At 39.5% G+C, this 72,089-nt stretch overlaps 1 protein-coding gene across 1 annotated transcript; it reads left to right on the forward strand.

Annotated features, from left to right (window-relative positions):
• The first annotated feature begins 10,794 nt into the window (after positions 1-10,794).
• Positions 10,795-42,771, forward strand: ZMAT3 (zinc finger matrin-type 3). Its single transcript, XM_052649204.1, has 6 exons — positions 10,795-10,932; positions 15,335-15,661; positions 36,182-36,301; positions 39,662-39,828; positions 39,950-40,050; positions 42,560-42,771. Exons 2-6 carry the CDS (start codon positions 15,392-15,394, stop codon positions 42,769-42,771), a joined length of 870 nt encoding a protein of 289 aa, XP_052505164.1. The 5' UTR covers positions 10,795-10,932; positions 15,335-15,391.
• Positions 42,772-72,089: the final 29,318 nt, after the last annotated feature.

A 72,089-nucleotide genomic window follows, 5' to 3' on the forward strand; every position in this document is an offset into this window, starting at 1 on the left:
TAGTATAACACCTTCATGGTCCATCCATTTTGTCACAAATTGGACAATTACCCCCCCCCACCACCACCCTTATGGCTGGATAATATTCCATAGTGTATATATGTAAAACATCCATTCATCTGTCAGTGGACATTTAGGTTGTTTCCATGTCTTGGCTATTGTTAATGATGCTGCTATGAAGGTGGGGTTGCAGATACCTTTTTGAGTTAGTGTGTTTGTTTTCTTTGGACGTATTCCCAGAAGTGGAATTGCTGGATCATACAGTGGTTCTATTTTTAATTTTTTGAAGGTCCTCCATACTGTTTGGTGTAGTGGCTGTCCCCGTGTACAATCCCACCAACAGTGGGATTAAAGCTAAATCAGTGAAAGAACCTGATACAAAATTCAAGGAATTGTGGGTATAAAAGGTTACATAATTTTAAAACTTCAGAACACTATAAGGTAGTGCAATAGAATGTGGTGCAAATTGGAATACTCTCTGTCCCATGTTGCTCTCTCCTGGGTTCAAGTACTCTAGCTGCTTAAAATTCATTAATGCTTTCCTAATGATGATTTTTAAGGTTTAAAATGATATAGGCCTTATTCCTTGATATTTAAAATAAGACTAAGTAAATTAAGGTCAGAAAATGCCATTTACTTTATTCATTGGCTTTGTCATATGCCTATCATAGTGTTGTTCTCTCTCCCTCCACCCCCTCCCCTTTCTTGTTCTCTCTCCCTCCATCCCCCTCCCCTTTCTTTTTGTTTCTGTGCAAAGGAAAATACTGCTTTGGTTTTTATTTCACTTTTAGAAATCTTATGGCCCTGAAGGAAAAGTTGGCTGGGTAGGTCAGTCATGACATCATTTTTAGATTTTCAAGCCAAATGTAAAATTAAGTTGTTTTTGAAGCCAGCGCTTGCTGTGATGGAAGAGACTCCGGAAGGAGGACTTCCTGCCCTTCCAGGCTTAGAGCCCCTTAGAGTTTCCTCTGAGAGGTACTGAATTAGAATGGGAATGATTTATTAGAATATATTGTCGCTCTCCCTCTCCCCAGTTCTCTATGCAATTGTACCATCAACACCATGAATTCCTGTACAGAAGAAACTCTAAGCTGGTGCCAGGATACCTGGATTCTAATTCTGGCTTCTTTTGGAAGTAGTTGTGTGACATTAATCAAGACACATGGGCCTTACTTTCTTCTTTTATAAATTCAAGCCTTGAGTTTAGGTTTTTTTTTTTTTTTTGGTCTTTCAATCTTTAAGATGCAGTAATTTGTTTTGCTGTTTACTTTGCTGAGCTTTGTTTAGTCTCCAGACTTGAGGGGAATGAAAACCTTGACTAGAAAATGATTCTTGAAGGGCGGGAGATTATAGAGAAAGAATTTTTGGAGAAATAAAGCTAGCTGGTTGCCATTCTTCTTTTAAGTCTATCTGCTAAAAGGTAGCAGAATTGTTTCAGACATAACCTCATCCTCTCACAATTAAAAAAAAAAAGACCTGCTAGATTAAGTCTGAACACATGTTTCTATTATTAAAAGGATTCAATATCTGGTATTAGGAAGAATATGTGTTCACAATATACAGTTTGTTATACTGCTGCTGCTGCTGCTAAGTCGCTTCAGTCATGTCCGACTCTGTGCGACCCCATAGACAGCAGCCCACTAGGCTCCTCTGCCCCTGGGATTCTCCAGGCAAGAACACTGGAGTGGGTCATAAAGAAACCTAAAGCCGGGGGAGGTAAAAGTGAAATGGATAGTACACTAAGTACTGGAGGCATGTTTAAATATTCAGAACACACAAGAGATACAGAATAGCTTGACTCCTGTATGACAAACTGCAGGCTGTAGTTGCATTTATTTACATCTACTTATATTGCTTGTGTACGCTGGAGCTCTTTTGTTATGAAAAAAGAGCTGATTTTCTAGACTGGTTTACAGAAATTAGTCTTATTATTATTAGTCAGAAGTTATCTCATAAATTTATTAATTTAATAAATTAAATTAATAATTTAAAATGAATAAATTTATATTATCTCATAAATAAGATATAAGATTTAATAAACACATTCTTCAGATAATCTAAAAATGGAAGAATTTCACCTTCAAAAGTGTGGCAATTTTATTTCATTTGGGGATAGCAGCAAGGAACCTCTTAACCTTATGAAGAAAATAAAATATTATGTGTCAGAATGAGTCTATCACCGTTAAGAATCTTTCCCAGAAGCTTGAATTATGGGAAAGAAGATCCAAGCACTTCATTCTTTCTTTTCTATTTTCTGCTTTCAAGCCACTCTAACCTATCCAAAAACAATCATCCAGCACCAGTTCCCCTGTATTGCAAGGGACCTTTGTTAAAACCATAAAAAAATTTATGACGCCCATCTCATAGCAATTATATTTTTGTATCCAGTAATTAGAAGATGACACATGTATAAAATCTTGCCATGAATTTAGACCATTTTTAACGAATTCTTAAAGTATTTATTTATTGATTTGTTTTTAGCTGTGCTGGGTCTTCACTGCTGCACGGACTTTCTTTAGTTGCAGTGAAAGGGGCTACTCTCTAGTTGTGGTGTGCAGTCTTCTCATTGTTGTGGCTTCTCTTGCTGCAGAGTGCCAGCTCTAGGCGCATGGGCTTTATTGTGGCTCATGGGCTCTAGAGTACACAGGCTCAATAGCTGTGGCAATGGGCTTAGTTGTTCCACAGCAGGAGACAAACCCATGTCTCCTGCATTGACAGGCAGATTCTTTACCACTGAGCCACCAAGAAGCCCCATTTTAAATAGAATTTGTTTCATTATGCCTACCAGTTCTAGGTAATTGAAACAGTACATATATTTTCTGAAGACATTCTTCCGACTAAAGATAAAGTTAAGTGGAGAAAAGGGTTGCATAATTTTTTATATTCTCTTCCCAGGCCAGACGGGCAAAGGTAGGAAACTGTCTCCTGCTTTGGAACATTGAAACTCACCCAGATTAGGGTTGAGAGAGGGCCTGAGATACATGTTGCTTGATCTTTATCTTCTGGAGTTCATGTTATAAAAACAAAGAGTATATTGAAAATATGAATATTCTTCCCCCTCATACATTGCCCTGCCATCTCTCCCATCATCCCTCAGTACTTCTCTAGGAGCAGTGGTTTCTGCATATAGTTGTTTCATGCACAGGGAACATTTAGTAAGACATAACCAAACAAAAACACATACATGTTGGGAGAAATGGTGAAATCGTGTGATTAAGAACATTTAAAAAGCCACAATACAGTATCATTATTGTCTCCTAAAAGAAAATACATCAAGGTAAGAAGGAACATCCTGGCTGAGGGTGTGGCAACCCACTCTGGTAGTCTTGCCTGGAGAATCCCACGGTCAGAGGAGCCTGGCAGGCTATAATCCGTGAGTTGCAGAGAGCTGGACATGACTGAGAGACTAAGCACAGCACAGCACAGAAGGAACATAATCTCAATACAGTCAAATTTAAGTTCAATTAATTTAATGGAAAATTGACTGTATTGCTCTCATTTTTCTTATTTTCTTGCAGATTGTTGAAATTGTCTTTACAGACTAGTGATTTGTAATCACTACTCAGAGGATAAAATAGAAAGTTCATTTCATATAGCTTACACTTTTGTTCCATGCTTTTATTTTTTCCTACTTAGAACTTACATTCAAATCCTTTAAGAAAGCTTAGATAATAACTTTGCTTCTTCCATGTTGAAGAAAGCTTCCAACTGAGGTGTAACATGGAATGTTAACTTTTTTGCTTACATTTTGTTATCTACTTTTGATTAGTTTTCTTCATTTTGTCATAAAAAATACTTTATCTCATTCTCATAAAAGCTACTTGAGGTGGTTTTAGCATAGAGTGTAATAAAATTAAATAAAAAGAAGAGGAAATTGAGAGAAGAGAAAAATAAAAATAAGAAAATAATATTAGAACACAGAAGTGCTGAAAATCCTATGTAAATTTTGGAGGTGAGCCTCATATTTGAATCTAGGATTCCTACAGTCAAAAGAAAGAGGGAGGCAGATAAATAAATGATCTATTCTGTATTAACAAATTACCTCAAAACTTAGTTGCTTAAAATACCAGGAATTTATTATCTCTGAGGGTCAGGAAACTAGGAGGAGTATAGCTGGGTGGTTTTGGCTCAGGGTCTCTCATAAGGCTAAATTAAGATATCAGCTGGGGCTGCACTTGTTTGAAGGGGGGCTTGATGGGGACTGCAAGATCCATTTCCAAGATAGCTTATCATGTGGCTGTTGGCTAAGGCTGATGGTCTTGGTTCCTGAATGTTGGTTCAGTTCAGTTCAGTTCAGTTGCTCAGTCGTGTCCGACTCTTTGCGACCCCATGAATTGCAGCACGCCAGGCCTCCCTGTCCATCACCAACTCCCGGAGTTCACTCAGACTCATGTCCATCGAGTCAGTGATGCCATCCAGCCATCTCATCCTCTGTCGTCCCCTTCTCCTACTGCCTCCAATCCCTCCCAGCATCAGAGTCTTTTCCAATGAGTCAACTCTTCGCATGAGGTGGCCAAAGTACTGGAGTTTCAGCTTTAACATCATTCCATTCAAAGAAATCCCAGGGTTGATCTCCTTCAGAATGGACTGGTTGGATCTCCTTGCAGTCCAACGGACTCTCAAGAGTCTTCTCCAACACCACAGTTCAAAAGCATCAATTCTTCAGTGCTCAGCCTTCTTCACAGTCCAACTCTCACATCCATACATGATTACTGAAAAAACCATAGCCTTGACTAGATGGACCTCTGTTGGCAAAGTAGTGTCTCTGCTTTTGAATATACTATCTAGGTTGGTCATAACTTTTCTTCCAAGGAGTGAGCGTCTTTTAATTTTATGGCTGCAGTCACCATCTGCAGTGATTTTGGAGCCCCCCAAAATAAAGTCTGATACTGTTTCCACTGTTTCCCCATCTATTTGCCATGAAGTGATGGGAGCAGATGCCATGATCTTCGTTTTCTGTACGTTGAGCTTTAGGCCAACTTTTTCACTCTCCTCTTTCACTTTCATCATGAGGCGTTTTAGTTCCTCTTCACTTTCTGCCATAAGGGTGGTGTCATCTGCATATCTGAGGTTATTGATATTTCTCCCGGCAATCTTGATTCCAGCTTGTGCTTCTTCCAGCCCAGCGTTTCTCATGATGAACTCTGAATGTTGGTAGATGGTATTAACTTTTCATCATGTCTCTCCACAGGGCTGCCTGGGTGTCCTTATAACATGGCAGCTGAATTTCTCAGTGTGAGTGATTTAAGAGGGGAGGTGAGAGAGGACTGTTGTTTAATCTATCCAGGCTATGATATTTTATTATAGCAACCTGGACTGTTTGGTACCCCTTAATATAAACTGATGGCTAAAACCCAAAATATCAGTAAGTGAAAGCACTGACATGAGAAATCTACACAATCCATCAAAATTGAAACTGTTCAGATGTACCAGCGGAGAAGGCAATGGCACCCCACTCCAGTACTCTTGCCTGGAAAATCCCATGGACGGAGGAGCCTGGTGGGCTGCAGTCTGTGGAGTCGCGAAGAGTCAGACACGACTGATCGACTTCACTTTCACTTTTCCCTTTCATGCATTGGAGAAGGAAATGGCAACCCACTCCAGTGTTCTTGCCTGGAGAATCCCAGGGACAGGAGCCTGGTGGGCTGCCGTCTCTGAGGTCGCACAGAGTCGGACACGACTGAAGCGACTTAGCAGCAGCAGCAGGAGCAGCAGATGTACCAGCATAATACAAGGATAATCTCAGGGAAATTGGAGTGATGCTTCTCAAATTGAGGTAATTCTATTTCTGAGTGTATATATATATATACACACACACACATATATGTATATATATATACCAGTGAACTATGGATACTTAAAACCAAAGAATTAACATGTCCCATCTTTCTTAAGCATTAAATTCATGTGAAGATTTCGGAGGGAAATTGTAAATATTTTTTATTGAAACGTTTTATCACAGAAGTCCACAAGAAAAATCAATAGTTATTTTGTGTTGTGTTTTATGTCTTTTACCTGTTTTATGCTTTACATAGGTTTAATTTTTTATGTTTTAATATTTTTATATACTGGTAATTACTGGAAAATTTGGACTTTTGTATCATTAAGGAAACCTTGTCTATTTGCCCCCTCCTAATTGTGTACATTTTTGCTGTAAACCCAATTCCTCTCTATCATCCATACCCTGCCCCCTAAATCTAGACCATGTGATTTCTCAGTCAGCCTGCAGATGTTCATACATATACTATTTTGAAAAGCTGGCCTCTTTTCAAACCCCTGCATGCATTTGTTTGTGTACTTGTTTATTAATGTACATTTAATTATAGAAAAAAATTTCTCACAAATCAGCTCAACTTTCTAATGTAATTTCCCATAATTAAATCTTTTGTTTACAAATATGAAACTTTACTTAGTTTTACTTTCCATGGCAGTGAGTTCCCTTGTAATATAAATATACCTGACATTATGCTTTAAAAATTACTCTAGTGCCACTCTTTTTCTTGATAAAAATGTAATATTATACCTTTAAAATAGTATTTTTAATTAGGGCCACCCATTGAAACTGGCAAAAGAAAATTTGCTGTATAAGCTTAAAACTTATGAATACGTAAATTATTCTCACTCAAATAAAGAAAATAACTGAACTGATCAAAGGTTATGAGTAAGTAGCATTGTCCCTGAAGACCACCTCATTGGCAGAAAATAAGAACATTACTGTAATCATAGTAGTAAGAGTCAGCAGTAATCAAAAATTGTAGAATGTACTCAGATGCTAGGTTATGCATGGTAGCAAATTAACCTCAAAATCTTAGTGGCTTAACAGTACTGTGGCTGTTTTTCACTTGATCAGTCAATTGTGGGTCCACTGACTTTCCAGGGTAGCTCTGTCCCAAACAGGGACTCAAGAATCTAGATTACTTCTGTATTGTGACTGTTCTCTCAAAACCTGGCTTCTATATTGGAGGATCACATACTGGCTCTTAAAAACTTTGAGTTAGAAATGACACACATTATTTTCTTTTCCAGCCCAAGGTCAGTCACAAGGGCTCATTTAACTGCAAGTGTGTAAGGAAATGTGGAGTAGCACATGCTTATTTGGTGAGCTGTATAGGACCTGGTACTGCTGCTTCTTCAAGCATAAGTGTTATTTTTAGGATGGTGCAAAACAGTTTGAACCTTAGTGTGACTTAGGGGGATAAAGTTAGAGTAACTACACAAAATAATCCATCTTTTAGTGGTTTTTAGAAAAAAAAAACCCACACAAATTGTAAAGAAAAATCACTAAATTGTAAACAAAGATGAAATAATTAAAGCTACCTTGGAACTAATTTCACAATTCTTATGGACAATGATGCTATGGAATAGGAGAAAGTTTGATGATGATCTGGTACTGTAGATTCTGCTAAAATATGTTTTGCTTCAAAAATTGGTATCCAAGCTGAAACAATTGAACTTTTAAAAATAAACTGTTGAAGGACACCTTTTTATATGCTCAAAACTTGTACTCAAACATGTTGAAGACAAACATTGATCTAACATCTCATTGATTTTTGTTTACAATGTTTGTGAATTCATGTTTATCTGCAAAGTACCAACAAAAATATTTTCAACAAGATGATGAGTTTTTAGTGAACAGAATAGCAACTGAAAAGATTAATAAATGTGGTGAAATCTATCACATGTGAAGTTGGAAGGTGCTTATTTTCTGAATTTGTTAGTTAATACTGCAGCATTTATTGAAAGCATTTCACCTAAAAAAATTGCCTTTTTGCTTAGTATGTTTAACAGGATGGTAAAAATGATCACTTGTGAATGTTTTTACTGAAAAAAATACTATAAAATGCTTAGGCATAAACCTACCTAATGAAGTAAAAGACTTGTTTGTACTCAGAAAACTGAGTGGAAGAAATTGAAGACAACACAAACAGATGGAAAGATATACTGTGTCCATGGACTGAAAGAATTAATATTGTTAAAATGACAACACTACCCCATGCAATCTACAGATTTAATGCAATCTTTATCATGAGATTCGCCAGGCGAGAATACTGGAGTGGGTTGCTATGCCCAGGGGATCTTCCCCACTCGGGGATCAAACCCACGTCTCCTGCATTGCAGACAGATTCTTCACTGCTGAGCCACTGGAGAAGCTCAAAGTATGTATGCATATACAGAAAATTAATTCAGAAAAACTGTTAGTTGTCTACCTAGGCATGATGAGTTATTCTCCTCAAAGGGCCTGCATACACTAGCTTTGGGTGATTGCTAAGCAACCATTGTATTTATTTAGTCATTTCTAGAAAATAGTCAATTTGGTTTGTCCTTGGTAGTATTGGATGGTGTGTTTCAGCCAAAGAAACTGCCTTAATTTCCTGCAGTATTTGCCTACTACTGGGGTACATCAAGCAACAGTTAGAACTGGACATGGAACAACAGACTGGTTCCAAACAGGAAAAGGAGTACGTCAAGGCTGTATATTGTCACCCTGCTTACTTAACTTCTATGCAGAGTACATCATGAGAAACGCTGGGCTGGAAGAAGCACAAGGTGGAATCAAGATTGCCAGGAGAAATATCAATAACCTTAGATATGCAGATGACACCACCCTTATGGCAGAAAGTGAAGAGGAACTAAAAAGCCTCTTGATGAAAGTGAAAGAGGAGAGTGAAAAAGTTGGCTTAAAGCTCAACATTCAGAAAACTAAGATCATGGCATCTGGTCCCATCACTTCATGGGAAATAGATGGGGAAACAGTGGAAACAGTGTTAGACTTTATTTTTTTGGGCTCCAAAATCACTGCAGATGGTGATTGCAGCCATGAAATTAAAAGATGCTTACTCCTTGGAAGGAAAGTTATGACCAACCTAGACAGCATATTGAAAAGCAGAGACATTACTTTGCCAACAGAGGTCTGTCTGGTCAAGGCTATGGTTTTTCCTGTGGTCATGTATGGATGTGAGAGTTGGACTGTGAAGAAAGCTTAGCACCGAAGAACTGATGCTTTTGAACTGTGGTGTTGGAGAAGACTCTTGAGAGTCCCTTGGACTGCAAGGAGATCCAACCAGTCCATTCTAAAGGAGATCAGTCCTGGGTGCTCTTTGGAAGGAATGATGCTAAAGCTGAAGCTAAAGCTCCAGTACTTTGGCCACCTCATGCGAAGAGTTGACTCATTGGAAAAGACTCTGATGCTGGGAGGGATTGGAGGCAGTAGGAGTAGGGGACGACAGAGGATGAGATGGCTGAATGGCATCATTGACTCAATGGATGTGCGTTTGAGTGAACTCTGGGAGTTGGTGATCGACAGGGAGGTCTGGCGTGCTGCAGTTCATGGGGTTGCAAAGAGTCTGACACGACTGAGCGAGTGAACTGAACTGAGGGTACATCTTGCTATAAATAGGTCTCCTTGATATTTTAATTAGAGTAAGTCCCCTACATATGAACAAGTTCCATTCTGACAGCAAGTTTGTAAGTCCAACAAAGTTAGCCTAGGTACCCAAAGAACACGGTCAGCTATATAGTAGTGTACTGTAATAGGTTTATAATACTTTTCTAATAATACATAAACATAAACAAACACAAAGAATAAGGAAAGCATTTGAAATCTTACAGTACAGTACCTTGAAAAGTAAGGTAGTACACTATAATAGCAGCCATACAGGGCCTGGCATCCAGTGAACAGACAAGAAGAGCTACTGACTAGAGGAGGGAGAGGAGGTGGGAGACGGAAGAGCTGAAAGATCCTCAGCAACAGGAAGTGGAGCACAAGCTACAATTTCATCCAAACCTGAGGTTCATGGAACCCATGTTGGCATCTTTGAAAGCTCTCAACCGGAAGGCTCATATATAGGGGACTTACTGTAATGCTTAAAAAGTAAGCACATAATGTTGTGAATGTACTTAATGGCACTGAACTAAACACTTAAAAATGGTCAAAATTTATTTTATGAATATTTTACCCCAAATGGTCCTATGGAAAAATTTACAAGTTAACGGAATTTTAATATTAATACTTGGCTCAGCTCATCTCTCAATGTCAACCCTGAATGTGCTGAGGTTGACTATGAGAGGATGTGACATGATAGCCTTAGCCAGTCTCTTCCTAGTCTTTCCTGTCATGCAGGTGAGGTTGAGGGTGGGGTGGGGAGTGGTGGTGTGTTAGAGAAGATCTCTATCTCGCCAATTCTGCTCTTGCGTAGAGGGCAAGTCTGCGTGGATGTTTTTTTGAGTGCCTGGAGACCGGAGCTGGCGGCCGCGCGCTATTTTTCCTTCATCCTGGAGAAAGGAGCAGTTTCAAGGTTCTGTCGCAGCAGGTGGGACGATCCTGGACATTCTGGCAGCTCCTCTCTGCCACTCTTAGCAGGCAATCAGCGGACGAGAGCAGGGCTGGAATGAAAAAGGGTTTGGATCTCAGTGACAGGAGATGAAAGTTGCGAAAACTCTGCCCAGCTTTCTGCTCTGGATCAACTTTCCAGGTTATAGGATGAACAAACTCTTAAGACTCGCAGTGGTGCGTCCTCCCTGTGACTCGTGCCTTTGTTCCCCACGCCTGCTCAGAGCCGCTGCGCTCACAGTCCCCGCACCTGCCGGGTGCGCACCCCACCCTCCCGGCGTGCTGGAGCCTCCGCCGCTGCCGCGGGCCCTGCTCCACCAGGCACATGCGCACTGGCGACGCCGGGCCGGCGCCTTCAGTCTCCTCCTCCGCCGCCTCCCGATTCCGCAGTCACTTCCTGCAGCTGTTTCCCTGTGGGTCCGTTTGGACTGACTTTTGACAGTCAGCCTTCAGCTGTGGAGGGGGCTCTGCCGGGCCAGCCGAGAAAGTTGCGCGGAGGGAGGCGGCGTAGAATCGGGCCGAGCCGGGCGTGGAGGACGGACGGCGGCGGGCGTCCGGGGCAGGCGCGGCGCCCAGACTCCCGGCGCGTCCCGGGGGTTCCGGTAAGTGCGGGCGATCGCGAGCCTCGGGGCATTTAGGACGAGCACCAGAGCGACCAGGCTAGCAGTTCCTTTCCGGTGCGGTCTTTTCACCTGCCCTCCACGTGACCAGCTTGCGGTGCTTTTATTTATTTGTTTTTAAAGCATTTCACGTGTACTGTTTGGATCCTCTAGGCGTGCGGCTGCCTTGGCCCTAGCGCTTGCCCCCGCCCCGTGGGAGACCCGGGATTCCATCTTTCGTGATGGCATCCTCACTGGATTGAGGTGCGTGCGTGCGTGTTTGTGTATGTGTGTGTGTGTGCGTGTGTGTGTGTGTGTATGTATGTGTATGTGAGTGCGCTCTCTTATGTATGCATGCACGTTTTAGAAATTTAAGATATATGTGGGCGATGCTGAAGTATATGTAGCTGTGATTCAAATACGTGAAAGGTTTCCTAGGATTCGGACCCGTCATAACTGAGACTGGAGAACATTCACCAGTTCACCAAGGCCTCTTCTTCCCAGGTTCTTGCGTTCTTTTGGGTCTTCCTTCTGTGATACACCTTATAACTGATTATTGTTCTATTTTCCTCTCTCATTCCTTCTCGCTGTGTTCTGATGACCTTTGAATAATGCTCACCGTCTTTCCCTCATTTTCGGAATCCCCAGTTACAGACTTCCCTAGTTTCCTGAGGTGCTAGTATAACCTGTTCCCTTATTGTGTTTTCTTTCCTCCGAAGATTTCTCCAAATGAGAAAGTGGTTGTCTTTAATGCAGTATGTGAAGAGTAGGCCCCAGTTCGATCATGAAAACTATGCTATATGATCATTCCTTTTCTTTTAAACAGGGTAGACTGAGAAGCTTTGATTTTCTTTATTGTCCCCTCCACCCCTTCCATACCAGGACATTAACCACCATAAATCCTTCATTTATGCTACTGCAAGCATCAAATTGAATGGCTTTTATGATCTGAGGAATATTTTATTTACATCAGGCATCAAGTTAGTTTCTTTTAATCTAATGCAATAGTTGAACAGACTTGAGTCCTATATGCTTTGAACCTCTTTATATTCCACCATATCTGCTTTCACTGAAGGCTGCGTTTTTAGATTTTTATTTTATGCTAGTTTTTTTTTTTTTGTGAGTATAGTAATATCTGATGTAATTGTCTTGCATAGATACTTTTGGGGGAGTTGACATCATTTTGATTATTAAATATTACAAGAAAGAATTTTGGACTATCTAGCTATTCTTTAAACATTAAAAGGTAAAATATGATAATGGGTAAGTCTGTACTGTATGATAATTTTTTCTTCAATTCAAGAGATTTTATCAGGCCTTTATTTTGATGGAAGCCTGTAGCTGGGGGAGACACATGCTGGTATTTCCTCAAGTGGGAGTGAACTTTTATAGAACAAGTCCAGACATGTCTAGGCCATTGGTAACATTTGATTTTCTCTTTATATTGCTTATTTCCTTTATCCAGATGTTCTAACATCCCTCTTCACCATTTCTCTCTGAGCTGGCAGCTTGTCATTGGCACTTTGGTATCCTTTTGTTTCTGTACAGGTGGTATATGTAGTCTTTTAATATTACTAATTGTCATGATTAGGTAGTTAAACTTTTTAAAAAGTGGTCTTTGTCCCCATAGTTTTCTTTTTTAAAATATCCATATTTGCCTTTGCTTTCTGAATGTCTTCACTTGGTTTAATTGAGAGGAATAATGTGATTATAGAGAACCTGACTTTTTAAATGTTCTAAGTCTGTACTGCTTTTTATAAAATATTCTCAGAGGTATGGACAACATACTTCTGCTTGAAAGTAAAATAACATTATTGTTTTTCTAAATATTATGCTTAATGAGAAATATTGTTGAATACTATGACTAATGAATGATGTGTGTACTTTGCTATTTAGTACATTGTTTTCCCATTGCACTGATAACCTCTCCTGCTCTAAGAGCCTGAATTTAGTACAAAAACTGTTATTTGGTTGCAATTTACAGGTGTATATACTTATTAAATGTGGTAAAAGAGACTTAACTTTTCAAAATTCTCCTTGGTTGATTTTAGTAAATCTGTTATCGTAAAAAGCATATACTTTTCTATTGCAGATGGAAAGTTTTGGCACTTAAAATAGCTATATTTTATTGACCAAAAAGAGGTTTTAATAGTATTGAAAGTGGAAGGAATAGAGGATTTTGAGATAAGGATTTTAATTTGGGTTCATTAGAATCGTGGGAACTCAAAGCACATAGTGTGGTTCATTTTGAGATACTCAGGGCTAGGGGCTTCCCTCATAGCTCAGTTGGTAAAGAAATCACCTGCAATTCAGAAGACCCCATTTCGATTCCTGGACCAGGAAGATCCGCTGGAGAAGGGATAGGTACACACTCCAGTATTCTTGGACTTCACTTGTGGCTTCACTTGTGGTAAAGAATCCGCCTGCAGTGCAGGAGACCTGGGTTTGATTCCTGGGTTGGGAAGATTCCCTGGAGAAGTATTCTGGCCTGGAGAATTACCTGCATCAAACAGTGCATGAAGTAAGCGTCCAGTGGGGTACTGGATCATATTGCCAGGGCCCCAGTATAATTCTAGTTCCTCAGTCTTTTCAACTATTTGCTTTCCCTGATAGTCTCTATTGTTTCCCTCAGAAAAGACCCAATATGTTCCAGTCCCACTTCAGTTTTACCCGTTTCTCCTGCCTCTGACCCAGATGGCAACTTCTAATCTTGAGTATCTCAAAATGAACCACACTATGTGCTTTGAGTTTCCACGATTCCAATTAACCCAAATTAAAATCCTTACCTCAAAATTTACCTCTAGAGAGAGAAAGAAAATACTCTGATTTTATAGAGGGCTAATGAATACAGTCTAAGGCTACATGAGGTGGGGTCTTCAATTTGAGCCTGTGGGGCACAGGCACATAATATGAATAGAAGCAGCAGGCTGAGTGGGCACTTGAGGTGGCCTAGAGAAGACAAGCTTGGGTACCCAGGACAGTGCCTCTCAATACTAATTAGCTATTGTTGCCCAGGTAGGACTATGGTCCAAGTATTGTCAGATCCCCCTTTTATCAAGAGGAGCCACAAATCTTTTGATTTTGAAATGTTGACAACCAATTAAATTTAAAAATGAAAGCAAAATGAAACACTGTATATTCCAAACAGAGCACATCTGTGGCTGCATGTGGCCTTCAGGTTGTTTGTTTGCAACCTCCACTTTGAAGATTCATTGGATCAATTATTTCAGTGTTACTAGTTGGCTTCCCTGGAGAAGGCAATGGCAACCCACTCCAGTACTCTTGCCTGGAAAATCCCATGGACGGAGGAGCCTGGAAGGCTGCAGTCCATGGGGTCGCTGAGGGTTGGACATGACTGAGCGACTTCACTTTCACTTTTCACTTTCATGCATTGGAGAAGGAAATGGCAACCCATTCCAGTGTTCTTGCCTGGAGAATCCCAGGGACAGGGGAAACTGGTGGGCTGCTGTCCATGGGGTCGCAAAGAGTCGAACATGACTGAAGCGACTTAGCAGCAACAGCAGCAGCAGTTGGCTTCCCTGGTGGCTCAGAGGTTAAAGCATCTGCCTGCAAGGCGGGAGACCCGGATTCAATCCCTGGGTTGGGAAGAATCCCTGGAGAAGGAAATGGCCACCCACTCCAGTATTCTTGCCTGGAGAATCCCATGGACGGAGGAGCCTGGTAGGTTACAGTCCACGGGGTCGCAAAGAGTCGGACACGACTGAGCGACTTTACTTTCACTTTTCACTAGTTGATCAGAAGGTACATGTTTATTTATTTTTGTCACATTTAGTGACTCAACAGTTTTTCCAAGATATCAGAGTATATGTCTAATATTGGCTATTAGATATATAGAGTTCTTGGATAGTTAAGCTAGTTCTAGACATGTTTGCAGTAGTTTGAGCAGTGACACTCTTGATTTCACTGTTTTTGATATTATTTGGATGGAAAGACTAGTTTGCATGAAAAGGGGATATTTGCTAAGGTTCTGTGCTGGTGTTTTTTTTTTTTTTTTTGACTATGATTATCATCAAGAGTGTTTTAAGTGTGCCTGAGGGAAGGGGTCTGGACTGGGTGACCTTTGATGTTCATGTCAGTCATGTGACTTTTAGATTTAATTAGCAATGGATGCAATGCTATTAATGTTCATGGGCCAGAGGGACTGCAGTTGGAGCTGTGCCAGGCAAAATCAAGCCAAATCCATAAAGCTCTTCTCAGTGGAAGAGCATTGTGTCAATGTGGATTAACAGATGGGGGAAATGTGCCGGATGAGGGAAAAGAAAGGGAGTCTCAAAGATGGTTTGGAAGCAGAGGAAGGAACCTATGATGTGGTCATTTACATGTCATATTGCTGATGACACATTTTTACGTTTTTTTTTTTTTCCAATATTTGCTGTTGATTCAGATTTGAAGACCCGACTTCTCCTCATCCTTTGGATGATGCCCAAGGCTTTTCTACCCAATGATCCTCTTGCAACACGCCGGGCTTCCTCCGCCTAAGCGGCCCTCATCCTCTCCTCCTATGTCAGTGGCCGCCAGGTCTACAGGAGCCTTGCAGCTTCCACCGCAGAAGCCTTTTGGGCAGGAGGCTTCCTTGCCTTTGGCTGGGGAAGAAGAGCCACCTAAGGGAGGGGAACAAGACACTGCCCTGGAGGAGCTATGTAAGCCCCTGTACTGCAGGCTCTGCAATGTCACCTTGAACTCAGCGCAGCAAGCCCAGGCTCATTATCAGGTAAGGGAAGAAAAGAAAAATCAAGCATCTGGTGAGAGAACATTTCAGGGCTCTGCTCAATTCACAGGTGTCTCTGAAATGACCATTTGTGCCTGGAATAATAAGATGGCTAAGTATTTGTTTGGCTAAAAGCACAGTGTTGCTGCTTTAAAAGAAAACATCACTTTTCTTGGAATGAGATTTCTTTCAACTTCCTACACTTAGCTGTGTGGCATCAGTTTATCTGGGGTTTTGTGTGCATGTGTGCTCAGCTGCTTCAGTCATGTCTGACTCTTTGTGACCCTGTGGACTGTAGCCCTCCGGGCTCCTCTGTCCAGGGGAATTTCCAGGCAAGAATACCAGAGTGAGTAGCCATTCCTTTCTCCAGGGCATCTTCCTAACCCAGGGATGGAACCCACATCTTTCACATTTCCTGCGTTGGCAGACAGGTTCTTTACCACTGGTGCCACCTGGGAAGCCATCTGTTGTTTTAGGCAAATAAAATCACCTATGCATGTTTGAACCTGTGGTCCTAAGGAGATCAGGGGTTTGAAGTACCGTGTACCATACTCAATTCAGTGTCAAAGTTGTCTGAAAGAATTAGTTTTATAAATATTCTCTTCCAGCTAATGCAGTTTGTATCAGTTCAGAATATTGTTTGTCTATGAATCTTAAGCTTTTCCTTTTGACCTCTGTCATTGCTAAGGAAAACACAGGTATGTTTCTTGATTGTTTTCTGTATGTAAAATTATATCTTCTTTTTTTGAGAAAAGAGATCCAAGAAGCCATTGAGGCCAAATTCCATTGAATGAAAATAGGTTTTCTGGGTCATCATTGATTTGACTATTTAGTCTCTGCATGAATATCTGAAATAATAGGACAGTATGGTAGAAGGCTGACTGTTAGGAAGATGTTTCTCCTGCTGTGCCTCTGTAACTTCCTTCAAGTTTTCATTTACTCTGGGTGTAAGTCTTTGCTGTTTTGTTTAGGGTTAATCTTCAAGGTGGCTAATTGCATCACTTTGTGATTGTACATCAGAGACATTTTAACGGTGAATTGCTTTCTTCGGGATTTAGGGGAAGACATGTTACTTTTATGGAGTTCCTGTTGTTTGGCTTTATTTTGCCCTCCAATGCAAAGAGTTAATTATATCACCCAGATCTTGGCAAGTGTGGCTGTTGGTCATTGACCAGTGTGTTAGTCGCTCTGTCGTGTCCGACTCTTTGATCATTATTGGTTCGTAAAAGCCTCTTCTGGATTTCTTTCACGTTTCTTTCTTTGTCCCCATCCCCTACTGTCATTCCCTCTGTGTGTCACTTCCCATGACAATGGTTTGACATGGGTTCTTCTTTTGCCTGTTGTACTTTTCGGTTGTGGTCTATTAGGATGATCCATGTCAAATTCAACACACAGTGCTATCAATAGCTTTTGTCTTCATTTGTTTCTGTGGAATGTTTGGTTTTATGGCCTACGACTCATGAAAATCAAGCCTGGTTTCTAAAGTTTTGATTTTTAGCTGTTTAAACCATTAACTTGGGAGCAAGTTAATTGTGTGTCATATACACATGTAAGTACCATTTACAGAAAAGTTGTTTACTTTTATGAGGGAAAACTCTTGGGCAATATGTAATTTAAATATATGTGCATGGATTGTACATACACCTCCTGCCTTTTTCCTTCCTAATATCTCTTTGTGACAGTGATGGATGCTTCTGGTTATTCATAGAGTTCAATTTGAGCAGAGTCATTGGATTATAATGCTTAAACTAGATAAGAAAGAGAACCAGAATTTATTTAGGTTTTTTCATTTCTTCTGTACTTGTGTGTATGTGTGTGCTGAACTTTTTAGCTGATGAGTAAAATATACTTAATTTCAGCTTCCTCAGTGATACAGTGCATATATGAATTAGAAAATATAAGAAAATGGAATTAAATTTTAGATAATCAGAATTTTTAAGTGGAAAAGTTGGAGAAGGACAGCCTGTTCTAGAAACAATTTAAGCAGCCAAGAACTGAGGAAAAGTAGAGTAGGGAAGAAGCAAACTGGTATCTAGAGAGTGGAACCTAATAGAAAACTAAAAGTTTGAGTGTAATAAAAGCCAGTTCTTAAGAGCTCAGAAGCAAAGATTTGAATGAAACCAGTGTTACTGGTAATTCTTAGGGGAAGAAGTTTTCTTCCTCTAAGAAACAAAGCAAGCAGTTCATGTTTAAAAGTACAGAGCAGTTTCATTAGGATAGCTTAGAAGAAAGCTAATCCAGAAGTGAAATCTGGATTTCAACCTGAGAGAAATGTCAGCATGCGAGAGTGTGGATCAAAGAGTAGATCAGAATAATAAATACTCAGAGTGTGAACACAACATACGTGGGTGCACCAACATAGAAAAAAAGCATAGCAATGTTATCCTGAAAGATACATCAAAGACTATACCAAGGGTACACGAATAGGCTGTGATTTAGGAAGTCTTCTAGTGACAAGGGTAAGACTAATGAGTAAGGCTTACTGAGGACTAGAAATAGGCAGAATGGCAATGATTGTAGACTGATACAGCAAGGTGGCTGATGAGATGATGGAAATAAAGTTTTATTTCAACTCTAAAACGTGCTTTGTAATTTTTTAATACTGACTGATACCAAGACCACAGATTCATTATTTTGATTATGTGTGAGATAAAAGGGATCAGTGGTAGCCTATTTATAAGCTAGAAACACATTCATGTGAGGTCATAAATCACAGCTGATTACATTACTCAGAACGTTTTAGTCAGTTGATGGCATTGTTGAAATCTCAAAGTTTCAGGTTGCGCAGGGTATTGTAAACAGCCTTCAGTCTGGTTTGCGTGGTGTTTCGGTAGAGACCGCCCATATCATGCTCCAGGAATCCAGGACACACAATGGAAACTGCTCAACAAATACTTCCCTTTAAGCTCACTGAGATTTTCCCCTGCCATCCTCGTGTTCCTAAGCTGGGGCTGCCTTAGTGATGACCCTTGCATATCCAGTGGTCATCACAGATTTAGTTCTATTCCCAGGACTTTTTAACCTAGTCAGCTTGCTTCAAAATACCCTTTGCTATGGTTTCATTTTTAATGACGGTACATATTTTTGTGGTTATAATTTAAAGTCAAACCTTGGAGGAAAAATATGTATTCATTTTATTAAAATCTGTCTGTAGGCTTCAGGTTACTTAGGGTAAGCCAGACATGGAATAACATAATACTGTTTCAGCAGCATAATTGCCCAGAGGAAGAATCACTTTAGGATAGAAGGTCATTAATAGAAATTTAAAAAGCAAAAAGCACTGGATAAATTTTGCTAAGGCCTCTACATTTTGAAATAACGTCAACCATTTTTCCCTGTTAATTCATGTAACTCGTTTGAAAAAGAACTGGTTATTCAAGGTACATTTAAAAAATCTGTCAACAACATAGATTTCTATTTGTAATATTTAGTAGCCAAACAACAACCTACCATAGTAAGTAGATTAATTTGAAAAACACAGAACACAGGGGAAAAATGTAGTTCTAGAATTGAAATACAGAAGATAGTGACCTTAATTCATACTTCAGAGGATACAGCTGATGTTATCCCCAAATTTAAAGTACTGATTTTGGCACATACATTTTTACGTTGATCACCCAGCTTTGGATGATGCCAGCTTTGGATGATGCCAGCTTTGGATGGCATAGTCTCTAATGTCAGCTAATTTTTATGTTTCCCCCCCGCCAAGTTTCCCATTTGATTGTTTTCCAGTTGAACTTGCAGTGTACTGAGAGTGGTCAAAATAAACTTTGTTGGTAGACAGAAGCTCTCTGTGACCCTGTTAGCTGGATCTCACCACCTTTCTGCTTCCCTGTCTCATCCTGCCTACCTCTTGCACGCTTAGTCACTCAGTCATGTCTGACTCTGTGACAAAGGGCAGGCAGATTCTTGACTGCTGAGCCACCAGGGAAGCCCCCTCCCTACCTGGTTTCTTTGCATTTCACAATAGATATCCTTCTCTACAAGGCTGATTCCTCACCCTGTACTCTGGATTTCATCACCTATCATCCCCTCTTCACCTCAATCAGATTAAAAACATGCTCAGGTTTTTCCCCCCCATGTCAATAAAAATAGCAACAACAACCTTCCCTTTACTTTTAATTCCTCTGTTAGCAATCTTTCTTTTCTTCTGTCCTTGGAGTTCTGCTGGATATACTTGTAAGTTTTCATTTCCTGACCCGCCATACTCTGGTTTCCATTCCTGTATTCTGGTGAAATGGTCCTTTTCAAGGCTATCTGTGACATTAGAGGTGAAATCTAGCTCCTTCTCACGTAGCCTCTTTGTAGCATTGGCACTGGTAACAGCTTACCCCTTAAAACATTTGAAGATATTTTTCTCAAAATAATGCCTATAGAATAAAAGATTTATAATGAAAAGCAGTAATCACCTGTTCTCACTTCCACAGGTATGCCCTACCTTTTCTTCTCAATTCTTCTTTCTGCCTCCCATCTTTGGTTGGCTCTAGTTTTATTTTGACAACATCAAGTTTTATAACATTTTTGTTTATTCTGTAATCAGATTAACTTTCCTATGCTTGATACTTGCAAGTTGACTCAAATTGTTAAAAATTGATATTTAGCTTTTGTATTATTAGTAGGGAAATGTTGTTCAGTGCAAAGCTATTTCTTTCTTTCTGTTTCCAATGTCGTGGTTCCATACCACTTAAAGAGATGTTCAAATGGATGGCTCTTTCTTGAAAGTCACCAGTTCCTCAAAATCGTTCCCTTTTAGTTTCCTTCAGATGTGTATTATAACTTTGAAATAGCTTTTTGTTTTTCCTTGAGTTTCTCACACTTTCTTAAAAAAAAATAGGAGATTCTTAGGCCTTAAAAAAATCTGCTGCTGCTGCTGCTGCTGCTAAGTTGCTTCAGTCGTGTCCGACTCTGTGCGACCCTACAGACGGCCTCCTACCAGGCTCCCCCATCCCTGGGATTCTCCAGGCAAGAACACTGGAGTGGGTTGCCATTTCCTTCTCCAATGCATGAGAGTGAAAAGTGAAAGTGAAGTCTCTCAGTCGTGTCTGACTCTTAGCGACCTCATGGACTGCAGCCTACCAGGCTCCTCTGTCCATGGGATTTTCCAGGCAAGAGTACTGGAGTGGGGTGCCATTGCCTTCTCCGTAAAAAAATCTGCTAGCTTCTTAATCTTTCTTTTTATTGTTTATTATCCATTTCACTTATCTTCATGAAACCCACTGATTTCTTGTTCTAATTTGAACCAGATACTTTACATTTGGATCATGACTTCATTGTGTATCTTTTTTTGTTTCCAGTAGTTTTTCATTGCTTTCATTTTCCCCCTTCTTTTTCTTACATGATATATCTTTATCATATCCTCATTTTCCCCTCCAAACTCTTGATCACTCTATATATTGTGTGGAATCCCCCTTTTTGCCCCCAGATCCTTCTGTCTTCGTGCTCCATTCTCAACTGGTTGCCTTCTGAGTTTGCTGCACAGCTGTTAGTTTTGAATTTCTCTTCATTGCTCTGTGGCTTAGGTTGCCATTTTCTGAATATGCTTGTGTTCTTTTTTTTAATCTGGTCTTGTTGGAGTACATCTTCACATTACTTGAAGGAAGAAAGGATAAATATAAATGTATATTATAGCACATTTCTCTCTCTTTAAAGTGAAGTAGTAATGAATGGGAAATAATATTTTTCTGAGATACCTTTATGTGTCTAAAAATGTCTGTATTATAACTTCACACTTGACAGTTCAGTTCCAGGTTGACTATTATTTTCCTAAAAAGGTTAAAAGCTATACTGCATTGTGTATGCATGTATACCTGTGTGTTTCGTTTTGTTTTTGTCTTCCTAGTGTTGCTGAAGAGAACTCTCATTCAGATTCTTATTCTCTTGTGGGTGACCCACTTTAATTTTGGGCTTTTTTTTCTGGAAGTTTTTAGGCTTTCTTTTTTATCCTTGGTATCTGAAGTTTCCCAGTGATGGGTGTGTCTCGGTCTGGGTCTTCATTCATTTGTCCCTGTCAGCCTTAGCGGATCCTTTCAGTTTGCATACTCTCATTTCTCTTGAGCTCTGGGGAATTTTCTTTGATATGATTTCCTTGATAATATTCTTCTATATATTTCTCTTTTTTCCCCTGGTAATTGTATTAGCACTATCTTGGATTAGCTGGATTGATTCTTCATATTTCTTATTTCTCCCTTTTATTGAATTTCTGAGAGGTATTCTTGAATTCTAATGCTCTGTTGAATTTTTTTAGTTTTGATAATCATATATTTAATTTTTAGGGGTATATTGATTTCTCATTATTTTCTTTTCTAGCATGTGTCTTATAGGATATTAGCTAACTTATCCTGGGGTCAGACTAGTGTTCAAGTTCTAGTATGAAATACTTACTGGATGTATGGTATTGGAAATACACCCTAATTTCTCTGTGCCTCATGAAGATGATGATGATAATGATGATACTTATCATACCTGCAGGTTAGTAGGTATAAAACATTTAGGACAGCTCCTAGTGCTTGAGTGAGTCCTTAATTGTGTTTAGTCGTCCTAAGGTGCAGTGGAGCAGGGTGCTATGGACTCTGGGACAACGCTGTTCTCATTTCTGGCATTTACTTGTGGCTTTGGGCAACTTTAACTTTTAAATGTGAATACTTTTATTGTATAAAGCACTTAAAAATTTCTGCATGCACCTCATCAGATTCCCACAATATTAATATTTTATATACCTATAGTATAGTTATCAAAATCAGGAACTCAATACTGATAACAACAATAGTATCTGCTCTACAGACTGTTTTGTTGTTGTTCAGTTGCTAAGTCATGTTTGACCTTTTGGGACCCCATGGACTGTAGCACATCAGGCTTCCCTCTCCTTCGCCACCTCTCAGAGTTTGCTCAAACTCATGTCCATTGAGTTGGTGATGCCGTCCAACCATCTCATCCTCTGCTGTCCTGTTCTCCTCCTGCCTTCAATCTTTCCCAGCATCAGGGTCTTTTCCAGTGAGTTGGCTCTTTGCATCAGGGAGCCAGAGCATTAGAGCTTCAGCTTCAGCATTGGTCCTTCCAATAAATATTCAGGGTTGATTTCCTTTAGGATTGACTGGTTTGATCTCCTTCCATTCCAGGGTAGTATCAAGAGTTCGCCAGCACCATAATTCAAAAGCATCAATTTTCCAGTGCTCAGCCTTCTTTATGGTCCACCTCTCACATCCGTACATGACTACTGGAAAAACCATAGTTTTGGCTATACAGACCTTTTGCATTTCATCAGTTGTTTACTAATGTCCTTTCTCTGGTTCAGGGATTCAATCCTAGATATATTTTTGCATGTGGTGTTATGTGTTCTTTAATGTGAATGGGTTAAATTTTTCTATGCTTTTTACTATCTTGCAATTTTTGAGAAGTTATTTTGTAGAAAGATCCAATTTGGGTTTGTTTGTTTCTTTCTCATGATTGAATTCAGGTTATGTGGGTTTTTTTGGACAGGAATACCACAGAACTGATGTTGTGCCTTTCCCATTTTTTCATATTGGAAAGGACTTGATGTGAATATTTCCATCACTGCTGCTGTTAACTTTTGATCACTGATTAAGGTGGTGCCTGCTGGGGCTCTCCTTTGTAAAATTACTGTTTTTCTTCTTATGTTTAATAAGTATCATATGGGGAGATACCTTGAGACTATGTGAATATTTCTCATTCTATTTTTACATAGCGATGTACATAATAGTGATAATAGCATCTATTAATGATTTTTCCCTCCAGTAATTATTACCGTGGTGTTTGCCAAATGGTGATTTTTCTGCTTCAATCATTCTTTCTATATTTATAGTTAGAATTTTACTTTAATGAAGAACTTTCCCAAATAATTAGTATCACTGTGGATTGTAGATTCTTATATTAATTCAGGGATATAAACACTTACTATAATTTATTTTGATGTATTAACTGTCTCACATTTGACCAGTGTGTTTCCCTTCAGGCTGGTGCTTATGTTCATTTGACATTTCCCCATTATTTTTTGTGTAGTTCCTTACTTTCTGACAATACAAAGTATTCCAAGATTTTTTGGTACCTTCCCCATGTCAACCATTTCTTCAAGGAGCCAGTTGTTGTTTTTTTAATTGGAGAATGGTATTTAGAGACCAAAATCTGAGTGTTGGGTGTGCCTTTTGGTACTCGAGTGTCATTGCTTCTAGATCTTCTTATGGCAGAGCTAGTTATATATGTATCATTATACACAGTACACACATTGACACACACAAACATGTACACACTCACAGTACACATAAAGTAATTCTGGGATTGATAATCTATGTCCTTTTGGAAAATAAGCATACTAATGAGAGGATAATATTTATGTCTTGTTCTTTTGGTGTCTAGCATTATAGTGTGTAGTCAAAATACTATTTTACAAAGTTACTTAGATTACAAAGATGCTGCTCTGCTGGTGTTGTCCTTTGTAAAGTTATTTTTCTTCTTGTGCTTAGTTAGTATTATGGGAGAGATACTTTCAGACTGACTATGTGAATAGTTTTTTCCTTTCCCTCCTCCTTTGGTGTGGTCATGTTATTTTTTCATACAGTTAGGCTTATTTTTGTTTGTACTTATTTCACTTTGGGTCTTCCGCAGTTCTTGTTGACTTTGATTCTTTTTCTAAGCCTGTAGAATGTTAATATAGTTCTAAAAGTCAGAATCATACAAAAAGGTATATTTACTTAGAGTTTTAATTCATTTTTATTGGAGTATAGTTGCTTTACAATGTTGTGTTAGTTTCCACTGTACAGCAAAGTTAATCAGCTATATGTATACATATATCCCTCTTTTTTGGATTTCCTTCCCTTTCAGGTCACCACAGAGCACTACCAGAGTTCCTAAGCTATATAGTACGTTCTCATTAGTTATCTCTTCAATGCTTAGTATCAATAGTGTATGTGTTTCAATCCTAATCTCTCAATTCATCCCACACCCCTGCTCCCCACCTGGTGTCCATGTGTTTGTTCTCTATACCTGGGCAAAAGGTATATTTAGAAAGGTGTCACACTATATCATCTCATGTACTCCTTTTTCATTTTTTTCTTATTTACACTATTTTATGCGATTTTACCATCCTGTTCAGTTATTTACTGTTTTACTACCTGATTTGTCAGTTTTTAATGGTATCCCAGCTGTTGCCTATTACAGAATCAATGAGCTTATTCTACTTTCCTTTTCCCATTGCATTATTTCCATTGTGTCATAATGTATATTTAAACATTAATCTTTCACTGTCATCTTCACCTTTTTAGTGTTTGATACAGTTCAGTTCAGTTCAGTCTCTTAGTCTTGTCCAACTCTTTATGACCCCATGGACTGCAACATGCCAGGCTTTCCTGTCCATCACCAACTCACAGAACTTGCTCAAACTCATGTCCATTGAGTTGGTGATGCTATCCAACCATCTCATCCCCTGTCGTCCTTTTCTCTTCCTGCCGTTGCCTTCAATCTTTCCCAGCATTGATAATTTAAACACCTGAAAATACTTAACATCAGTCCTTTTGCTGGTTTCCCCAGTCATTTCTTGGGTGAATGAAGTGTTAATAGATTTTTCAAGAGTGACTTTTAAGTACTGAATTCCTAAGGTCTTGTGTATAGAAATATTTTTTATAGTCTTTACATTTGATACAGGAATAGTTGGCTGGGCATAAAATCCTTGGTTCACACCTTTATTTTTTAAAAAAGGCTGTTCCATTATTGCCTTGCTTTGTGTATTGTCGACGCCATTCTAATTCCTTTGCCTTTGCAAGTTATTTGATCTTTTTGCCTTGAGAGTTTAAGAGGACTTTTTTTTCTTTTCTTTGAAGTCTCATACAGTTTAAAAGATCGACTGCAGATTTGATTGTTCTGGATTAACTTTCCCAGATACCTGGCATGCCTTTTCAATATGTAGATTCAGATCTTCATTTACTTTTGGACAATTTTAGACACTTTTGAACAATTACAGTTTCAAATGTTAATTCTGTTTGATTGTTTGCTTTTGCTTTTCTTCTCTGGGGACTCCAGTTTTATATAAGTCATTCTTTTTTTACTTGTCTTTCACTTCTATTGCTTCCTCTCTTGACCCTTTAAATTTTTATCATTTTTATTTTCTTGACTACTTTTCCGTCTTTCTTCAATACCTCTTACTACATTTTCATTTGAGTCTATTCTTCTTTGACAGTTGGGTTTACTCCTCATTTTGGATATAAGTACCTTTTACTGTGTAGAATTTAATTATCCTTTTCATTTCGGTGGCTCCGAGGTTAAAGCATCTGCCTGGAATGCTGGAGACCCGGGTTCGATCCCTGGGTCGGGAAGATCCCCTGGAGAAGGAAATGGCAACTCACTCCAGTACTCTCGCCTGGAGAATCCCATGGAGGGAGGAGCCTGGTAGGCTACAGTCCATGGGGTTGCAAAGAGTCGGACACGACTGAGCAACTTCACTTCACTTCATTTCTCATTATATTTTGCCTAATTTTTCTTTGTACATTTTGAATTCCTGTTTCAAGGTGATTTTTTAAAAAATATCCTCAAAGTTTTGTTTGAATATATATTTAATTCTGTTTGGAGTATTGTTTTCTTTTGTTTCTTTTTGTTTGTTTTGGAGGTGTAATTCATTTGCTGAGATGTATTTTTTTGTAACTTTGTGTATAATTGATTTCTTTTTGTGTATTCATTATGTGGGTTTTTGGCAGTTTATGAGATTCATAATTCAGTGGCAACCTCTTCTATCACTGTAGCAAAGTCCAGTTCTTTAATAATTTTTTTTTTATGGTGGTCAGGAGAGTGTATGTCCTCTGATTTTTTTAAAAAAATTCATTTTTTACTGCACTGGGTCATTGTTGCTGTGCAAGGGCTTTCTCTAGTTGTGGTGAGCAGGGGCTACTCTCTAGCTGTGGCACGCAAGACCTAGAATGTGTGGGCTTTGGTAGTTGTGGCTTGTGGGCTCCAGAGTACAGGCTCAGTAGTTGTCGCACATGGGCTTAGCTGCTCTGAGGCATGTGGAATCTTCCTGGACCAAGGATTGAACCTGTGACTCCTACAATGGTAGGCAGATTCTTGGCCACTGGACCACCTGGAAAGTCCTGACTTCTGAATTTTGCTTTATTCTTTCTTGTCCTGAGGATGCTAACTTTTCCCATTTTGCTTCTCTTCCTCTTCCCCTGCTTGTTGCCAAAGGGTGCCTTTCCCTTCCTTTTTGCCTTTTTCTCCTCTAAAAGCCACTTTGAAGATAGCCAGTTCAGATCATGTGTACATTTAAGTCCCTGTCCAGCAGTCAGTGGCTGGATCATGCTTTAATATTTATAAAACTGGTGGATTTACTTTTTCTGGTGGTGGTTATAAAGCAATCTTAACTCTATAATCTGGCTGCAAGCTTCTTCTCGGTGTCCTTCAGTTTTTGTTGGACTGCTCTCGCTTGTGGCAGGAGCATGAGTGATTACTCATTGGAATTTGATGTTTTTTCTTTTTTACTTACTGTTATTTTGGAGTCTGGGCATTCTGTGGCTTCTAGTTGTATGGAGGGCATGGATTTTGTGTTTTGTTTTTCTTATTGTTCTGTGTTGTTTGTGGGGGATGTATGGAGAAATGCAAATCTAGGCAGCCTCTATGGAGCTATCTGAAAATTCTTGGGTAAATGATTAACTCATTGAACTTAGTTTCCTAATATGTAAAATGGGGACAATAATTTTACCTACTTGTTAGAGATTTCATAATGGTTAAATGAGATAATATTGATAAAGTGTTTAGAACACTTTTACCTGTCACATGAGTGCTCAAAATTGTTAGTTGCCATTGTTATCATTAATGTATAGATGTAATATTTGCTCAAATACTGCTGTAGATACTGGTCTGGAATTAAATGCCTGACACTATCTAAGGTTGATCCCCTGTAATCCTGTGTACTTCATTTTCTTCTGCCTTTTTATGGACTATGGTTCTGTAACTGTGCTGTAGTTCCTGCATATCTGTTCTTTTGTTTCACTGACTTCCTCCTGTTGCCATGCAAACAAGCCTAAGCCATCTTAAAATTTTTGTCCTACTGATTCATTTCCCCTTCTAACTCTGTACTCTTTCTCTGCTCCATGTTGTAGTAGAACTGGTCCGTATAGCTGCCTGTATTGGTTGTCTCCATTTTCACCTCTCCCATTCTTTCCCTTCATGTGGGGTATAAATACCCCACTACTCTACTGGAGTGGTTCTTACCAAGGTTATTCTTTATATTTGTTATATCTGTATCTTTTCAAATCCAGTGTTACTTCTCTGTCCTGACCTGGCAGAACCACTCCTTTTTTTGTTATTGCTGTCTTAAAATCATTTTGAAGCCCCTCAGACATAAAAATATTTGAAATAATATAATGGAAATGTGTATCTGTCATGTAGCTTCTAGAATGAAAAGCTAGAGTCGTCTAGCTTCAGTTCAATTGGACTTGTGCCTTTCCCAGCTAAGCTGCTCCTATCTGAAAGGTCAGTTTTCATTCCAGTCACAAAGAAAGGCAATGCCAAAGAATGTTCAAACTACCAGACAGTTGCACTCATCTCACATGCTAGCAAAGTAATGCTCAAAATTCTCCAAGCTAGGCTTCAACAGTATGTGAATAGAGAACTTCCAGATGTTCTAGCTGGATTTAGAAAAGGCAGAGGAACCAGAGATCAAATTGCCAACATCTTCTAGATCACAGAAAAACCAAGAGAATTTCAGAAAAACATCTACTTCTGCTTCATTGACTATACTAAAGCCTTTGACTGTGTGGATCACAACAAGCTGTGGAAAATTCTTCAAGAGATGGGGATACCAGACACCTTACCTGCCTCCTAGGAAATCTGTATACAGGTCAAGAAGCAACAGTTATAACTGGACATGGAACAATGGACTGGTTCCAAATTGAGAAAGGAGTATGTCAAGGCTGTATACTGTTACTCTGCTTATTTAACTTGTATGAGGAGTACATCATGCGAAAGGCTGGGCTGGATCAATCACAAGCTGGAATCAAGATTGCAGGGAGAAATATCAACAATTTCAGATATACAAATGATACCACTCTAATGACAGAAAGAGAAGAGGAACTAAAGAGCCTCTTGATGAAAGTGAAAGAAGAGAGTGAAAAAGCTGGCTTAAAATTCAACATTCAAAAAGCATAAACCGTAGCATCTGGTCCCATCACTTCATGGCAAGTAGATGGGGAAACAATGGAAACAGTGACAAAGTTTCTTTTCTTGGGCTCCAAAATTACTGCAGATGGTAACTGCAGCTATGAAATTAAAAGACACTTGCTCCTTGGAAGAAAAGCTGTGGCAAGCCTAGACAGCATATTAAAAAGTGGAGACATGAATTTGCCGACAAAGGTCGGAATACTCAAAGATATGGTTTTTCTAGTAGTCATGTATGGATGTGAAGATTGGACCATAAAGAAAGCTGAGTGCCAACAAATTAATGCTTTTGAACTGTGGTGCTGGAGAAGACTCTTGAGAGTCCCTTGAATGGATAGCAAGGAGATCAAACCAGTCAGTCCTAAAGGAAATCAGTCCTGAATATTCATTGGAAGGACTGATGCTGAAGCGGAAGCTCCAGTACTTTGGCCACCTGATGGGAAGAACTGACTGGTTGGAAAAGACCCTGATACTGGAGAAGATTGAAGGTAGGAGGAGAAGGGGATGAGAGAGGATGAGATGGTTGGATGGCATTACTGGCTCTTGGTTGGATGGCATCACTGGCTCGATGGACATGAGTTTGAGCAAGCTCTGGAAGTTGGTGATGGAGAGAGAAGCCTGGTGTGCTGCAGTCCATGGGGCTGCAGAGTTGGACACGACTGACTGACTGAACTGAACTGAACTGAGCTGCTTTTATGCTCCCAGATGTAGCCACTATACTAAATTGGTATTTTTGTCCCCCACCTCCCCTCCCACCACATTTTTGTATTTTTGCTACATATATATCTTCTTACATAAAATGTAGTGGTTTCATATTTTAATGCTCATATTAAAGTGATTGTGCCTACATATCTTTCTTTTCCAATATGTTCTTTTTATTCAGCATTTTGTTATCTTTTTTGTTGTCACACAGGGCCTAGTATTTGTATTTTAATCATGGTATAGTATTACATTCAATAAACAGACTACAGTTTATCCGTTATCCTGTAGTTGGACACCTAAGTTGTTTCCACTTTTCAGTAGTTACAAACAGTCCTTCTGCGAACAGTTCTCATAGGTCAGTTGGTCAGTTTGGTCAGACAGTCCTCTCTGACTTTTGGCAACCACATGGACTGCAGCACGACGGGCTTCCCTGTTCATCACCAACTCCAGGAGCTTGCTCAAACTCATGTCCATCGAGTCTGTGGTGCTACTGAATCATTTCATCCTCTGTCTCATCCTCTTTCTCCTCCTGCCATCAGTCTTGTGCAGTATCAGTGTCTTTTCCAATGAGTCAGTCTTCCCATCAGGTGGCCAAAGTATTGGAGCTTCAGCTTCAGCATCAGTCCTTCCAGTGAATATTCAGGACTGATTTCCTTTAGGATTGACTGGTTGGATCTCCTTGCAGTCCAATGGACTCTCAAGAGTCTTCTCCAACACCACAGTTCAAAAGCATCAGTTCTTTAGCACTCAGCTTTCTTTATGGTCCAACTTTCACATCCATACATAACTACTGGAAAAACCATAGCTTTGACTAGATGGACCTTTGTCAGTAAAGTAATGTCTACTTTTTAATAAGCTGTCTAGGTTGGTCATAGGTTTTCTTCTAAGGAGCAAGCATCTTTTAATTTCATGGCTGCAGGCACCATCTGCAGTGATTTTGGAGCCCTAGAAAATAAATTTTGTCACAGTTTCCATTGTTTCCCCATCTATTTGCCATTATGTGATGGGGCTGGATGCCATGACCTTTGTTTTCTGAATGTTGAGCTTTAAGCCAATGTTTTCACTCTCCTCTTTCACTTTCATCAAGGGGCTCTTTAGTTCTCATCGCTTTCTGCCATATGACTGGTGTCATATGGTACCACTGGTGACAGGTTATTGATATTTCTCCTTGCAGTCTTGATTTCAGCTTGTGCTTCATCCAGCCTGGTATTTCACATGATGTACCTCTCATGTAAGTTAAATAATCAAGGTGGCCATATACAGCCTCGACGTACTCCTTTCTCAATTTGGAACCAGTCCGTTGTTCCATGTCCATTTCTAACTATTGCTTCTTGACTTGCATACAGATTTCCCAGGAGGCAGGTAAGGTGGTCTGGTATTTGCACCTCTTGAAGAATTTTCCACACTTTGTCTGTGATCCACACAGTGAAAGGCTTTTAGTATAGTCAATGAATCAGAAGTAGATGTTTTTCTGAAATTCTCTTGGTTTTTCTGTGATCTAGCAGATGTTGGCAATTTTATCCCTAGTTCCTCTGCCTTTTCTAAATCCAATTAGAACATCTGGAAGTTCTTGATTCACATACTGTTGAAACCTAGCTTGGAGAATTTTGAGCATTACTTTACTAGCTTGTGAGATGAATGCAACTGTGTGGTAGTTTGAGCATTCTTTGGCATTGCCTTTCTTTGTGACTGGAATGAAAACTGACCTTTTCCAGTCTTGTGGTCACTGCTGAGTTTTCCAAATTTGCTGGCATATTGAGTGCAGCATTTTCACAGCATCATCTTTTAGGATTTGAAATAGCTCAACTAGATTCCATCACCTCCACTAGTTTGTTCATAGTGATGCTTCCTAAGGCCCACTTGACTTCACATTCCAGGATGTCTGGCTCTAGGTGAGCGATCACACCATTGTGGTTATCTGAGTCATTCAGATATTTTTTTAGTATAGATCTTCTGCATATTCTTGCCACTTCTTCTTAATATCTTCTGCTTTTGTTAGCTCCATACCATTTCTGTCCTTTATTGTGCCCATCTTTGCATGAAATGTTCTCTTGGTATCTCTAATTTTCTTGAAGAGATCTCTACTCTTTCCCATTCTGTTGTTGTCATAGGTAGATCCTTATATGTATGTTTTGTTGAAGAGATCGCTAGTCTTTCCCATTCTTTTGTTCTTATTGGTAGCTCCTCATATGTATGCTTTTGTTTGGAATACCTGAAAGTAAATATCCTGGGTTATAATGTATCTAATTAGACTCTTTTTTTGAAGCACCTTGTTATAGATTTCCATAATGCCACAGTTGTCTGGTTTCCATTTTACTTCATTATCCAGACATTCTCAATCTCTTTTTTCTGGACCCTCATTCCCTAGGCTCTTTTTTCTATCTTCCCATTTCTTATGATCTTTATTAAATGCAATTCAGTCATGTAACTGCTATGCTTAAAGCCCTTCAGAGCCCCCTGCTGCCTCTAAAGTCCAAGGTCTATATCATTGACAAAACCATACACAATTAGCTCCCTGTGTATATCAGTTCCTACTTCTTTTCCAAAGGATCCTGGAGACCATCTCAAGCAGGCAGCCCTTTCCTTACACTGTTCCTCTGTTAACAGTTTCTTTCCCCTCATTCCTTCAGTTCAGTTCAGTTCAGTTCAGTTCAGTCACTCAGTCATGTCTGACTCTTTGTAACCCCGTAAATTGCAGCATGCCAGGCCTCCCTGTCCATCACCAACTCCCAGAGTTTACTCAACCTCATGTCCATCGAGTCGGTGATGCCATCCAGCATCTCATCCTCTGTCATCCCCTTTTCCTACTGCCCCCAGTCCCTCCCAGCATCAGGGTCTTTTCCAATGAGTCAACTGTTCCCATGAGGTGGCCAAAGTATTGGAGTTTCAGCTTCAGCATCAGTCCTTCCAATGAACATCCAGGACTGATCTCCTTTAGGATGGACTAGTTGGATCTCCTTGCAGTCCAAGGGACTCTCAAGAGTCTTCTCCAACACCACAATTCAAAAGCAATTCTTCAGCGCTCAGCTTTCTTCACAGTCCAACTCTCACATCCATACATGATCATTGGAAAAACCATAGCCTTGACTAGATGGACCTTTGTTGACCAAGTAATGTCTCTGCTTTTGAATATGCTATCTAGGTTGGTCATAACTTTCCTTCCAAGGAGTGAGTGTCTTTTAATTTCATGGCTGCAATCACCGTCTGCAGTGATTTTGGAGCCCCCCAAAATAAAGTCTGACACTGTTTCCACTGTTTCCCCATCTATTTGCCATGAAGTGATGGGACCAGATGCCATGATCTTCGTTTTCTGAATGTTGAGCTTTAAGCCAACCGTTTCACTCTCCTCTTTCACTTTCATCAAGAGGCTTTTTAATTCCTCTTCACTTTCTGCCATAAGGGTGGTGTCATCTGCACATCTGAGGTTATTGATATTTCTCCTGGCACTCTTGATTCCAGCTTGTGCTTCCTTCAGCCCAGTGTTTCTCATGATGTACTCTGCATATAAGTTAAATAAGCAGGGTGACAATATACAGCCTTGACGTACTCCTTTTCCTATTTGGAACCAGTCTTTTGTTCCATGTCCAGTTCTAACTGTTGCTTCCTGAGCTGCATACAGGTTTCTCAAGAGGTAGGTCTTACCTGTCTAGTAAACTTGCTCATTTTAGAAGATAACTCCTAATGTCCCCCTTTCAGGAAAGCTTTCCCTGGTACTCTCAGGCAGAAATAAGCCTTCCCTTCTCTTTGTTCTCTTAGCAGTTTGTTCCTTATTTCCACTCTAATAATGATTTGTTCAGCCAACAAATATGTAGTGATTGCCTGCTATGTGTTAGAAATTGTTCTAGAAATTGGGGCTAGAGCAGTGCACAAGATGGACAAGGGCCTTATTTTCAAGGAGTCTACATTCCAGAGGGTAGGAAAGAGAAAAAAATGAGCAAACAAACATTATTTCAGTTAGTTATAAGTGGTGCTATGATGAAATAAAACCAGACAGTGTGGTAATGTGATTCAGTGTGTGTGTGTTGGGTGGGGGAAGTGTTCGTCAATAGGGGTGACACCTCAGATTGAGTAAGATGCTGTTTGATGTTGTTTGAATTGAGACTTGAAAGGTAAGAAGGAGCCAGCCATGTAGAGACTGGAAAGAACATTTTAAGCAGAAAGAATAGCAAGTGCAGTGGCCTTAGAGTTGATGTGTTTGGCATGTTTTAGGTGCATGTGTTTGGTTGTCAGGCAGGAACATAATGAGGAGGGGGCCGGGGCGCTGTGTGAAATAAAATCTGAGAAGCAGACAGGGCCAGATCAAAAAGGGCTTGCAGGGAAGATTCACTGATTATAGCTTAAGTGTAGTAGGAGGCCACTGGAAAATTTTAAGTGAGACAGTGACTTATCAGTTTGGCTGATATGAGGAGAATACTAGAAGGATGAGAGGAACACCAGAGACTGTTAGGAGTTGTTGCCTACCACAAGTGAGAAGAGTTGGTAGCTTGGAATACTGTGGTATTTCAGTGTCCATGGAAAGAAGTGGAATGACTTAGAATATATTTTAGAGGTAGGCTGACAGGACTTGCTGATGGATTGAATGTGTTGGCTTTGAGGAGGGGTGGAATCAAGGAAAGGACTCCTTGGCTTTTCTTGAGTAACTAGGTGGAGAGTAATGTCATTTACTGACATGTGGATGAATGGTGGTGGTGGCAGTGATGAGATCGTTCTGTGGTGGGGAGGGAATTAAAATTTATGATTTAGATGTTTTAAGTTGGATATGTTTCTTAAAGGGCTTTTCCATGTGGCACAGTGGTAAAGAATCTGCCTGGCAGTGCAGGAAATACAAGAGATGTGCGTTCAATCCATGGGTCAGGAAGATCCCCTGGAGGAGGAAATGGCAACCCATTCCAGTATTATTGCTGGGAAAATCCCATGGACAGAAGAGCCTGGTGGGCTACAGTCCATGGGGTCACAGAGTCAGACACAGGTCAGCACAGCACACACACGCACGCATGCATGCACACATGCATGCACGCACATGCGCCTCTTCAGGCTGCAATGTGTGGACAGCAAGGAGGCAGTTGGCTATATGGCTCTGAAGGTCAGGGATTGTCTTAGTCTGTCTTACGCTCAAACAACAAACATCTCTTTCTCACAGTTGCAGAGGCTGGAAGTCTGAGATCAGGGATCTAGCATGGGTGGGTTCTGAGGTGCTCTTCCAGACTGCAGACAGCCAATTTCTCCTAAATCCTTATGTGGTGGAAAGCAGACAAGGGAGCTCTTTGATATCTTCTTTTAAAGGCAGTAATTAGACTCTACCCTTATGACCTCATTACCTCGCAAAGGTCCCATCTCCAACTACCATCCCATTGGGATGTAATTTCAAAATAGGAATTTTGGAGGGACATAAGCAATCAGTCCATAACAGGGATAGTGATAGGTAATTTCAGGAATCAGCAACTTATTGATTGTATTTTAAAGCTATGAGACTGAGTAAAATAACCTAGGGTTTGTGTATGGAGGGCTGAGGGTAGTGCATTGGACACTGCAGCTTTTAGAGAATGAGAGGCTGGGAGGTAAGAGGGAGTCATAGAACATGACAGAAGGAAGGAGTATCAATAGTATCGTGCTTCTTAGAGTTACAGTATAATAAAGGCACAGATGTGATCACTAGATTTGACTCCCTGGAAGTCACTGTGATAGTGGTAAGAGCACCTTTATGGCATTTCAGGGGCCAGAAGGTGGAGTTTCACTCATTTCCTTTAACTGCTTACATATTTGTCTCCTCTAGACCATATGCTAGCTAGTCCTTTTTATTTCTAGGGTTTAACATATATGGCAGATGGTATATAAATATTTGCCTACATGTTTGGTTTTTACCATGTAGTTTAAAGAAGAATATACAGTTTAACCCTCATTTAGGACGCTTTTGGACTCCCCTTCCCACCAGTTTTTATCAGCTCAGCCATAAACTTGAGAATGATAAAGGAAACATGATGAGAGAGGCAAATCCATTTTAATAGAGGTTCACAGTGTATCCTGAAGCCATCATGCTGTATGAAAAAGGGCCTTGCTTTGGATTTAGAAGGCTTGCCTCAAGCTGCGACCCCACTGCTAGGCCTCGTGAAGGTGTTGGAGGCAAGTTCTCTATGCTGCCTGGATTGCAGTGTCTCAGCTGTCATATATGGGTAACATTAACAAATTCCTCTTTCAGGATTTTTATGAGTGGCAAATGAGCTAATGCCCAGGAGAGTTCTTTGTAAGTAAAAAGATACTCTGTAAGTGCTATTTTTGTAAAAGTAATTGGATTATCCATTTCATTACTGACTTCTAAAGTAGATTAGATCAGAGTGTCATAAAATTCATATTTAGGCAGTGGCATATGATGGCAACAAGTTGGGAGAGGACACAGATCACTAGAAAATGGTTGTTTTCCAGAAATATATAGGAAATTAATGTCTTTTGACTTTGTTCGCTTATCTCTCCCAGATGAATTTAATCGTTCTCTCAGAGTCCAAGAGTAGTCTGCTACTTTAAGATGTAATAATCAAGTCTGCCTACTATTTACCCCACTGTTGCACATCTCTGAAAGAATAACATGTATTTATTTCTTTTTTATTAGATATGTTAAATCAGTCTGATACATCTTCCTCACAGTAATTACTCATTTCGTTTTACTTCTAGGGTAAAAATCATGGTAAGAAACTTCGAAATTACTATGCAGCAAATAGCTGTCCTCCTCCTGCCAGAATGAGCAATGCAGTGGAACCTGTGGCTGCTCCAGCTGTTTCAGTCCCTCCGCAGGTAAGACTGGCGTGTCAGGGTGGGAGCTGTCCTGTGCACAGGTGGTCATGGATGATGTTTGTCATCTGTGTGTCCATCAAGGTACAGCTGAGTCAGCACCCTTAAAATGCCCTTCTTGGTGCTTTTAGCTCATTGATAACTGGATTTAATGCAAAAATTCATGAATCTGAAGACTTCTCATTGGATTTTGTTATGGTTCATGAAATGATGAAACAAAATTATTTCATTAGGCTTTCTGTATGCATAGTTGAAAATTCTGGGTTAAATGGTCCTGAATGTCTACATAAAGCCCTGAATGGAAAGAAAGATTTTTGAACATTTATCTCGATTGTGATCAATCCTACTGACTTTATTTTTTTTAAGATTTTTTTTTTTTGATGTGGACCATTTTTTAAAGTCTTTATTGAACTCGTTGCAATATTGCTTCTGTTTTATGAATTTTTTTGGCTATGAGGCATATGGGGTCTTAGCTTCCCAACCAGGGATCAAGCCTGTGCTTCCTATTAACCACTGGACCACCAGAAAAGTTCCCCCATTGACTTTATATATTGCCTTCCCGCAAGATCAGTTTCTTGAAGCTGCCTCTTTCTTACTTCTGTACAGAGAGCCTGTATACACTCTTCCTGGACTTTGGTATCATGGCCCACACTTGAGAGCCAAGTTCCATAGGTGTTTGAGGCAAGATATTCCTGCACATTAATACTTTCTGCAATGTGGATTCTAATCTGTCTTTGAAGTATTATTTTTTTAATAGGTCATAAATGTGTGTGCTCAGTGATCAGTCTCTCAGTTGTGTCTGACTCTTTGAGACCGCATGGATTATAGCCCGCCAGGCCCCTCTGTCTGTGGCATTTTCCAGGCAAGAGTAGTACTGGAGTGGGTTGCCATTTCCTTCTCCAGGGGATCTTCCCAACCCAGGGATTGAACCCATATCTCCTGGATTGGCAGGCAGGTTCTTTACCACTGAGCCATCAGGGAAGCCCCTTAGGTCATAAATAATAATAACTAATAATCACATTGATCTCTTACTATGCCAGGTACTCTGCTAAGCACTTTTTAGACATTACTTCATTCAGCCCTGGGACGAGGGTGAGATGAGGGATGTACTTTACTTAGGCACAGAATTTAAGAGGGAGCTAAAATACTCAGTGATCAAGATAAATAATGTGATATTTTTAAAATGCACAATTTAATGTGAAAAAGTCAGTGGTGAACAAAATGGCAAAAACTTAAAGATAGGATAAGTGTTATTGATTTTCCTTTTGCCTTAGGCTGCAATATGGTTTGGCATGACACTGTTGCTGATCCTGTCTTTATTTAAAATTTTGATATTTTGTTTCTCATTGATTTTTTTTGGCTGTGTGGCAGTTTTTTTGATTTGTGAAAATATTCCACTAAGTATTTTTTCATCCTGATTGCTAAGTTTGATGCTTCTTTATATTGGGTGCCCATGGCTCCTTCCTTGCCTCTTTCTTGGCCTGGGTCCTAACTTCATTTAATGCTTGCAACAACTCAGAGGTATTGACTTTTTTCTCAAAGTGTAATCCATGGGCCAGCAGCATCGGTCTCACTTGGAAGTTTACTATAAGCCCAGGTAAGACAAATAACTTGGAGAAGGCAATGGCACCCCACTCCAGTACTCTTGCCTGGAAAATCCCGTGGATGGAGGAGCCTGGTAGGCTGCGGTCCATGGGGTCGCTGAGTCGGGTACGACTGAGCGACTTCACTTTCCCTTTTCACTTTCCTGCATTGGAGAGGGAAATGGCAACCCACTCCAGTGTTCTTGCCTGGAGAATCCCAGGGATGGGGGAGCCTGATGGGCTGCTGTCCATGGGGTCGCACAGAGTCGGACACGACTGAAGCGACTTAGCAGCAGCAGCAGCAGCAGCAGCAAGCCAAATAACTTGTCTGTGGTGTTACAAATTTTGTAAAGTGGGGCAATGATTTTTCTTGACCTTGCACCTCTACTCCTAAACACCATGGTATAATTTTACTTTTCTGATTGTCAGTCCTTATGATGTGGATAGCAGTATCCACTGTTCTTCTATCCTCCTGAATTTGTGGGGTAAATGAGATATGTTAAAAACAGAATCAGAGGACAGCAGAATATGCAGAGAGATCTTCAGGCTGAGGAGTTTTCCCAGTGCCAGTTCTTGAAGGCTGCTCTAGAATTGGATGGCTCCTTCCTGTTAGAGACTGTTTTCAGCTGGTTCCACCCTCCTGGGCAAACAACCATGGGCTTCTTTCATAGCACAAAGCTTTATGATTTTTGAACACAGTTATCCTGTCCCCAGAAAATCTTCTCTTCCAGGTGAAACAATGCTGTTTGCTTCAGCTGGTCCTGATATGATACACTTTACAGATTCTTTATTGTATATTTAATTCTTTAGCCAAAATCTAGTTTGGTGTGTTTTGTTAACCAAGCAGTAGTTAATTGAGTGTGTACTATTTTCCAGGGACCGTGTTAGGTTTCCCTTAACACACTGTTTCCCAACCTGAATACAGTTGTCTGCACCTGCTGGTTATTTCCCCCGAATTATACTGTATCTGTGGGTTTCCCTGATGACTCAGATGGTAAAAAATCTGCCTGCAATGCAGGAGACCAGGGTTTGATCCCTGGGTCAGGAAGATCCCCTGGAGAATTCCATCAACAGAGGAGCCTGGCAAACTACAGTCCATGGAATCCCAAAGAATTGGACACAACTGAGCAACACACACGCATGCACACACACAAACACACAACTGGGCAACACACACACACGTGTTAGCTGCTCAGTCGTGTCTGACTATTTGCAACCCCATGGCCCGCCAGGCTCCTCTGTCCATAAAATTCTCCAGGCAAGAATACTGGAGTGGGTTGCTAGTTCCTGCTCCTACACATACTATATCTGTAGCTAATTTATAGACTCTGAGGATAGAGGTTTAGTTTTTAATACATATCTGTGTGTCACTTTTGCATTAGGTTGCAAGCCCTATAAATAGTAGGCATTTAGTACGTGCTTGTTAATGGATTCTGGGAAGACTTTTTCTCTCTCGTAATGTGAGTTTAGACCTTACCTGTGCTGCCCTAAATCCTTGCTGGGTTTTTAAACTTCTTTTCTGAAATTTCTTCAGTGAAAATGGCAATGAGGTATTCATCAGCTCAATACACAGGTGATTGTAATGCAAAAGTACAATTAAGTGTCTCTCAGCCTTTTTTTCCTCTTTCTTTCTGAAACGAACCATTTCCTGTCCTTATAAAGCTGTGCTCATGGTCATGCCATAACGGGTTATTTTTCAGCTCTTAGAAGGAAGGAACTTTGAGAAGAAGAGAACAGAGTCCACACTTTAAAGCCTTGTTTGTTGTGTCTTTGCTGCCAGGTGGGCTCCTTTAAGCCAGGAGGCAGAGTGATCCTGGCCACTGAAAACGATTACTGTAAGCTCTGCGACGCCTCCTTCAGCTCTCCGGCTGTGGCCCAGGCTCACTATCAAGGCAAGAATCATGCCAAGAGGCTGCGGCTGGCGGAAGCTCAGAGTAACTCATTCTCGTAGGTATTGCCGTTTTCTCTTAGGCCAGAGTGTTATGTGAGACTCACTGTCTCCAGAGAAAAACAGTTGAAAGGGAGCCTTGTTTAGAAGTCTCACTCTTTTAAAATGTCTCTTCTCCAGAGACTCCTCAGAGGTCGGTCAACGGCGGACCCGGAAAGAAGGGAATGAATATAAGATGATGCCTAATAGGAGAAATATGTATGCAGTACAGAATAATTCAGGTATTCTGTGGCTTTTCACATGCCTTGGCTATGTTTTGCAAATGGTGTCCATTATTTTTATTTCCTTTAATGGTAATAGATAGCCCTGAGAATTTGGGATTAGGTTTCGTTTTGTGAAATTGGTCTAGTGGCTTTTCAAGTTGGTGTTTATTTCGGGTCTTACTTATTTATTTCCCATTTAATATTATTTATTTTGATTTTATTTAATTTTTTTTTACATCAAGAATATGACTTTATTTCAAAGGACCAAGAATAAGAAATGAGTTAAATGGAAAGGTGATAGATACATCCTTGGGTCCTAAGACCCAAAATGCAACTTTTAAAAAAGTTGAAGTATATTTGATTTACAAGAATTGCACATAACCGAGTCTATGTTTCAAAGTGTCTTATCTTAGTGCCTTTATGTTACTTATGGTATTTGCCAGCTGAGACGTTTAAATGTAGTATAAAAATGAAATATTTGGTTTCAAGCTGCACCACATTAAATCCTCAGTTATTAGGGAAAATAAAAACGATAGCAGTGGTGTTTAACCAGGGGAGTGACTCAGATTATCGGGGGAATTTTTATAAAATACACATAGTTGAACCATGACTTAGAGATTTTCAATCAGTAAATTTAGAGTGGGACTCAGACATGTATGTGTGTTGCAAATGCTTCCTCGGTGATTGATACATACTTTTAGTTCAGAATTACTAGTTGATAGGAATATTTTCTGCATTTTCTGATCATTTTCAGTAGGGAGAGTAGTCCTTCATCCTTTCCCTACCCCAGCCTCCAGTGCACACACATATGAGCAGAGGTCACCCATGTGAACAGTAAAACAAACAGCAACAAACTGATTGGAAAGGCAAAAGAAGCATAGAAAAAAGGGACATATAGAACACAATGTAATAAGTCTCATGAAAGTCTGAAACATTTATCATTGTTGCAATAAATGTAAACTTAAAGTCCCAGTGAAAAGAAAATTGTAAGATTAGATAGAAAATATTCAGTTGAAATGAAGGAAGCTAAGCTGGCTGTCTTAGCATAGATTTAAAAAAAAACAACGAAAACCTTTAGGACAGAAGGCCATTTAGATTTATGTTCTTGGATCAGAGTACAAGTAAATGAGATGTCAATAATATTAAAAATGCAGAATTTTTATGTGTTTGGAAGTTTTAAAACATTTCTAGTAATGCGATTCATGGGGTCGCAAAGAGTCGGACATGACTGAGCAACTGAACTGAAGTAACTCTCTCGCCAAAGAAAAAATCATACTGGTGATTGAACACTCTTAGAATCAAATTGTAATAAAAATGTATCAAAATCTGTAGCATGTAGTCAAAGTAACATTTTGAGAAAAGCCTTCAGTTCAATTCAGTAGACTCTTTGTGACCCCATGAATCTCAGCACTCCAGGCCTCCCTGTCCATCACCAACTCCCGGAGTTCACTCAGACTTAAATCCATCGAGTCGGTGATGACATCCAGCATCTCATCCTCTGTCCCCTTTTCCTCCTGCCCCCAATCCCTCCCAGTATCAGAGTCTTTTCCAATGAGTCAGCTCTTCGCATGAGGTGGCCAAAGTCCTGGAGTTTCAGCTTTAGCATCATTCCTTCCAAAGAACACCCAGGGCTGATCTTTAGGATGGACTGGTTGGATCTCCTTGCAGTCCAACGGACTCTCAAGAGTCTTCTCCAACACCACAGTGCAAAAGCACCAAGTCTTCAACTCTCAGCTTTCTTCACAGTCCAACTCTCAGCCTTAAATGTTTATTATTATAGTAGGAAAGCAGAAAAGTATTGAGCTAATGGTCCCACTTAAGTCAGTTATATAAAAAAAGAAAAGAAAATTATCAATAATTCCACCAACATTTTTGTGTGTATTACTTCTGTAAAATGGAAATGTGATCATATTTTGTGATATTCTTATTCAGTGTAATGGCATATTATAATCAAATATTGTAATTACAGAATTTTCTATAGCATTGTTTTTAGTGACTGTTTAGTCTTTCATTACATTCATTGCTATGATTTTTTTGAGTTGTATGTTTGGATCTTTCCTTTATCCTTACCCTCCCAAAACAACTTTTATAAACTCTAGTTAAATAAATGTCCTCATTGATAAATCTCTATGCAAAAATTATCAACATTTTCTTAGTGAAATTCTTAGAAGTGGAATTTTTGGATGAAAATATTAGCATAATGATATAACTTTTGACATAATGCTTAGAAATGAAAGTGTTTCTAAAATTATATTCACTTTTTAGAGACATTGCCATTTAGAGTTTGGGTTTGGCTCTACAGTAACATTTCTGGCAATAGTTGGAGGAGTCATTTTAGCTTTTTAGACTGAACCTGTATAAAATTGTAATTAAAAAAAACCCGTTAACTTCCCATTTTTTTTCAAACTAGGAATCTGTGAATTTTATACTTGGAGGTTAGAATCACAGATGACAGTGATAATTGGTCAGACCGTCATTCGCTTAGTGGGTGTCTTGAAGGGAATATGTTGCTCTTTCTCTGTTTCAGCAGGTCCTTACTTCGGTCCCCGCTCTCGGCAGAGAATCCCCCGCGACCTGGCCATGTGTGTGACTCCAAGCGGCCAGTTTTATTGCTCCATGTGTAACGTCGGGGCTGGCGAAGAGGTGGAATTCCGGCAGCATTTAGAGAGCAAGCAGCATAAAAGCAAGGTGTCTGAACAGCGATACAGGAATGAGATGGAGAACCTGGGCTACGTATAGTGATTGTCATATTCAGATAGAGCAGCTTGTCCTGCCTGTTGCTCGCCTTCTGTCAACATGCCCTGCTTTGTGGTTCTTTCGACATGAGTACATTCCCCTGCTTAATGTTAATACACGTAACCTGCAGTGGTACCATAAGGTGTCAGAATTGGGGAAGGAAGAGAATGTGCTTAAGTCATGATGCTTTTTCCGGTCAGTTGTGTTGAGCTGCTTAAAGCCTGTGACCTACCTACCCCATGAGACATACCTTTTTATCTTAACCAAGTTCTGGTCAACTAGTAGCCTGACCACTTAGAGCTTTAACTATTTAAAAACTTCATATTCTTTTACAGTGTTAGTGTTATGTATTGTTAAATAATTTCATCGAGTTTTTGCTTCAGATCATAGTAAAAGCAGGTAAGCAAAGATTTTAGTTTCCCAAGGTTTCTTTGGAATTACCTTCTCAACTCAATGAATTGTCAGTAGGATATACTATGTAAACTGCATTAGAATCTTGCCTAGAACAGTGTTTTCTGTTTATCATGTCCCTTCCTTATTGAAATGCAGGTTTTCTTGCACATTCAGACACTTCTAATGTGTTTGTGTACTTCAGATAGTGAAACTTGATTTTCAGTTGTGAATTTCGCACATTTAAATTCACCTTCTTTTCCTCCTCTTTTTTTCTCCTCCAGTTGAATTAGCTTATCCAGTTAGCTCATTTTCATGCCCCAGAATGGTGGTGTAGGTTTTCCAAGCCCCATGTTTGAATATTCAATAAGTTTAGGATAGATGTGATTTTTTTTAATGTATTTTTTTCAGCTGGTGTTGGGAAATGAAATGTGTTTGATTTTTCAGCTTAGAGTTACTTCGTGATAATAACATGCACTTATGTGATGGTCTCAACCGTAAGTTCAGAACCGTTGATGTTTTTTTTTGATAGACTTTTTAGATAAACAGATCCTTACATTTTACTTACATTCTTCTTTGTCTTGCTAATTTGTAGACTGTCCTGAAAAATATCACTACTTTACTATTTCCAAGAAAGAAAAGAATTTTTTTAAAACAGTTAATCAAATTTTAGTATCATTTCCAATAGAAAAATACCTGAACTTTGGCATTATTCTTTATAATTCAGCTTCCTTGAGGATATAGATTAATAAAAATATAGATTACTGTCATATCTGATAGTTAGAACAGTATTATTATTTTTGCTTTTTATTTTTAAAATGAGAAGCTCTAGTGTTTTGTCTAGATTAACCAATGGAGGATTCTATGAAATTTCACTAACTGTATTTTACTTATTTACTATATTTACATGGATAAGATGGGTGCTCATCCATACTCCTTTTGAAAGGCCATGTTCATAGAAGTTTATATTGAGCAATATCTTTGCACTATGGTAAATTCACTTTTGATTGCTTATATTACTAATTAAAAATAAAACTCCTATTTTTCCTTAAAAATTCTATAGGCAAAAAGATAAGGAGAAGGAAAATTATAATCATCATTCCATTCCTTGTACTTCTGAACAATTTTTGAATTATCTAGACCCATATTTAAAATTAAGTTTTGTGATACTGGTACACTGGTACACTCTCTGGTACACTCTCAAGTTACCCTTCTGTTGAAGTCATGGTTTTTTGAAAAGTAGAATTACTTAGTAATTTTATTTTATCCCAGAAACAGAAGCATGAAATAATGTTCTGTTGAAGTTCTATCTAGACCTGTGAATCAGTATAATAACACTTTTTGCAGTAAGCTATAAAGTATAATTGATTATTTTAGGGCAATTTAGAGCTTCTCTTATTGATTAGTAGGTTACTCATTTTGCTGCTAAGTGTAACTTTTTGGTAGATTTTAATATGACAGTGCTGGCCACGTGGTCCTACAATTATTTAAAAATTCTTTTTTCCCCTCTCTGTATGTGACTACATATATGTATACACATGTATATGTATATATATGTAGTTATATACACACACACACATATATAAACCTATGTATATATAGTTTTATGTGATACCATAGAGAAGATTTCATTGAATCCTTAGATAACAGTAAAAGATTATGGATAAGAATTTACATTTTATACAAGTGGCATTCATCCACTTTCAGTTTTTTCTTTGCAGATAAAATTAATGGAAGGATCTTCTCTACTCTGCCCACTTAAGAGTTTCATTTTATATATGTAATAGCAGTGGACTTAAGGCCTTGGTGTTTTTCCTGGCCTTGCATATTCAGGTTTCTAGTCTCTCAGTGCCCTTAACAGATGTTATGAATGCATAAATGCATTTTCTTTTAAAGAAAAAAGTTAGATTTATAGTGTTGTTTCTTACTTGTTCTATTTCTTTGCACTAAAAAAGACTGATGTTTGCTTTATATAACACCTTAGAAACCATATTGCCTACAATAGCTGGGTTTGCTCCTTACTTTCCAAACTCTAGGCAGTTGATAAATAACTTCCGTGATTATAAAGGTTACATACACATCCAAAAAACGAATCACAAATCTCTATGACAGTGGGTTGTGTTTTTGGCCTGTTACCTTGCAGTATTCTCCTGTGTTCCATAGGTGAAGCAAACGGTGAGAGAGGTGTCAGAAAGGAAATGCCTAGGTGAATCCACCTCTGCATGGTACAGTTTCTCATACTCATGCGTTCCTTATGGACAGTGTTGTTTTTTTCCTGTCAAAGAATGCTGTTGTTAGTACTGCACTCAGTGATATGTGATCTCTGTCAGTTTCATTTAGTAAAATCAGGTCCTGCTCTGTAATATCCTTTAGAATATGCACCTGTGCTCCCCAGGAATCACATTAATACCTTTTTATGTACTGTATACAAGGATGGACAGGGGCCTAACCAATGGAAAACCTTTAGTCAAATAAGTAGATTCTTGTTCTAGATCTGCAAGAAGAACGCAGAGCATCAAAGTCTCTTCTCTGTGAATATCTTCATGTAAGTTGTCATTCAGAAATCAGTGTTGAAGATAACAATTAGAAACTCTTCTAAAATATTGAGGGCAAGAAGATGTAAAGGAAAAATTTTGGTGTTCCAATTAAAAGATTAGATTGCTTATGTCTTGGAAGTGTTTTTTCAAAAATACTCAGCTACAGAGCTGAGTGTGCCATGTAATCCTTTCAAATCCACATTGAACAGGAAATGTTTTGGTTTTGTCTTTGTATGTCATGTATCACAACTTGTAAATATGTGCATGTTGTTTATGACGTGTGTCTATTTGTCTCTTTTTGCACTGAAATCTGCAAGGCGAATAATTGTCCTATACCATTTGCAAAAACTTCCTCCAACTCTTCCTCACTGTTGCCCCTTTTCCTTAGTTGATAAACTTAGAAAACCATTTAGAATTTTTTGAAACCCTGAGATTGAATGAAAAATCATGGCTGTCTGAGATCATCTCCATGTCCCTCTAACTTAAACAGCTGAAAGGAAAGCATGAGATCTTCCACCTTATTTTATAGAGCTGTTCTCCAATACTGGTGTGCTTGCTTGTATCTACACTTTGAACTAGGATTAAAGATTTATATATATATATATACACATGTATGTGTATATACATGTATATTATATATCTGATTAAATCTTCATTTGTAGATAGACTCGAGGGATTAATGGTGGTTTTAATGATTCCCTCACTCCTGAATCAGCGGAGACTATGAACAACGACAGTTGGAGGACTGTTCAGTGACCCGTGTAAAACGAGTCTCGCTTGTGTCAGGGGAGACATGTAACTGTTCTGCGTAATACCCTCTACAGAGAGGCCTAGGAGTGATGGATTTGGAACCTAACCTGTTTTGTTTCCTCAGTGTCAGAACACAGGCTGGAAGGACCTTTTAAAAACTTGGTGGGGCATATATGAAAGACAACAGAGCTGCTTTAGAAGTAGAGAAATGTTTTGTCAGTATAGGTAAAAGTTTAATGCAAGCTTTTGAACAGATACTTTAAAAAGATTCTATCTTGCTGGCTTTTCTTTTTTCAACCAGCCAGATCACCATTTAGAAGTTTCATGCATCATAAAGAATGTCTTGTTGCTTTAATTTTTTTGGTGGTGGACCCCTGTCATTGTGAGCTATCACTATCAGTCTTACTGAATGGACAAATAGCTGTGTAAATAGCTTCTCATACGACATTTCTACTGATAGCTGTTTGACTTTGTCTTCCCACTATGAATGGGAGGATCATTTATCAACTCCTCTTCTGGGTAGCTACCAAAAAAATACTGGCTTATGGTCCCATGTGACCCTGTCTTTGTTAAGCCCAGATTATGAGTGCCTTTAGCAAGTTTTAGCATTTCACAGAAAGAAGAGATGATATAATTATTGCCATTAGTCACAATGCATAAAATAGGAGCTTGGAGTAACAAAGCTTTGTGTGAATTCTATGTTCTACATCTTTTTTTTTTTATTCATGCAATCGCAATTTGATATTGAGTAAAACTATATGATAATTGATCAGGAACCATACATCCTGAAAATGAATCCAGTTGTACAAGGCTGGCAATGGTCATTGATTTTTTTTTTTCCACTTTGATCTGCATTGCATTTATATTTAGTGATCGATAGTGTGGTGGATTGGGAAGAGCTTGATATTGATGTTTGGAAAAACTTTATTCCAGTGTCATTTTCAAATACTGTCTTATCTAATACTGTAGAGAGGATAGAATTATGTATTTGCACATGAAGTGTGTGAAGACTGTCATGCATAATACTTATTCATTGTGCTGTTATGATTCATCTCTACATTTAAAACAGGTACCTTTACAAATCAGGTTCAAGATGTTTTCAAGTAAAATTTTCCTTACTATAATGAATTAAAAATTCTAAATTGCCTGTACTCTTTGAGTCTCTAAAATGCACTGCTAAATTAATTTTACTGCAGAAATGCTAACATTTTTCTTGACTGTTTATTAGAAATTTTAAATGTACCTTAAAGTTGATGAATTTTACAGTATATTAGCACTAGATTCTACTATTAACATTTTCCAGTACTTATATTACCATATATTTGTCTTTATATTACCATATATTTGTCTGTCCCTCTGTTTATCCGTTGAACAATGGAATTTTAAAAAAATATACATTTTAGTGTAAATTTCAGATACTTCCCTGAACAATTCAGCATAGGCATAATTAATTATAGTTTAATATCTGTTTACATATTAACAACTTTTAACAAGCAGTGTATGAAGTTGATAACCTGAGCCAGTTAACATATGTATTTTTCTCCTGTGGACTTTAGCCTTCTTGTTTCTGTTTTTGTATATGCTTAGAGTGAGGGAAGACAATTCCTTTTTAAACTGAAGTTTTTTGGTGTTGGTCATTTTAATGCTTAATTGTCATACATTTTAAAGCTTCACGATAAGAATTTTTTCTTTATCCCTCTTTTTTGACGTATGTTTGCTCAACTATGCAGCTTCTTTAGAAAACTGTAAATTACTGATTGGGGTTTATTAAATCAGCTTATACCTCATTTCAATCTACTGCTGCTCTTTTCTCCATGGTATCATTTCTCCCTTTACTGCTTTCACCTGTTCTACCAGAGAATCGAGAGGCATAAAGGGTCAATCCCACAGACGATTAGCTGCTTAAAACAACTCTAGAAGAACAGATGGAGTCGTTTAGAAAGTTGAAACCATTAGTTTATCTAAAGCCTTTGAATTCCCTGAGAATTGTAACTGCCCATGCTTTCTCTTAGCCATAATTAGCAGGATTAAAAATGATTGTACTGTACAATGAGTTGTTGAAATTATAAGCCTTAGTAACCATCTTTAGCTTTACTCTAGTACTGTTTAGGAAAAAGTTATTGACATATGCCTTTATTTTTATGCCAATTATTTTGTGGACAAAATCAGAAGAATTTAAGTGACTTGTTGCAGATTATGAAGATTCAGTGGGTAAGTCAGAACTGAAATTTTGATATCCTGGATTCATATTCTTGTGCTCTTTGATAAAATTCATGGCTTTCAAAATAAACACTCCCTTTAGGGCACTTAAAATGAAACTATGTATTTTTACTAATTAGACTTTCATTTTTTTGGACATTTTACTATTCTTTGAACTTAAAAGATTTTTCCGTGGTCATAGTTTCTCATTAAGTCAATGCAACTGCTAAAAATCTCACTTTGCTGTTAAATACTAATAACACAGGTTTTATCAGATTTCCTTTCACATTTACATAACGTTCATGATTCACTCATAACTCTTTCTGTGTAAGTGCTTAAGTGACCCCCTCACTAGTGAAAATAAATGTTCTATATCACTGATTATATGTATATTCTCTACATGATATATTTTTTTAAGGAAAAGAAACCCCACGTGTCCGGGTGAACAATATTATCCTAGTGCAAAGCACATATAAAGCGGTTTGTTCTATTCTGAAAATCTGGCATTTACAGGAACAAAACTTTTAGAGTGGCTGGTCATTGTTTTACCTTCTTTTGGTACTTGAGCATCTTCCTGTGGTTTTGTAAATGTGTGTCATTTTGTAAGAATTTCATGTTGATTCTGTGTTAATTGGTGTCCACCTTGTGATATCCTCAGCTGACTGTAATAATTTAGTCTGGGTATGGGGTGTCTGCTTTGAAATGCCTTACTAGTGTGTGGCAGACTCTACTCTAAAGCATTCCGTGTGTCTGCTAAGACAATAAGTTGCCTCTCTTGGATGTATGCTCTAGATCCAGAAGCAAAACTGATTTTGCTTTCACTGTTAATGTTGCATTTTAGCTCATTGTTTTAAATTAGAGAATAAAATCATGGAGCCAAGGGAAACTTTACAACCCTTCATTTAATGGCATGGCAAACTTTAAAAATTGCTTTTACTGTTTCCCTAGAACGATGTTTCTGATAAAGGATATAGCTAAAAAATGCCTGCCAGAACTGTATGAAATTGCATTTGTTTCCTACAGTTTCCCCTAAATGTCATACAGGGATTTAACATCTGTGTATGCTGTTGGGGCTTTGTGCCAGTCATCACTTTGGAAATCTGTGTTCTGAGGCTACATAAATGACAAAAATGTCTTGGGATTTAAGCCAATCAACTGTGAACTGTGAAACTGAAATTGCTCTTTTGGTTTTATTTTCTTAAGCATATTGAATAGAGAATCCTGAAAGTTATTTAAAATTTACACTGCTTCTGTTGATGGCTCATTTTGGCTGTGTATCCTCATTTATGTACTGATTTCTGATAAAGGCTTGACGTTATTATAGCAGTCATTTTGTGTTCAATTTAATAAAAGAGTTTCTGAGTCTTGTCTGCAAATCGTTTGGTTGTGAGTTGGGGATCAAAGACAGAAGGTGCGTTGTCAGCACTGAGGTGCTGAGGTGTTATTTTTGATGCAGATGGTTGATGGCTGAGGATTCACGTTTTATCCATCTGCATGTAATTTGCCACCTGCTTCTAGAACTCATGGGGCTTCCGCAGTGGCTCTGTGGTAGAGGGTATGCCTCCAATGCAAGAGACTTGCAGGAGATGCTGTTTGATCCCTGGGTTGGGAAGATTCCCTGGAGAAGGAAGTGTCAATCCACTCCAGTATTCTTGCCTGGGAAATCCCATGGACAGAGGAGTCTGGCGGGCGACAGTCTGTGGGGTCGCAAAGAGTCAGCAGACATGACCTAGCCACAGTCCACAGCTTTGCCCTTGAACTCAGAGTATATTGTCACCTACTTGGGTGTGCGGTAGAGTTGACCCTGGTGCCTACACTACCCCATTCTCCCATTGCTGGAGTTTGCCTCGCTCAGTTGGCACAAGTTCTCAATTTTATTGATAGATTTAATTTTTAGATTTAAGTTTAATCTTTCCTTCAAATTCTGAGAAAAGTTGCTTAGCAGGACTGTAACTGTTGCTTCTGGAAGTAAACACATAGTAAGAGGCAAATATGCCCAATAATCTTTTGGTGTTCATATATAAAATACTTTTGCAAATATAATCAGCTTATATAAACAATGTATTATAGGGGTATGGTCATTGAAGCACTCTGGTTGACAGGATGCAATGTGCTTTTCAGTTTAAATACTCATTTTAAAAAGGTTAGAGCCCTGGGAGATGCTGCTGGGCTTTGTTTAATCGGGATGCAAGACACATACACTTACTGTCGTGGGAAAAATTCTTGTGTCTGCACAAAAAAATGTTTCTGAATGAAGAGAACAGATATCATTGAATCTATCTGTGTTGTAAAATACTCAAGGCATCAGCACATTTTATGAAATCATCTCCAAGAGATTTTTAGCTTAAAGTCATGATAATGAACATAAAAATAGTTTTAAACCACTTGAGCTTGTTAGATTTTCTTTCTTCAGGCATTTCTAAGGCTTATTTGTTTGCTGAAAATCTATTCAAGGTCAAGCACTGGGTGTTACCTTTTCAAATTGCCTGTATGGAAAAGACTGACACTAAACGTTCCCAGTCTATTATGAATTGATATGAGTGTTAAGATCAGAAATAGATCTTTTATGATAAGTTTTAAGATTTTTATCATCTGAGGTGAGGATGAACCCACTGAGTTTTGTTCCTCTTGTGAGATATTCATAAACTGTTGAAAATTGGGAACTGTAAAAAAGATAAAGGCAAGTAACTATTTTGAAGTATAAATACTATTTAACAGAGATATGATTATGAGTTCTTCCCCTCTACAAGGAAAAAATTTACCTAAAAATACACTCTATCGTGTGTGTGTGTGAGAGAGAAAGAGAGAGATGTGTATTAAGGAGGAGTAGATGGAAATATGTTTTAAGATGATCAAATACTTGTAATGAAGTATGTCCAAAGGAACAGATGGAAATTTGCCACTGGAAGAAATATGCTCCTCCACGGGCAGTCTATAACTTCTGCTTGGCACTTTGGATAAGTCTTTAAGTACATAATTAGAGTTTCAAATGTGTTTTGGCTGGCAGCCATCCCTCCAGACAGGAAAAAGATGTCTTTCATATTAGCTTCAGTTTTTAATCTTTGCTGATGCCGGAGGCTGTTGTCTATCCCTGTTTTCTAGAAATAGCTTACTAGGTTATGGACTTTGACCAAAGGTATCTAGTGCCACCCTGTGGACTCTCTAAATCTTACAGTGAGCCGTTTGAATGTGGTTGGTACACTATCTTTGAAGAAGGATCTTTTGCTTAAAAACCACCTAGTGGTGGGAAGGAGTTTTCATCTGTACATAAAGTAAAGGCAGGTATGTCTTTGGGAGATACTGAGTGTGTTCTTTTACAGCTCTAGCTGCCAAAGTGCAGAGTGAGGAAGGTGGCAGATCTGCATTCAGGATATATATGTTTGTATGTATTTGCACATGTGAAAAGTGAAAGTGTTAGTCACTTAGTTGTGTCTGACTCTTTGTGACCCCATGGAGCCTGCCAGGCTCCTCTGTCCATGGGATTCTCTAGGCAAGAATGCTGGAGTGATTTGCCATACCTCCTCCAGGAAATCTTCCCAACCCAGGGACTGAAGCTGGGTCCCCTGCATTGCAGGCAGATTCTTTACCATCTGAACCACCAGGGAAGCCCCTGTATGCATATATGTGTATGAATTTATGATGTTTTTAAAAATGTCTATTTTGCTTTAAAGAATCCATCATTCACACATTTTTGGGTTTGGGAAAAACAAGCATGGAAACTGTTAAAATGATAGTCAACAAAAGTCTAGAAGGAAAGGACTAGAAAAACCTCATTAAAGACGATTGTTGAAAAATTTAAAAAATTAGGTACAGGGGCAAATGTTACCAGATGTGTAAATCATGCTGACAATATACAAACTAAACTACATGGTACTAAGCAAACGTAATTTGCTTTGGAGAACATATTGTTTTCTCCCTCAATAAACTAGCAGTACAGAGACATACTTTAAAGTCTTTTATCAAATATTTTGCATCCTTAGAATAAGTGCATGCTAAGATAACTAGCCAGTTCTGTCACCTGCGTGCTCTTGGGCATACTACCTAACCTCTCTAAAATTTAGCTACTCAGAGTTGGGGTATTAGGTGTGAATTCCAGTTATTTAGTTTCATCCCTCTTGGTCATATGGATAATTTAGAGAATTGATCATTGAAAAACCGGTTTTAAAAAAAGGAAAAGCAGTTGAGTTTTTTAATAGGTAAGTCCTTATCTCACCCCTAAACTCATGCTCCCCTGTTTCTTCCCCAGAGGTGATCGCAGTTACCAATTTCTTAGATATTTTTTCCTAGAGATATGCTATGTAGTATGAATGGTGGCATTCCATACACTTTTTCCAGTGGCCCATTTGCCTTGGCAGTCATTCTAGACCAGCACGTGTGGATCTCATTCTTTTTGACTATGTGCTATTCCCTTGTATAATTTCCAAAGTTTCTTGTTTTTTGTTTGGTCTTCCATTGATGGACATTCCTGGTAGCTCAGACGGTAAAGAATACTTCTACGGTGCAGAAGACCTGGAGAAGGGAATGGCAACCCACTCAAGTATTCTTGCCTGGAGAATCCCATTGACAGTGGAGCTTGGAGGCTATAGTCCATGGGGTTGCAAAGAGTTGGACATGACTGAGCAACTAACACTTTGACTTTTCACTTGTTGATGAAGATATATATATATATAAAATTGTGATTTGTTTAAACTAAAAGAACTTTAAAATTGTAGTAAAATATACATAACAAAGTGTATCATTTTAACCATTTTAAGGTCTATAATTCAGTGGCATCATTAAGTACATTCATATTCTTGTGCAATTATCATCACCCCAACTCCAGAACAGTTTTCATCTTCCCAAACTGAAACTCCTTAGCTCATTAAAAATATGCTCTTCCCTCTGAGCATGACAACCACCATTCTACTTTGTGAATTTGACTAGGTTCCACATGTAGGCAAAGTCATAGAGTATTTGTTTCCTGATGACTGTCTTATTTCATTTAGCATAATGTCCTCAATGTTTATCTATGTTGTAGTGTATGTCAGAATTTCTTTCCTTTATAGGCTGAATAGTATTTCATTGTATGTGTATACTACATTTTGTTTGTCATTTATCTATTGATGGACATTGGGTTGTTTCTAACTCTTGGCTATTGTGAATAATGCTGCTATGAACATGACTGTACAAAAATTAAAAACTTTAAAAATTATTTCACATATACAAAGTATAGCAGATTACCAAACAGACATACATATACTCATCAACCAGTTCACCAGCACTATCAAATCCTAGCATTTTGCTACATTTTATTCTGATATTTTAAAGTAAAGATTCAGCTGAAACCCACTGTACCTTTTCCCAATTTTAGTTTCATGCCTCCTCAGATAAATCCACATCTTGAATTTACTATTTCATGTACATAATTATATTAATACCACATGTATTCATAAATAATATATAGCATTGTTTATGATTTCAAAATCAATATAAATGGCATCATAATAGAAAGATATCTCTGTCATTTTCTTTTTTTCTCATCACTATTTGTGAGGTTTATCTATGATGATACATGAGAAAGTCCCTCAGTCATGTCCGATTCTTTGTGACCCCATGGACTATAGAGTCCATGCAATTCTCCAGGCCAGAATATTGGAGTGGGTAGCTGTTCCATTCTCTAGGGGATCTTCTCAACCCAGGGATCAAACCCAGGTCTCCCACATTGTGGATTCTTTACCAGCTGAGGTACCAGGGAATGATAATACAGTTCACTTCAGTTCAGTCACTCAGTCGTGTCCGACTCTTTGCAACCCCATGAATTGCAGCATGCCAGGCCTCCCTGTCCATCACCATCTCCTGGAGTTCACTCAGACTCAAGTCCATCGAGTCCGTGATGCCATCAAGCCATCTCATCCTCAGTCATCCCCTTCTCCTCCTGCCCCCAATCCCTCCCAGCATCAGAGTCTTTTCCAATGAGTCAACTCTTCGCATGAGGTGGCCAAAGTACTGGAGCTTCAGCTTTAGCATCATTCCTTCCAAAGAAATCCCAGGGTTGATCTTCAGAATGGACTGGTTGGATCTCCTTGCAGTCCAAGGGACTCTCAAGAGTCTTCTCCAACACCACAGTTCAAAAGCATCAATCAATGATAATACTTGTAGCTATAATTTATTCATGTTAAATAGTATATAGTGTCCCACTGTCTGAATTCATCCTTCTGTCGACGGATGGTTAGGTGGTTTTTCACCTGACTTACCACACAAGTAGACATAACACACATTTTCACTGTCAAATATTCCAGCCCTTTTGGAAGGGAAAATGCTCCTTAAAATCCCTATTTCCGCACCCCACTTTTTCCTTCCCAGAGGTAACTGGTACTGCTAACATACTGTGCATTCTTCCAAACCGATTTCTCTGTGTCTCTAAATATGTAGCTTTTATGTGTTGCTGGAGACATTTTTTAAGTCCTTTACTTTCGGTATTATAGTGCTTCTTATTTACGTATTCTTGTCTCTATTCCAGATTTGCTAAATTCTCTCAGGTGTTTCACTAGATATGAATTCATTCACTCCAGCTTAAAAATATATTTTAGAGAATGAAAACGAAGTACCAAGGTTGAAGAGGTTGAAGAGTTCACTGCTGTAGCAGAAGTGTATTTTAAAAGGCAAGCAGTGATCCTTTAGTTATATGTGTCTTGTTTAGGATGATAAAACTATGAGGCAAAGCCTTTCCTGGGGATGAGAAATGTGCCTCTACTTTCTCATGAGGTCTCCCTTTTCCTTTTGTCTAGTGCAGTGGGTCACAGTCAATAGCTTGGGGGATTTTCATTTGCTGATTGTGATGCCCTACTTCTCTGTTCCCTTCCTCCACTTGTGCAGGAGGAGGATGAATTTTGTTTCATAGGAATTCTTTTTGATTGCTAGAAGGACAGTATCTAGCCAGTGGGTTCATCGTCAGGGGCCTTACGAAATGCTCATTGTGTGCTGAAGGTGGGAGCTCTCAGAATGGCTGTTGCCTGATGCCGTTCCATATCTCATCCACATGTTCCTCTGCCAAGTCCATCTTAGTGGACCGAGGAAAGAGAAGGAGCAGCTTCATGTTTCTTCGCACATGATCATCATTTATCACTTGGTAGCTGGTGAGGAAACGGGAATTCACCTTTGGGCTCAAGGATTCTGCAAAGTCACTGCTAGTTAGGGAAAACTGTGGTCTGTGCTAGATTTCAAGAGAGATTTATATGTTACTTTATAATTGCCCTATCACAAATCATTGCCACTTTTGGAATCATGGATTGATGTGCTGAAGAGTAAAAGCGAAACATCTGAGGATGGGGCCTAAGTAAAACCTGGCCATGATATTCTTTTCCTTTAAAACTTCCACTGGTTCCCCAAAGCCTAAAATTTAAGTTCTACTATCATAGAATTAAATCAAAGCCTTAAAGCAGAGCTCACAAACCAGCAGCCTATGACGGAATTTGTCTTGCAGATATGTTTTGTCTGGCCCCACAGTATTTTAGAAAAATTAGAATTAGTTCTCAAGAGACCAAGATCAAGAGATTTAACATAAAATTTTGGATTTCTGGACATTTTGTTGTTGTTTAGTCTCTCAGTCATGTCCAACTCTTTTTGTGACCCCGTGGACTGTAGCCCACCAGGCTCTTCTCTCCAGCTAATTCTCCAGGCAAGAGTACTGGAGTGGGTTGCCATTTCCTTCTCCAGAGGATCTTCCTGATCCAGGGATTGAACCCGCCTCTCCTGCATTGCAGGTGGATTCTTTACTGTCGGAACCACAGGAAAGCTGGATTTCTGGCTATCTTGGTCAGCATTTCTGTAGAAATCAGATGATGTTTTGTGAATTGTGGCTGTCCTTTTCGGGTAGAGCATGTGATGTGAAAGTCACTCAATCGTGTCTGACTCTTTGCAACCCCATGGACTATACAGTCCATGGAATTCTCCATGCCAGAATACTGGAGGGGGTAGCCTTTCCTGTCTCCAGGGGATCGTCCCAACCCAGGGGTTGAACCCAGGTCTCCCACATTGCAGGCGGATTCTTTACCAGCTGAGCCACTGGATGGAGCTTGAGCTCTCCACTTTGCAACAACCACCTATCCCCAGCCCCAACTCCACGGTATTGGACTCCTCTGGGGTTCTGGTTCCATAAGCCTGCTTTCTGACTCCCAGCTCCTCTGCTGGTGCAGGAAGGAATTCTCTAACCTTTCTGTTACAGGTGCAAACCTGTGAGTGTCAAGGTGTTAATACTCTATGCGGCAGTCCATTAATAGTGAGGATCAAGAGCCAGTTGATAAATACTCCCTGTTTCTATGTCTCGGAGGGTATAATTCCAAGTTGAATTCTAATATTTATTCATTTATTTGGCTTTAGTTGTGGCACATTGGATCTTTACTTGTGGCATGTGGGATCTAGTTCCCTGAGCAGGGATCAAACCCCAGGCCTCCTGTGCTGGGCATGCAGAGTCTTAGCCACTGGACCACCAGGGAAGTCCCCAAGTTGAATTCTATATAGTAATTCTCTCTAGCTCCTGGAGAGGCCCCAGTGGAATAGAACTGCAGTTTTCCACCACAGGATCCAGATCCTCCTGTACCTTGGATTGGCTTTCCCCACTCTCGTTTTTACTTTTTTCCAGTTCCTCACTCTCATTCCTTGGAAACATCTTAAAATAAACTGCTTGTGCTTAAACCCCTGTCACAGGCTCTGCCTTTTAGGTGGGCACCAAGGCTAAGACCTCCTCCATCCCTGGTTTTTTAACCAGCCAGCTCTCTTGATTCATTCAGCTTCCCTTCCTGGTTCTTCAGGCCTTTGCAACTGTGATGCTGCCTTAGAGACTCATCTTTAGGGACTCATTCCATGTATTCTGGGCTTCCCTGGTAGCTCATATGGTAAAGAATCTTCCTGCAATGCAGGAAACCTGGTTTGATCCCTGGGTTGGGAAGATCCCTTGGAGAAGGAAATGGCAACCTGCCCCAATATTCTTGCCTGGGAAATCCCATGGATAGAGGCACCTGGCGGGCCGCAGTCCATGAGGTTGCATAAGGGGCAGGCTCAACTGAGTGACTAGCACTTTGCAGGTATTCTACATCATGGCCATCCTGAGCAAGTCCTCAGGTACCCCATGCAGTGGTAAAGCCCTCTGCAGTGCTGTTTCCTTGGCTTGAAACCTCACTCCTGCAGCCCTATGCCGCTTCCCTGCCCTCCTTCCATCAGCAAATTCCTACTTGGCCTGCAAGAAGGCCAGCTTCAGTTTAGATGCCTCTGTGGACCCTTGCTTAACTCCTCCATACTCGAGCATCTTTAAAGCCTGAGGAGAGAGAGCTAGGAGAGGGGGAGAAATTGCAGACAGAGGAAGAAGATACTGATGGAGCCCACTCTCGTTGGAGATGATGGAAAGGGCATTGGGGGAGCAGAGGCAGGTGCTTACTGCCAAAAGGAGGATTCTTCATTCTTGGAGATAGGAGTCATGCGAGCAAACATGTGCCAGGCATGTTCTAAGTGTTTCCAAAATATTTAACAAGCATAAGCCTTTCTTCCTTACAGGGATCCTTATATCCTGTGAAGTATGTATTATTATGACCCCCATTTTACAGATTAGAACATTGAGGCACAGAAAGGTTAAGTAATTGCCCAAGATCACTCCGCTGGTATGTAGTCAGGTTGCCAGGGAGTCTAGTTTCAGAGTTCATGCTCTTGACCATTATGTCTTATTGCTGTTTGCCTTGCTAAGTTGCCTCAGTTGTGTCCGACTCTTTGCAACCTAATGGACTGTAGCCCGCCAAGCTCCTTTGTCCATGGGATTCTCCAGGCAAGAATACTAGAGTGGATTGCCATGCCCTTCTCCAGGGGATCCCAACGCAGGGATCGAACTCAGGTCTGTTACCACTAGCGCCACCTGGGAAGCTCTATTGCTTCTTAAGGGAAGGTAATGTAGGAAAAGCATACTTATGGAAAAGAAAGCTGAGATGGGTGGTGTTAGTTGACCTTAATCTTCTCAATGGGGCAGGACACAAAGATAGCCAGTGTGATTATCAGAGGTGGTGACCCTGTTTAATTTTGACTAGAAAGTGAGAAAAAGAAGGAAGAGCAAATTGGTCTTGGTCCTGTCTTTCAAAAGCTCCTAAAATATCAATAACACTATGCCTGCCTGTTAGCACATTGTCTAGACTTGGCAACTAAGCTTCTACTTTTGCCAAATGGTTGGTTTTCCTTGTGGCACTTCCAAAAAACACAGTACTTCAGATGCTGAGATATTTTGAAAATGAAATAGGAATGGACCTCAGACTGTCCAGAACATGGGGATTATGCTTCTGGAAAAAGGATCTTTGTTTTCCACAGTATTGCTATAAACACCTAGGAAGGATTTGGGAGTACTTTGTAGTTTGGCATAGTCTGGATGGTTTCCAGAACAGAGGGGCACCAGTTTCCACGAGAATGGAAAAGATGTCTCCAGCTCAGCAAATTCTCATGCCCAAGAGGGTTTATCCACAGCTGTGCATCTCCCTGCGGAATGTGGGGGGACCTGGCAAGTTTTGCTTCTATTTGTGCTACTGTCTGCTTTATATAGCTATCTTCAAAGTTTTCACATCCTGACATTAAAGAAATGTTACATGCTTGATGTCTATGGGAGTCTTTTATCTCATAAACCACCCCGTGGGGACATACACAACCAGTTCATCACAACATGAGAAGGAATATAGCTGAATGGAGTGATGGAGTGTGCCTGATTCAGGAATGTAGCACTCACCTTACTACATTAACAAATTTAGTCAGGAGCCTAAATCGAAGTAAACAAACAAAACAGCCAAACGTGTGGATGCACATATGGGGAAGATAATGGGGAAAAAATGTCAGAAAGGGAATTTGCATTTTTTCCACTGAGGCTGGGTTTTCCCATATTTAGTTTTGTGAAAATCATGTTCGCATCATCCTCTTTGCCTTATGGACTAAGGCTAAAAGCCCTTTAGTTGTGGCAGTTGCCTTTCACTCATAGGATGGCAGTGAAAGTTAGAACAATAATGAAGAATAAAAAGTAACATTCTGAAAACAGTCAGGCTCTTTTAGCCTTAAAGCTTTGTGAGATGAGTAGTGTCCAGTGGACTCCCTTCAGGGGTCTGGAGTAGGTTAACCTGGGCTTGAGTCCAGAAATCTGCATTTTTAAACATGTACCTAAGATGAAGCTGACGGGGATGTTTGTGATGCCCACAGTGTTTTAGAGGGAAGGTTTTTGTTTTAAAGCCTAAGAAAATGAACAGAAGATATCATTTTAAAGCTTTAGTTAACTGGGATTATTATTGCTGGGATTATTAAGATGAGTAACCTGGCAAAATCTCGATACCTTGGATGAGTTGGTCTAAATTATCAAGGTTTCTGATGTACTATTCCTAATACATGTTGTTCAGTCACTAAGTCCTGTCCGACTCTGTGACACCATGGACTGCAAGTGTATCAGGCCTCCCTGTCCCTCACTCTCTCCTGGAGTTTGTCCAAGTTAAGTTCCATTGAATTGGTGATGCCATCCAACCATCTCATTCTCTGTCTCCCTCTTCTCCTTTCGCCTTCAATCTTTCCCAGCATCATTCCTAATAGATAGCGTCCCTTTATTATCCTTTTGTTGGCTGCAGAATCTGTAGTTCTAGGTCTATTTTACCTGTAATTGTGTCTTCTCTCTTTTTAATCTTTGACAGTCTTGCTAGAGGCTCAATGATCTTATTGATCTTTTCAGAAAACTAGTTCTGTGTTTGATTTTTCCCTATCGATTTTTTGTTTCCAGCTTCATTGATTTCTTCTCTTCTCTTTATTATTTCCTTCCTGAACCCAAAGTAAACTTTGGTTTTATTTTTCTTTTCCTAGATGGCTGAGGCCGGAGCTTGGATTATCAATTTGAGACTTTTTCTTGTATCTAATGTATGCATTTAGTGCTATAAATTTCACTCTCAGCACAGCTCTAGTGCTAAGATGTTGTGTTTCCACTTTTGTTCAGTTTAATATATTTTAAAAAATTTCACCTCTGACTTCCTTTTTGACTCATGGATTATTTAAGAGGAATGTGCTGCTTAGCTTACATGTATTTGGAAATTTTCCTATATTTCTATTTTTTTATTTCTAGTTGATGCCACTGTGGTCAAAGAATGCTGCCTGATTTAAATTCTTTTAAACTTAGTGAGGTTTGTTTTATAGTCCAGAAAATGGTCTATTTTGGAATATATTTTGGGGGGAACTTGAAAAAAAATGTATTCTACTGTTGCATGGAAAATTCTATGAATGAGTAGATCATGTTGATCAATAAGTTTTATTTTTTGTTAGGCAGATTTTTTGTTTGTTTGTTTGATTTTTGGCTGTGCTGAGCCCTTGTTGCTGTGTGCAGGATTTTCCTTAGTTGTAGCAAGCTGTGGTTACTCTTCATTGCAGTATGTGGGCTTCTCATTGCTTTGGCTTCTCTTGTTGTGGAGCAAGGTCTTAATAGTTGAGGCACACAGGCTTAGTTGCCCAGTGGCGTGTGGAATCTTCCTAGACCAGGGATCAAACCAGTGTCCCCCGCTATGGCAGGCGGACTCTCAATGACTGCACTACGAGGGAAGTTCAATGGAAGTGTTTGAGTTCTGTATCCTTGCTGATTTTCTATTTAGCTCTTCTAGTAATTGTTGAGAAAAGAGTGTGGAAGTCTTCAACTGTAATTGTGAATTTGTCTATTTCTCCTTTCAGTTTCATCAGTTTTTGCTTCACATATTTTGAGTTTCTATATTTAGGACTGCTATAACTGCTTGGTGGATTGACCTTTTTATTATTATATAATGTGTCTTTCTGTCTAGTTATTTTCTTTGCTCTAAAAACTTCTTTATCTGATACTCATATAGGTACTATTGTTTTTTAATGTTTTCATAGCATGTTTTTATCTGACCTTTTACTTTCAACATGTTTACATTTTGCTACATGAGTTTCTTGTAGACAGCACATTAGTTCAGTTCAGTTCAGTTCAGTCACTCAGTCATGTCCGACTCTCTGCGACCCCATGAATCGCAGCACGCCAGGCCTCCCTGTCCATCACCAACTCCCAGAGTTCACTCAGACTCATGTCCATCGAGTCCGTGATGCCATCCAGCCATCTCATCCTCTGTTGTCCCCTTCTCCTCCTGCCCCCAATCCTTCCCAGCATCAGAGTCTTTTCCAATGAGTCAACTCTTCGCATGAGGTGGCCAAAGTACTGGAGCTTCAGTTTTAGCATCATTCCTTCCAAAGAAATCCCAGGGTTGATCTCCTTCAGAATGGACTGGTTGGATCTCTTGCAGTCCAAGGGACTCTCGAGTCTTCTCCAACACCACAGTCCAAAGCATCAATTCTTCGGCACTCAGCCTTCTTCACAGTCCAACCCTCACATCCATACATGACTACTGGAAAAACCATAGCCTTGACTAGACAGACCTTAGTCAGCAAAGTCATGTCTCTGCTTTTGAATATACTATCTAGGTTGGTCGTAACTTTTCTTCCGAAGAGTAAGCTCTTTTAATTTCATGGCTGCAATCACCATTGGTCATGATTTTTAATCCACTCTGCCAACCTGTGCCTTTTAATCATTATATTTAAACCATTTCCATTTAATTATTGAAATGTTAGGATTTAAATCTGCCATTTTACTTAATCTTTTATTTTCTTTTCTCTCTGCTTTTTGTTTCTGCTTTCTTTTTCCTGCCCTCCTGTGGGTTACTTGAACATTACTTAGACTTCATTTTGATATAATTATAGTTTTGGCAGTATCTCTTTGTTTAACATTCTAAATGTTATGCATATCTAACCACAGTTTAGTAATGTTTTTACTGCTCCAGGGGCTTCCCCAGGTGCTCAGTGGTAAAGGATCCTCCTGCAGTGCAGGAGACACAGGAGACTTGAGTTCAATCCCTGAGTCAGGAAGATCACCTGGAGGAGAGCGTGGCAGCCCACTCCAGTGTTCATGCTGGAGAATCCCATGGATAGACGAGCCTGGCGGGCCACAGTCCACGGGGAGGCCAAGAGTTGGATACAACTGAGGCGACTTAGCACGAACTCGTCTTAACTATTTCCTTCACATACATTTAGAATCATGTCAGGCAGTCTGTTTTTGCTTCAGCTCACTAACATAATTTAGAATACTGAAGAGCAAAAGGAAAGTCTACTATATTTATGCATATTTTGGTTCTTGTATTTCCAAGGTTCCTACTTTTATCACTTCCTTTTTGTTTAGAGACGTTTCTTTAGTTATTCTTTTAGAGTAGGTATGTTGGTGACAGATTCTCAGAGTTTTTTTTCATCTGGGAATACATTGGTTTTCTCTTCCTTCCTAAAGGTTATTTTTGCTTGATGTAGGATTTTGAGTTGACAGTTCTTTCTTTCAGCACTTGAAAAATTAAGTGCCACTTCCTTCTGGCATCTATGGTTTCTAATGAGCAATACACTTTCTTTTGAATAGCTTGTTCCTATAGATATGATGTCATTTCTCTCTTACTTACTGCTGTCATTTTCAGAAGTTTAATATGTTTTGACATGGATTTCTTTGGATAATCTTATTTGGAATTTTCTCCCAAACTGAATCTGTGGGTTTATGTTTTCTGCCAAATTTGAAAAGTTTTCACCATTAATTCTTTGAGTCATTTTTCAGTCTCTCCCTATCTCCTCTCGTTTTAGAATTCTGATGACGTAAATGTTCAATCTATTGTTTTCTACTGTTATCACCCCACAATATCCCTGAGGCTATGTTCATTTCTTAAAAAATATTTATTTCTTTCTGGTTGTTCAGGTTGCATAGTTTCTATAGTTCTATCTTCTATTTCACTGATTCTTTTCCCTGTTCCTTTCATTCTGCTCTTGAGCCCATTCATTGAGTTTTTTATTTTGCTTATTGTATTTTTCATTTCTAAGATATTCATTTCACTCCTCTTTATATCTTCTAATTCTTTGTTGAGGCTCTCAATTTTTTTCATTTGTTTCAATTCTGTTAATTATTGCCAACATCCGTTGGTTCATAGAAAAAGCAAGAGAATTCCAGATAAACATCTACTTCTCCTTCACTGACTATGCTAAAGTTTTTGACTGTGGATCACAACAAACTGTGGAAAATTCTTCAAGAGATTGGAATACCAGACCACCTTACCTGCCTCCTGAGAAATCTGTATGCAGGTCAGGAAGCAACAGTTAGAACCGGAACATGGAACAGTGAACTGGTTCCAAATTGGGAAAGGAGTATGTCAAGGCTGTATATTGTCACCCGGCTTATTTAACTTCTGTGCAGAGTACATCATGTGAAATGTCAGGCTGGATGAATCACAAGCTGGAATCAAGATTGCAGGGAGAAATATCAATAACCTCAGATATGCAGATGATACCATCCTTGTGGCAGAAAGTGAAGAGAAACTAAAGAGCCTCTTGATGAAAGTGAAAGAAGAGAGTGAAAAAGCTGGCTTAAAAGTTAACATTCAAAAAGATAAGATCATGGTATCTGGTCCCATCAATTCATGGCAAATAGATGGAGAAACAGTGGAAACAGTGACAGAATTTATTTTCTTGGGCTCCAAAGTCACTGCAGATGGTGCCTGCATCCATGAAATTAAAAGATGCTTGCTCCTTGGAAGAAAGTTATGACAAACCTAGACAGCATATTAAAAAGCAGAGACATTACTTGGCCGACAAAGATCTGTATAGTTAAAGTTATAGTTTTTCTAGTAGTAATGTGTGGATGTGAGAGCTTCACCATAAAGAAGTCTAAATGCCAAAGGAATTGATGCTTTTGAACTGTAGTGTTGGAGAAGACTCTTGAGAGTCCCTCGGAGTTCAAGAAGATCAAACCAGTCAACCCTAAAGGAAATCAGTCCTAAATGTTCATTGGAAAGACTGATGCCGAAGCTGAAACTCTAATACTTTGGCCACCTGATGCAAAGAGTTGACTCACTGGAAAAGACCCTGGTGCTGGGAAAGATTGAAGACAAGAAAAGAAGGGGACCACAGAGGATGAGATGGTTGGATGGCATACTGATTCATAGGACATGAGTTTGAGGAAACTCTGGGAGATGCTGAAGGACAGGGAAACCTGGTGTGCTGCAGTCCATGGGGTTGCAAAGAGTCGGACATGACTAAGCAGCTGAACAACAACAACAAATTATTGCCCACTGAGCTATTGTGTGATAGATAATTTAAAATATTTGTCAGATAATTCTGTCATCTCAATGATGGCATCTATTAATTGTCTTTATTGCACTTGAGATTTTTCTGTTTTAGTATGACAGATGATATTCTATCAAAATCTGATTATTTCGATTGTATTCTGATATGAGACCATGGATCTTAATTAAACCTTCTGTATTAACTGACTTCCTGAAGGAGAAGGAGGGGCAGAGCCTTGTGACTGCTGACACTGGAAGTTCAGGTTTCTCACTTGGCATCAACTGACATTCAGGAGGGGGCTCTTTATTACTGCTGTGCAGGGATGGGAATTCTGAGTCCCGTGTGGCCTCCAGTGACACCTGGCCAGGAGGGTTTGGAGTGCCTTGCTACTGCTCTCCAGTTAGCTTCAACTGACACCCTGCGGGGAGAGTGGTCCAATCACTGCTGGGCAGTGGGGGGAATCCTGACTCATCAATCAGCAGGCTTCCTCTGATTCACACCAGGGGAATGTCAGGGTGCACTAGGTGGAGTTGGAAGTCTAGGCTCCTATGTGATCTCCACTGACACTGCTGGAGTGGGGTCCACATTACTGGCTGATGGGAATTCAAGACCAGGCTCTCTACTCAGCCTTCTCAGATACAGCCCTGGCAGGGGTGTTGGGACAGCTGGTGAGGGTGGAAGTCTAGCTTCCACTCAGCATTTACTAGCATGGGTGGGTTGGGAACCACAGGTTTGTCTGTGGTGTTTGGCTAGGGTCTAGATGTTTTTGTCTAAAAGTTGACTATCATGCTTGGCTCCCCCTCTTGTAGTCTTTTGGCTAGACACAGCAGACTTTTGTTAGAGCTTTTAAAAAATCTTCACTTGTTTACTGAATAGCTGGCTTCCTTAGCTGTAAGTCTGGGATATATGAGGCAAACAGAAAGCCCAGGGTACTCTTGACCATATCATTCCTTGGATCTGGAGGCCCCTAGCCATTCTGCCTTCTTTTCTTCACCTTTCTGATTATTCATATGTTTTACATATAATGTATTACTTAGCAAGAGGAATAGAGAAAAGTATATCTCCCTCCTCTTCCTAGGAGCAGAAGTCCAGGACTTTAAAAATACGTCTCCACAAAACTAATGTGAACTATAGCTACTCTTTCTATTTATATTTTATTATGGGCTTCCCTGGTGGCTCAGATGATAAAAGCATCTGGCTACAATGAGGGAGACCCAGGTTTGATCCCTGGGTTGGGATGATCCTCTGGAGAAGGCAATGGCACCCCACTCCAGTACTCTTGCCTGGAAAATCCCATGGACGGAGGAGCCTGGTAGGCTGCAGTCTATGGGGTCGCGAAGAGATGACTGAGAGACTTCACTTTCACTTTCTTTCATATTTTATTATCAGGATCCTCTTTAGGCTATAAGCCCCTGAAAAGCACCACTTTTAATTGTTGTATAATATAGCATTGCTTCAGTGGGCTTTAATTTGTTCAACTAATCCCTTTTTTGGACATTTGGACTCTTTTAAATTTTAATCAGTGTAGATAACACTAAGTAAACATACTTTCTCATGATAATTGTCCAATTATTTGATTATTTTCTTAGTATATTATTTCTAGAAAGGAATTTGCTAGATCAGAAGGAAAAAAAGAAAAAACATTAAAAGGCCCTTGATACACATTTGTTGCCAGAACAGTTGTACTGATTGTAACTCCTAGAAGCAGAGTATGAGAATGCTAGACTTACTGTACTCTAAGGTTGAATTTTATCAGTTAGAAAATGTGCTGATTTAAAAGGAAAAAAAGAGTATTTAGAAATTTTAAACAAGATTTCTTTAATAGTGAGGTTGAACTTGATTACAATACTAATTCAATAACCTCACCACCAACAAGGAAGCTTAAAAAATAAATCATCATGGGGACGTCCCTGGTGGTTCAGTGGTTAAGAGTCCACCTGCCAATGGACTTGCTGGAAGACCCCACATGCCACAGGGCAACTAAGCCATGCAACACAGCTACTGAGCCCATGCACTGCAACTGCTGAAACCCAAGTGCCCTAGGGCCCGTGCTCTGCAACAAGAGAAGCTACTGGAATGAGAAACCCGGGCCCTGCAATTAGAGAGCAGCCCCTGCTTGCCTCAACAGCTGCTGTTCTGCATGCAGCAACGAAGACCCAGTGTTTCCAAAAATAAGTAAAAAATTTAAAAATCACCACATTCAGAACATTTAAAGCTTGATAATATTTTATGGTATTATATAGTATCATAATATGATGCTGCTGGTGCTAAGTCGCTTCAGTTGTGTCTGACTCTGTGCAACCCCATAGATGGCAGCCCACCAGGCTTTTCTGTCCCGGGGATTCTCCAGGCAAGAACGCTGGAGTGGGTTGCCACTTCCTTTTCCTAATATTATGCTAATATATCATCATAAGATATTCCATGAATCTACATATGTGATGAAATTACATAGAACTGTATTCTCACATAGAAACGTATACAGATGAGCACATGTAAAATAGGTAAGAAATGAATAAGGTCTGTGGTTTGTACCAATGTTAATTTCTTGATTTTGACACTGTACTGTGGTTCTAAAATTGTTACCATTGGAGAAAATTGGTTGATGGGTACTTGGGACCTCTCTGAACTATTTGTAAGTATTGATAATCAGTATCTTGTGTTTTATTTTCATAAGCATTCTTTTGGAGTGTCTGAATCAGTCTATCTCAAACTAGTTTCTTTCAAAGTTTCTCTGTTTAGATCAGGGACAAAAGAAGCCTCTATTCTTGTTGTCACACCTGAATCTAATTTGGAGACTTGTCCTTGGTCAGGAGGAGGCCTCATCCCTATTGGGCATATCAGATGTCTGGCTAGGGCATTGCTTCATGAAACCAGGAGTTGCTAGTTTCCACTTCACTTTTCTACTGGGTAGGACATTGTGTCTCCAGTCATTTCACTCTAGCTGAAAATGAAGTCTGTTCTGTCCTTTGTTTTTCCCAGAGGGGATCTTCTAATTATCCACAGACCCTATGACTTTGGTGACTTATGAAGAATATTAAGAGGGTGGTCTCCAATCAAAAGTTAAGAATAGGTACTTAAGATGAATGTTTTAAAATAGTAAATAATTCTCCAAAGACTATAATAATGGTAAAAGGAGTTTCTACTAAAAAGAGATCAGTGTGTAAAAGTATTCCTAGGCTGTCAGGATTTTCCCTGTTAGGCGGGACCAGGGTCAGGACTTAAAAGATTGTTTTTGAATTATATCTGCTACCATCATAATAAAAATCCAAATACAACTTTCACAGTTATGATTTGGGTCATATAAAACATACTCACTTAGACATCAAAGTTAATGTGCCATGTAGTTATATTCCCAAAGGAGAGAATTGACAAAATATTTTATCCAAAAGAGATCGGGCTTTAGCAATAGGCTTGTGTTAACAGATCAGAGAAGGTAATGGTTTCATTGGACCTTGAATTAGTAGGTGGGAGTTTGGAATGCCACGTCCAGTTTGTGACATCACAGTTTAACGTGGCAAGAATATAAAAGCATAGTTTCTCTAGTTTGGGTCTCAGGTCACCTGCATCAGGAAGGGAGACATAAACATTCTGATTCAGGTCCCATCTTAGATATTGTGGCTACATCAGAACATAGGATCAGAGTGGGCCTGGCAGGCTTCTCATCTTAACAAGCATTCCAGGTGATTCTGAGGCATAGCTGAAATTTGATGTCAAAACACAGCTCTGAGGGTTTTAAGATACCCTAGAAACCATGTAATCAGAATTTCAAAGGGAACTGTAAGTATTTAGCTTGGACCAGAATAGGCTTGGGGAGAGATTGGTAACTGCCTTCATTTTTCAAGAACTGTCATAGAGACATTCTCACTACTCCTAGGACCAGTAAACGTGAGTTGCATGCATGCTAAGTTGCTTCAGTCATTTCTGACTCTTTGCAACCCTATGGACTGTCCATGGGATTCTCCAGGCAAGAATACTGGAGTGAGTTTCCATGCCCTCGTTCAAGGGATCTTTCCCACCCAAGAATTGAACCTGCGTCTCTTTTTTTTTTTAACCACTAGCACCACCTGGAAAGCCCAATAAATGTGAGTTATATGGAGACAAATTTCATCTCAATGGGCTTCCCTTGTGGTTCAGCTGGTAAAGAATCTGCTTGCAATGTGGGAGACCTGGGTTCGATCCCTGGCTTGGGAAGATCCCCTGGAGAAGGGAAAGGTTACCCACTCAGTATTCTGGCCTGGAGAATTCCATGGACTGTATAGTCCATGGGATTGCAAAGAGTCAGATACGACTGAGTGACTTTCACTTTTCATCCCAGTGGACAAAGAAAAAAATTCAGTCAAAGGCTTCAGAATCATGGGGAATGGACCAAGGTTCTATGTCTCCAAAACATTTCCCAAGAATCTGTGATCTTATGTCATTTAATTGGTTCTTCTGCCTTCAGAAGAATGTATGTTCCAAAAATCTACAGAATTCACATCTTCCCTTGTTAGCCCTTGGTCACCAGTGCATTAACTGCTTTCTCACTCCCTTTTTAAAAACAATCTGTTGGCCATGCTGTGTGGCATGTGCGATCCTAGTTCCCTGACCAGAGAGGGAGCTCCCACTCTCTTCATTGGAAGCATGGAGTCTCAACCATGGGACCACCAGAGGAGTCTCTGCTTTCTCTTTTGAGGTGCTTTTTCCGACGAGACCTAAAGCCCTCCTGATATGCTCATCCTCCTGGACCCCTAAGATATATCCAAAACTGAACTTGAAAAGTTTACAGGCATCACAGTGTCGTGGATGTTTTTTGGAATTCTTCTGCTTCTTAAATGACAGCCCCACTCAGCAGAAGAGCACCACTGACACGAAGTCTCACTCTTCTCCATTTTATAATCACCCCCACTTTTCACTTCTCATCATACTTTTGAAAAATAGCTGTAGTTATTTCTGCCTACTCCTTCACTTTTCTGAGGTGATTTTGAATGTGTTGTTTTGAGTAAATGTCTGAACTCGGCGGCTCAGGATTACCCTTATGCTACCTGACTGGCTTCTGTGAACTTAGTGAACCTCTTATCCATTCTATGGGCTTCCCTTGTGGCTCAGCTGGTAAAGAATCCACCCGCAATGCAGGAGACCTGGATTCAATCCCTGGGTTGGGAAGATCACCGGAGAAGGGAAAGGTTACCCACTCCAGTATTCCAGCCTGGAGAACTCCATGAACTGTATAATGCATGGGGTTGCAAAGAGTTGGGCATGACTGATCGACTTTCACTTCACTTCACATTTCACTTATCCATTCCACTTGTGTTGAAGATTACCAATTCTTTCAGGATGCTGTATGTGCACCCACACTTGTGTGTGTGTGTGTGTATGGTGTGATAGAGAACTTACTGACAACAATGGGCTCTAGGATCCTCCTCTTTCCAGGTGTCCTAGAAGATGGGGCAAATAGTATAGTGAAAGAGGGAAGTTGCACTGTAAAAGTGAATACTTTTAATATTTATCAGAAGGGCAGATTATGGGAGAGAACACAGCCCATACTTAGCCAGCATTTTCAAAAAGGAATTGGCATTTCTAAGTGAAGAAAGTGTACATGTACCTTGGTAGAGAAATCTTTTTCCTGGCAGGTGACTTGTGGCTTCTGATAGAAATGCCTAAAGCCTTGGCTATTATGTTTTTACTGCCAATGGTTCTGATACCAAATATTTAGGTTTTCCACATCAAGCAATTCTCCAGTTCTCTGTGGACTCCAATGGGGCTGTCCTACAGTTTAATTCAATTAGACAATAACTACCCAGAGTTAGAGACCCTTGAGGTTAATTAAGGTTATGAACTCCTTATTGCCAAATTCAGACTTAAATTGAAGAAAGTAGGGAAAACTGCTAGACCATTCAGGTATGACCTAAATCAAATCCCTTATGATTATATAGTGGAAGTGAGAAATAGATTTAAGGAAAAGATTTAACTATATCTGATAGATAGAGTGCCTGATGAACTATGGATGGAGGTTCGTGACATTGTACAGGAGACAGGGATCAAGACCATCCCCATGGAAAAGAAATGCAAAAAAGCAAAATGGCTGTCAGGGGAGACATTACAAATACGTGTGAAAAGAAGAGAAGTGAAAAGCAAAGGAAAAAAGGAAAGATATAAGCATCTGAATGCAGAGTTCCAAAGAATAGCAAGAAGAGATAAGAAAGACTTTCTCAGCAATCAGTGCAAAGAAATAGAGGAAAACAACAGAATGGGAAAGGCTGGAGATCTCTTCAAGAAAATTAGAGATACCAAGGGAAGATTTCATGCAAAGATGGGCTCGATAAAGGACAGAAATGGTATGGACCTAACAGAAGCAGAAGATATTAAGAAGAGGTGGCAAGAATACACAGAACTGTACAAGAACGATCTTCATGACTAAGATAATCATGATGGTGTGATCACTCACCTAGAGCCGGACATCCTGGAATGTGAAGTCAAGTAGGCCTTAGAAAGCATCACTATGAACAAAGCTAGTGGAGGTGATGGAATTCCAGTTGAGCTATTTCAAATCCTGAAAGATGATGCTGTGAAAGTGCTGCACTCACTATGCCAGCAAATGTGGAAAACTCAGCAGTGGCCCCAGGACTGGAAAAGGTCCGTTTTCATTCCAATCCCAAAGGCAATGCCTAAGAATGCTCAAACTACCGCACAGTTGCACTCATCTCACACACTAGCAAAGGAATGTTCAAAATTCTCCAAGCCAGGCTTCAGCAATATGTGAACCGTGAACTTCCAGATGGTCAAGCTGGTTTTAGAAAAGGCAGAGGAACCAGAGATCAAATTGCCAACATCCGCTGGATCATGGAAAAAGCAAGAGAGTTCCAGAAAAACATCTATTTCTGCTTTATTGACTATGCCAAAGCCTTTGACTATGTGGATCACAATAAACTGTGGAAAATTCTGAAAGAGATGGGAATACCAGACCACCTGACCTGCCTCTTAAGAAACCTGTATGCAGGTCAGGAAGCAACAGTTAAAACCAGACATGGAGCAACAGACTGGTTCCAAATAGGAAAAGGAGTATGTCAAGGCTGTATATTGTCACCCTGCTTGTTTAACATATATGCAGAGTACATCATGAGAAACGCTGGGCTGGAAGAAGCACAAGCTGGAATCAAGATTGCCGGGAGAAATATCAATAACCTCAGATATGCAGATGACACCACCCTTATGGCAGAAAGTGAAGAGGAGCTAAAAAGCCTCTTGGTGAAAGTGAAAGAGGAGAGTAAAAAAGTTGGCTTAAACCTCAACATTCAGAAAATGAAGATCATGGCATCTGGTCCCATGACTTCATGGGAAATAGATGGGGAA

Source organism: Budorcas taxicolor, chromosome 1, assembly GCF_023091745.1.
Source record: "Budorcas taxicolor isolate Tak-1 chromosome 1, Takin1.1, whole genome shotgun sequence".
Classification (NCBI taxonomy): domain Eukaryota; kingdom Metazoa; phylum Chordata; class Mammalia; order Artiodactyla; family Bovidae; genus Budorcas; species Budorcas taxicolor.

Excerpts from the sequence above, each read along its gene's own strand:
- ZMAT3 (XM_052649204.1), top strand. The coding sequence starts at position 15,392 with ATGATCCTCTTGCAACACGCCGGGCTTCCTCCGCCTAAGCGGCCCTCA. Across the intron at positions 39,829-39,949 it reads GCTCAGAGTAACTCATTCTC|AGACTCCTCAGAGGTCGGTC; the intron begins GTAGGTATTGCC and ends TCTCTTCTCCAG. Across the intron at positions 40,051-42,559 it reads TGCAGTACAGAATAATTCAG|CAGGTCCTTACTTCGGTCCC; the intron begins GTATTCTGTGGC and ends TCTCTGTTTCAG.